The 72,089-nt window shown below is 39.5% G+C and overlaps 2 protein-coding genes and 1 non-coding gene across 3 annotated transcripts in view; 2 read left to right on the forward strand and 1 right to left on the reverse strand.

Moving 5' to 3' along the window:
- Positions 1-1,649: 1,649 nt before the first annotated feature.
- Positions 1,650-60,104, reverse strand: LOC145619727 (protein FAR1-RELATED SEQUENCE 4-like). Its single transcript, XM_081674430.1, has 4 exons — positions 60,047-60,104; positions 59,731-59,960; positions 58,881-59,671; positions 1,650-2,136 (listed from the first exon to the last, which is right to left on the reverse strand). The coding sequence occupies exons 1-4, from the start codon at positions 60,102-60,104 to the stop codon at positions 1,650-1,652; spliced, it is 1,566 nt and encodes a 521-aa protein (XP_081530556.1).
- LOC145621677 (small nucleolar RNA R71) lies at positions 24,613-24,718 on the forward strand. The gene has a single exon (XR_014108493.1). It is a non-coding gene; the product is annotated as a small nucleolar RNA R71 (small nucleolar RNA).
- Positions 60,105-61,391: 1,287 nt separating the features above from the next.
- The window catches only part of LOC145621314 (switch 2-like), a 22,764-nt gene continuing 12,066 nt past the window's right edge, over positions 61,392-72,089 (forward strand). The window contains exons 1-3 of the mRNA XM_081676053.1: positions 61,392-61,989; positions 65,923-66,029; positions 68,418-69,336. Of these exons, the coding sequence (XP_081532179.1) occupies positions 61,420-61,989; positions 65,923-66,029; positions 68,418-69,336 (1,596 nt within the window). The 5' untranslated portion in view covers positions 61,392-61,419. The remainder of the gene's footprint in view (positions 61,990-65,922; positions 66,030-68,417; positions 69,337-72,089) is intronic.

A 72,089-nucleotide genomic window follows, 5' to 3' on the forward strand; every position in this document is an offset into this window, starting at 1 on the left:
TTTTCATCATATTATATTGTTGGAAATTACTTAGGTTAGTAATATTAATTGTTGGTTGTTTTCTAGGAAGTGATTATTCCCTAGGAGAATTTTAAGTGATTATAAGTGGCACAAAGGATTGTTTATACGAGGTACGTACATGTCTACTTCGTTATAAGTAGTATTATGTTTAGGTACTAAAAGGAAAGAACTTAGTTTCATGATTAGGGAACACTTGGATGGAAATTGTTTGGTTACACGTTGATTTAATTCATGTGCTTATGTTTATGAAACATATTTTGGTGAATTGATTATGTTTGTATGGAATTATGGATGCAAACATGTTGAATTATATTGGATTAAATGTTTGTATGGAATGTTGATACAAGCATAATTTTATTGAATTGGTTTGTTAACTACATTTGGATTATTAAAGGATTGGAATTGAATGATTTAAGTGGAATGAATTTATTAATTATTCCACATGGTTGCTATTTATTTTATTTATTACTCAATCATGACTTGTTAGTATGTTGAGTAAAGGTGGATTAAGCCAAATAGCTAGGTGGGTTGACTATGTTCAACAATTTTGGATAATTTGGAAGTTTAATGGAATTAAAGGTCAACTTGTGATGTGATCACCATTGTCCTAAATAAGATTAAAAGTGAATTGATGTATGATTGTTATGTATGGTCTTCTTGAATGAGTCGGCTATTAATTAAAATTGTAATCACATAAAGTGAAACATGGATGAGCAATAAAACTCTGGAAAGCGGTGCACTTCTAGAGTATTGACAATTATGGTTTAGGGTACACGGTGGTAGCCCGTGGCTTTTCGAGGCTTGTTTGATCAACATGTCCTCTTCTCTTTTTGTATTAACATTTTATTTTATAATGAAAGTTAGATGGGATCCTAGACTAACTTTGTGAGAATGGAGTTGCGCCCATTCTTGCATCGCGCTAAACTTTTATTTCAAATGGTCATTTGGGACCAAAATGATTTGGTGGATTGGACAACCTGGTCTATTGCTTACTCCAAATTAAATTAATTAAATTAAATATAAAGAGTCAAGTGTTTGGAATTGGTTAGTAAGTATGTTGAGTCAATTGAATTGTTTAAGTGTAGAGTCTTGATTAATGAATTCGAGTTGTATGTTTATTTACTTCAATTGGTTGAGCGTGCCAGGTTTTGTGCATTGTAGCTTGTATGTACTCAGCTTTGCTGATTGTGTGCTTTTATGTGTTTTCTTTTGGTCATGGCCTTCACCTTTCAATGACCCTGTGATGATCCAATTATTACACTTGTATTATTGGGGAGCAGTATTGTACAGGTTAGCTTGATGATGTGAAGTTCAGGGATTTGACAAACGCATTGTCAAGGGATTGGTGTGAATGAGAGTATTCGATTATTCTTGTGTTGAACTTATTTATGCTTTGCTATTTCGTTTATGTTTTGGACTTTGATTATTGGTTTGGTTTTAAATAAGGGCTTTATGGTTCCAATTTGTAAGCTTTGACTTATTCGTTTTCTAAACTGTGTTATTTTAAAGACTTATGTTTGGTTTTCCGCTGCAATATATACTTTGATAAAGCCTTAACGTTTTAACACGTGGCGATAACATGTCAATAGTTCTCCACTATTTTATTTAAAGTGGTTTGGTGAAGGAAATTATTGGGGTGTTACATCCATAGCCCTCACATATTTCTCAGCAAAGTCACACAGTCCGGTATTTCTGTCGAAAAATTCATCAAAAAAATTATGAATATTTTCTGACATCAGGGTGGTCTTCATTCCAGCCCAAAACATGTGCTTCATGGCGGCTGGTATCCACATTTCCCACTCTGAATACAAAACAGCAAGCCACAAGTTACTCTCCAAGTTATAGGTGGCTATAAACTCCTTCCATCTTAACTCAAATTCATCCATACTCAAACTATCATAAATGATATTTTTGAGCACCTCTTTGAAATCTGTATACCCTTTACACTTCCCTAACTTAGAACCAAATTTGTCAGTGATATACCAAAGACACCATCTATGCCTAGTCTCCGGCATAACAGCCTTCAATGCTTTTCGAATGGCTGGGTCTTGATTTGTCAGAATAGCCATGGGAGGAATTCCCCCAACTGCATCTAACCAGGTTGAAAAGACCCACCTATTTTAACAAATAAAACACTTACACATATTAATATCAACAAGTAACATATATTTGAAGGAGTTATGTCTTCGATAAGTGCAATTACTAGATATATCAAAGGATCACAGTTATGGAGATAATAAGTTCATACTATAAGGTTGCCAATGTCTATTGCTAGATATGACAATTGGTCTTTGGGCTTGTCAAATTGTCCAAAGCCTTATAGGATGGATCCTACAAGGTCACACACTAGAGTATTGGGTTAAACAAGTTGGAGGCCCATTATTGGGCCTCATGAGTATATGTGTAGACACCCATTTGTGTCTCCCCAAAACCAAACCCAGTGATGAATGCCTTGCACGTTGTGTTATTATCGAATTAGGTGAAAGTGATTTGAAAGCCAAGTGTTGTGGTTTAGTTTTAATTAAATTCTTTTCTCTCTGTTTTTGAAAATGACTTTATTTATTTGAAAATAGCCGAACCAGTTTAGTTTGGTCCATAATTAAGGTCCAATAATAGTATAGATGGATGGGACTCGAAGAGACCTTTCTAACGATATATTATAAGCCCAATTCCGATGAATATTGAGGAAGTTATGACCAAAACACTAAATTGGGCCCGGTTAAGTATTTTAATACGGCCCAATGATCTAGAGGAGGGCCCAATATTAATTATTATTCCTAAAATTATTAGGATTAATTATAGTTTTCTAGAAGTTTCTAGAAAGTTCCTTTTAATTCTAATATTGTTAGATTTAATGATTAATTATTTTAAAATAGATTTTAATTTGGAATAAAATATTGTTTTGTTATCTTAAAAATATATATTTTATCTTCTGTACGGATTCCGTAGATCAAGTTGATTAAATATCAGATTCCGCGTGAAGAAAAACGCGCTAATACAGGCTGTCGCCAAACGACAAGTCAGTCGCCACGCGACAGACTCCGTCGCCGTGCGACAGACCCTATCGCCTCGCGACAGACATTGTCGCGTCGCGACAGAGTTGATTCCTGGCAACAGCGTGGAGTTTTATTCCTTATCAAACTCTATGATTTTCCGGACTATTTTCATTATAAATAGAGTCCGAATTCCTGTTTTCAGAATCATCAATTCTCATTGAATTCTTCCTTAATTCTCTCTTTTCTCTCTTGAGCAATATATGCTTTCTTTCTCCCTCTCTTTTTTCTAAACTAGCTTTTTACAAACAATATTCCGCATTCACAAGACTTAGAGTCATCTAGCCAAGTTCGAAGTTGCCTTCGCCCTAGACGTGCAAGGTTTGATAATTTCTGAGGGTTTGGTCCAAAACTAGTCTAAACTTTATTTAATTTGATTTCAATTTAATTATTTAATTGTTCTTTATTGATTTTCATTGAAGTTTACTAACTTGTGTGTTTTGTTATTAGAAAGAGGTACGAGGCTTCAAAGTAAGTAGATTAGCTTACTCCCTATTTCTTTCACAATGTAGATTGCATGCTTATTATTGTTTAATATTCCTAGTATATGTTAGGATGCTTTTAATGCTTTCTAGTATCATGTTTAGGGTGCCTCCAATCTTTTCTAATATTAGTATCATGTTAGTACCATGTTAGGTTTAAAGCTTTGATCTTTATTGTTTAGTGACATGCTAGGGTTGTTATTAATCTTGTTAGTATCATGCCTAGAATCTTGCTATTATTATTAAGCTTTATTATGCCTTATCATGTTATTATCATCGTTATTATTATTTATTGTTTATTATTATGTTGCTTGATTATTTTATTGTTATTGCTCGGTCACACCTTTTATGATTGTTAAAGGGAATTTGTACTTGGAATCACGCTTAATAAGATAATTAATAATTTTGTTTAGGCTAATGTGATTTTAACTCAAGTGATCGCCAATAATAGTATTATTTGTGCATTAATATTCAACCAACATAGATAAACAGGGTAGGTTTAATATAATGTTTGTATGTTATTCGAAAAACGCACATGAATACGAGCAGAACAAAGTAGAGGCCTATTTTATAGGGCGGGTCCTTTCTTTTGTAGATTGGATTCGTACCCTCATCCTCGGACCCTATTTGGTTCAAGACCTTATGGAGTAGTTGATGGTCCTTTTGGATTGTCTTTTGGGTTTACAAGTTCCTAAAACTTGTTGGCGACTCTTTTTGCTCTTTGTCTTTCCCTTTGGAACGCCACCGTACTTTAGTGTATGATCACAGTGGGGTTCAAGTTTGGGGTTATCATAATGCTTGAAATATTCCCTACAGTTTTTGGCGACTCCACTGGGGAGGATTTCTATTTATATTCCTGAAATCTATTTAATTTTGGCAATTATTTAGAATGAGCGGATGAGACTCGAAAAATTCTAAGTATTTCATGTGCGCGATTTGATTAACATTATTGTCATATGCATTAAAAGGTCCTCATGGGAGCACCCCATGAGTCAATCCATAGGAATTTTTCACGTAGGAAATTTGGGAAATATCTTTCATGACTAGAATCGAAAAGATGATGCGAAATCTGGAAAATTCGAAGAACACAAAAACTTGCCAAGGCATGTAGGAACTAGCGTCTAGAAAACAGGGCTTGTCGCCCGTAAAAAGTTTCTGTCGCCTGGCGACAGAGGCTTTTTTGCGGCGACAGTCCCTGTAGTCTGGCGCCAAGTTCTTCCAATACCGAGCCAGGGGTCTGCCTTCTTGCTTTGACCATTTCTAGTGTTGTTGGCTCGATTTTGCTTATTGATTGAGTTATTTTCTCACTTTTCTGAACCCATATGTGTTCTACATATGGATATAACCCTCTGGGGGTTCCTGCTTCACCTGCCCAATGGAATATTCCACTACCATGTGCAAAGTTCAGATTTGGGTACGTGTAATGTTTGTGAATCCACCAAACCGTGGCGTCGAGTTCGATTTCATCACGAACTCGCGAAATCCTGTCCATTCGCTCCAACCCTCCTGGTAGGCTTGTGTGCAATGCATATGGATTCTTAACCATGGACCTTTTTGACTTAACCTATATCCTTGAACTTTAGAGAACTAGAGCCATGGTTAGGTTGCAAACTCATCATATTGTGACTATGTGAACTACTTGTCTACCTTGTTTGTATATATTATATATGTGTTAACCGTTTGTTTGACTTGTGTTTTAAAGACTAAATAAATTGACTAATGACTAAAAGGACTTTGTCTAATTAATTAATTAATTTTGAATTAATTAAAGGCTAATATATTAATCAATTCGACTTAGTACGACTTTAGGCATGTCCATTTAAAGTAAAATTACTGGAAACAGTCCAGATTAATGTTCCAGCAATGGCGCAGGAATTTGGATTGTGGCGCTGCAGTCTAGTGTCTGTCGCCTGGCGACAGTTTTGTCGTTTGGCGACAGGCTCTAAACAGTGGCGACAGTCCTGTTGTTTTAGCGACAGTCCAGTTTTCTTGCTCGAGTCACCACGACGAGGCTAATTAACAGTCTACTAGTCGGATTAATCAGTTTGTTAATATTTCAAACCATGTTTAAGTCTTTAATTGAGTTTAGGCACTTAAAAGTCCCATGGTCATACACTAGTAGTCAAAACATGTCACTCACATACACATAAAGCACACACATAACATGTTTGTCACATTATGACCATGTCTAGAGAGTCCTGAATGCGTGTCTTCCGTCATTTTTTTTGGGGGGGTAAGTCGGATATTAATCCTCCAATTTTCAATTTCCCTTAAAATATATACCCCATTTTATACCCCATTTTTTTTTTCTTTCAATCTTTTGAACATAAAGTCAAGTTAATTAGAGTCAAATATTAAAACAAATATGGTTTAAATTACAGCGTGTGTCAAGAAAGGAAGGGCGTTTAATCAAGGACAACACTTTTGTTCAAGTTTTACTTTTTGAGAAACCAATCGGTAGGAAAAAGAAAGCTAAGAAGGCAATGGCTAGTCAAGAAGAACTTAATGAAGTCAAGGGACAGGTAGCCAACTTGGCTGAGATGTTGCAAAACCTATCGCTGCAAATAAGTAATCCTGAAAAACAAAAACAAATGGACCTAATCCAAGAAAGCTTGGGCAAACTGTCCAACGACTTCAGATTTCAAGAGATTAGCTCCCAAGGGGTCTCGGTGGATAAGGACCTTCTTCCACAAAAGTTCAATCCCAATGACATCCCTAAGTTCAAGGCTATGGATAATCCTTATTTTCATTTAAGAGCTTTTGAAACTGTAATGAGTATTAAGGGGATAGATAGAAAAGCATTTCATTCTGTATTTTCATTATCCTTAGAAGCTGTATGACAAATGTGGTACTTTTCACTTGATAAAGAAAAGACCTCTAGTTGGGAATCTATTGTGAGCGTTTTCATTGAAAGGTATAAATGCAATATACAAGTTGAAACCGATCATAGAGAATTAGAAATGCTAAAACAAAAAGAAAATGAGGGTTTCACCTCCTTCTTCAATAAATGGAGGGAAACTACTGCAAAAATGGTTGAAGTGCCTAGAGAAAAGGAATCCGTGAGGATGTTCATTAAGAACCTTCAAGAAAAATACTCTAAGCACCTTAAATACCAAAGCAACTTAAACACTTTCAAAGCTGTATATGATATTGGAATTAATATTGAAGATGACCTTGCTAAACAGAAAGTTGCTAATAACAACTCAAGTAGTGGCTGGAAAAATAAGAAGAACGACAATCCTTCTTCATCCAAATCTACCCACTCAAATAATGTTAGCACTTTTCCTCTTAATGAAGTATTGGCAATGAATAATAATCAAGGACAAAAGAAACCATTTAGGAAGAATTATACTCCTATTGGTATGAGTTATGACACCGCATTTGATCGCTTACATGCAAAAGGTCTTATAACTCCTATTGGACCATTTGGGGACCCACCTGTCGAAAGGAGAACGGCTAGCTGGAACCCAAATGCACATTGCAAATATCACCAAGGTAGGGGTCATCCTACAGAAAATTGTTGGAGGCTAAAGGAAGCTATTCAAGACTTGATCGATAGTAACAAGCTCCCATTACCTCCTGCAAGTAAGAAGCCAAGTATCAATACCGCACCGCTATCAGATTCTATGGCTATTTCCGACGAAGAAAACCAAGAGGATCCATCTAGCCTCATAGAGCATATCGAGACCATTGAAGAAGAAGTCTTCGAAGATGCTCTCGAATTCCCTGGTCAGGAACATGCAACTAAGCAAGAAGTATTGGCATTGACATTAGTATTGTCGGAATTGAAAAAGCTAATCTCACAAACCTTTGAGGCTATAAAAGAGAAAAAGAATTACTTAAAAGTAAACCCCCACTTAAACAAAAGAAACCTTTTTCTCTCCAAGTAATTGACACTCCCAAAAAGAATAACAGGAAATATACTCCAATTGGGACATCATACACAAATATATTCAAGATGCTCTTCGAGAATGGAAAAATTCAACCTCTCGAACCAAGACCATTTGAATCACTGAAAAGAACAGACAAATACTATTGTGCATATCATCAATCAGGGGGACATACAATAGAGCAATGCTTCAAGTTTAAGGATTTGGTTCAACGTTTGATTGATGAGAAGAAATTAGTTCAACTACCACAAGATGCCATGATTAATGGAGTATGGGACAGTGATGATGAGGATGTTTACCTTAAAGACATTGAAGAAACTCCTCCATCAACAATATACCCAGTAAGTGACATTTGGGACGAGGAGGATTCGCCCATAGATGTCCTCACTAGATCCGGGAGAATACAACCTCCCATTTTAACACAACCCATACCTTCTATTCAGCAAATTCCCGTGCCTATTATAGAAGACAACGATGTTGTCAAACAGTTAAAAAAGACTAAAGTGGAAATGAATGTATGGAAACTCTTAGCCACATCTCGAGAACATAGAGTTGCAGTCATGGATGCGCTGGCTAAAGTAGGCATAGATTCGGACACCACTCCTGAGGGACTTGCTAACTTCCTCACGAGTGACCTCCCAAGTCCAATTAATTTAGTCACTTTTTCGGATAAAGATCTACCACCGGAAGGTGACGAACACAATAAAGCTCTAAACCTTACAGTCATATGCAAAAGAATGAACGTCCCTATGACTCTTGTGGATAACGGTTCAGCAATTAATGTGTGCCCACTTAGAACCGCAAGAATGTTGGGAATAAGAGATGAAGATTTATCCCCGTCAACCCAGGGCATAAGAGCTTATGATAATTCGCGTCGTCAAGCACTAGGGACAATTACCATGAATATAACGGCGGGCGCAATTGAGCATGCCACTACATTTCAAGTAGTAGATATCAAGGCATCTTTTAACTTGCTATTGGGACGCCCTTGGCTTCATGATTTAAAGGCCGTCCCTTCGTCTCTTCATCAACAAGTAAAGGCTATAGTTGGAGGCATTCCAATTACCATTGATGCTTCATCTATGAGGATCAAAACAGTAGAAAATCCACTAATTAATGTGGAACACGATGAAAATGATGAAGATTTGTGGGGCTTTAGCGAAGAGGTCTCCTTAATAGAGGAAGATGAAAGGACCCCTCTTCATTATGACCTCCACTCAAACATGACAACAAATGCTATCCTAAGAAAGCAAGGACACTTTCCTGGAATGACTCTAGGAAAGAAGAAAGGAATAGCTAAACACATGGGCTTACCTGGCCTCCCTAAATTGGATACTTTCGGACTTGGTTTTGAACCAACTCGCGAAGACCATAAACGGGCCCAGGAAAAATCGAGAGCACGAAGAAATGCCCGCACAAAAAAAAAGGAAATACTCATGGATCTATATCCTCTCACCTTAAATGGACAATTTATAAGAGAAGGAGAGGACTACCCTTGTCATGAATTTCCTGAACCCTTTGTCGTGAATGGTATAAGGCAGCCTGGGTTCGAAATCTTTTTGGATTGTTACTTCCTAGACGAGATCTCAGCTCCAATCTATAAGGAAAAGGCACCTCCTTGTTTTGACTTTAATGTCATGGGACTCCTCTTTGGAAGGGAAAGGAATGAATCAAGATACACAGAGGATGATTCTTCACTTATCCAAGCGGTTCTCCAAAGTGAAAATTTTGACCCCTCCGAACTTATCAATCCAATAGAAGATCAAGAGTGTGGATGGCGCAAGACGGTGAAGATAATCACTACGAATGGAAAGAAGATTTCAGTAACTACAAGACAAGGACCAATGTTCGAAGGATCGTCTGAGTCAGAGTCGGAATTAGAGTCTTCCCCTATCGAGTCTTCTAAGTCTTTAGTTGTAGCACCCTCATCTTCTATTTCTACTCCTAGGATAGTTAGCAATCAAGTCCCGACGGACATTTCTTTGTTTGATGTAATGATTTCTGAATTTAATAATATGTCTTCTTCCCCGTATTTCTCTTGTTTTTCTTTATCTAAAGATGACGAGCATTGCTTAACTAATGATGAAAATGATAAAGAAATAATTAAAGCAATGGAAACACTTGAAAATAAGACACCAATAACTGAAGATACAGAAACGGTTGATATCTCAAAAGATCCAACCATTAAAAGAGAAGTTAAAATCGGGCTAACACTAAACAAAGAAGAAAGAACCGATTTAATTAATCTACTTAAAGAATTTATCGATGTATTTGCTTGGTCATATGAAGATATGCCAGGCATTAATAGAGAAATAGCTCAACACACCATACCATTAATTCCAGGAATGAAACCTGTAAAACAAAAGTTACGTCGAATGAAACCCGACGTGGCCCTTAAGATAAAAGAAGAAGTACAAAAACAAATAACTGCAGGTTTTATCAGGGTATCCAAATACCCCGAATGGGTTGCCAATGTTGTCCCGGTTCCGAAAAAAGATGGTAGAGTTCGAATGTGTGTCGACTATCGAGATTTAAATAAGGCAAGTCCAAAGGACGACTTCCCTTTACCACACATCGATATTTTGGTAGATAATACAGCGAACTATGCACTTCTCTCGTTTATGGATGGGTACGCAGGATACAATCAAATCCTCATGGCCGAAGAAGATATGGAGAAGACAACATTCATAACACCTTGGGGTACTTATTGCTACACGGTAATGCCATTCGGGTTAAAAAACGCGGGTGCTACTTACCAACGAGCAGCAACTGCCCTACTCCATGATATGATGAATAAAGAAGTGGAGGTCTATGTGGATGACATGATTGTAAAATCAAATGACCGCCAAGGACACCTAATAGCCTTAAAGAAGTTCTTTGAAAGATTAAGAAAATACAACATTAGATTAAACCCCTCCAAATGTGCTTTTGGAGTTACCTCAGGGAAACTCTTGGGATATGTCATAAGCTCTAGAGGAATAGAGATAGATCCCACCAAAATTAAAGCAATCATGTCCATGCCACCGCCCAAAACCGAAAAGCAAATTCGAGGATTTATTGGCCAGTTGCAATACATAAGTAGATTCATATCCAAATTAACCACGATATGCGAACCAATATTCAAAAAGCTTAAGAAAAATGTACCAATCATATGGGACGATGAGTGTCAAAAAGCCTTTGAGAAGATCAAAGCCTATCTCTCGAATCCTCCCGTATTAGCTCCAGCACTCCCCGGAATACCTTTAAGCCTATACTTAACTGTCACAAAGGAAACAATGGGAGCTATGCTTGCACAAGAGGTAGAAAGCAAAGAAAATGCTATTTACTACTTAAGTAAGAAAATGCTCGAGTACGAAACACGCTACACACCATTGGAAAAGCTGTGTCTCGCGTTGGTGTGGGCCACAACTAAATTTAGACATTACATGCTCGTGCATACCGTTTACGTAGTCTCACGAATGGATCCCCTTAAATATCTATTCGAAAGATCTACGCTTAACAGGCGTATCTCAAGATGGATAGTAAATTTGGCCTAGTTCGATATAAGGTTTATGCCTCAAAAAGCAATTAAAGGATCAGTCGTCTCGGATTTTCTAGCAGATTTCCCAATAGAAGATTCAACACCCTTAGAAGAGAATGAATTCCCAGATGAAAGTTTAATGATGACAGAGGATGATACATGGACTCTATATTTTGATGGAGCCTCAAACCAAAAGGGATGCGGCGTAGGAGTCTTGTTAGTATCACCAAAAGAAGAACATGTCCCTATATCCATCAAATTAGATTTCGACGTCACCAACAACGCAGCCGAATATGAAGCATGTGTGGTAGGCCTCGAAACCGCTTTAGCCTTAGGCGTAAAGAAACTCCGGATATTTGGAGATTCCTCCCTAATTATTAATCAAATTTCCAAAAGATGGAAGGTTAGGAGTGAAAGCTTAGCTCCTTACCAAACGTATTTGGAAACTCTCACCGATCAATTGGAAAAAGTGGAATACACTTACCTACCTAGAGAAGAAAACCAATTCGCCGATGCCTTGGCAAGACTAGCCTCAATGGTTAGAATACCTAAGGAAATTGAACATATGCCTTTAACCATAGAAAAAAGGCACAAACCAGCATATATCCAAGCTATAGAAGATGACGAAGTAATTCAAGAAGAGGAGCCAGAGGAGGAACCATGGTTCATAGATATACTAAATTATGTCACCAAAGGGGAATATCCTCCTCATGCTGACAAAAGAGCGAAAAGAGCATTAAGACTTTTAGCTTCCCAGTTTGTACTCATAGGAAATGAACTACACAAAAGGGTACCTAAGGGTCGAGCTCTATTATGTGTAGGCAAAAAAGATGCTCAAAGAGCTATGAGAGTAATCCATGAAGGTATATGCGGAACACATGTTAACGGCAAAATGCTAGTCCAAAAGATAATGCGAGAAGGATATTACTGGACTACCATGAACAAAGATTGTCATCAATATGTAAAAAGATGCCCAAAATGTCAAATTTACGCAAATTTGCAACATATCCCACCACCTCTTCTCTACACCTACACTTCACCATGGCCTTTCTCTACATGGGGAATAGACATAATTGGAAAGATTACACCTCCCGGAACAGGAGGTCATGAATACATCTTAGTTGCAATAGATTACTTCACAAAGTGGGTGGAAGCACAATCATATGCCAAACTCACCGCCAAACATGTAGCACTCTTTATCGAAAGAAACATAATTTGTCGATACGGAGTCCCACATGAAATGATAAGTGACAATGGAACTCACTTTCAAGCAGAATGTGAAGAATTGCTACAAAAGTATGGTATTCAACATCACCATTCTTCCCCTTATAGACCTCAAGCAAATGGAGCAGTTGAGGCCGCTAATAAAAATTTGAAAACAATCATTGAAAAGATGACTAAAAATTATAAGGATTTGCCTGACAAACTTCACTTGGCACTGTGGGGTTATCGCACGTCAATCCGAACGTCAACAGGAAATACGCCATTCAACTTAGTATATGGAATGGATGCCGTACAACCTGTAGAGTTAGAAATACCTTCTTTACGCATTGCGTTAGAAAGTAAACTCGATGAAGTTGAATGGACTAGAGCACGATATGAAGAGTTAATCCTACTCGATGAAAAACGACTAGAGGCTCTACATCATACCCAATGTTATCAAACCCGCATGGCTAGGCATTTCAATAAAAAGGTCAAGACTAGAAATATCAAGGTTGGGGACTTGTTATTAAAAGCATTAAGAAAAAACGTTTTAGATCCAAGAGGCAAATTCCGGCCTAATTGGTCTGGACCATATATTGTCAACACAATCCTGTCAGGAGGAGCAGCTAAATTAACTGATATGGATGGCAATGAATTTTCAAACATGACAAACCTTGACCAACTTAAGAAATACTACCCATAAGTACTTGAGTGAAACACTCAAGAGAGCTACGTTTGGCCTGATTCCTTAAGTAAAGGATATGTAGGCAACCCATACAGGGTGCGGCCACTTTAATCTCTTTAAATTCAGTATCCCCGAAGCAAAAAATGCATGTCCGCAAAATTTCAAGATCGGCGCCAGAAAATAGACTCTGTCGCCAGACGACAATTTTGTCGCCAGGCGACAGAGCCAAATCGTCAGCGACAGTGCATCAGATAGCAGCGCCAGTTTTCTGCGAGTGTCTAGACAAGTTTCACATATTCTGGAAATTTATTCGACTTCCGTACTCGAATTAATTCTCCGAAAAATAAATGTTGTAATTGTTTTCATTGCTTTAATTGAAAGTTAATTAAAATAAAAGCTGAAATTTTATTAATTAATAAAGAAAGTACATTATTGATAAAATAAAAGCTGAAAAATTAACTAAAACAAATTAACTTTGTCTAATAAATCAAAGGAAAGGCAATGCTCTAATCTTTTTTCTCTTTCTTGATTTTTTTCCAATTTGTGTCTTCATTCTCCTCCTCTTGATCCATAACCTTTGCTAGGAGACAACCATTAGAAAATCTACACTCTATTTTAGTATAGATAGTTTCTCCCTTCGCTAGGATTCCATGTTTCTTCTCTACCCAAGCTTCCTTCTTAGTAGAGTCGACTTTTCTTTTTCCTTGATTTTTCTTAGAACTCTTCTTTCTAGGCATAATAGGAGTCTTGAATTCAATTCTTTCCCCTAGACGTTCTTTAGCAGGGACCTTTTTGTCACCTAGACAATCCTTCACATTGGTCTTCTCAATTTTGACTTGAGATTTTTGGAATCTTCCATCAAGCCATTGCTTCACTTTATTTGACAAGCAAGGTGGTTCCTTATGGGTAATCACCTCCCATAGGGGCCTACCACTCAAGTATCCATCAAAGCGCTCAATCTCTTGTGACACAGGAAATTCGTAAGGACGGCGGAGATTTCCTGTATGGATAGTTTGTGCAAGACCATATTGTCTCATAACTCTACAAGGAAAATAAAAAGTTAATCTCGACAAGCTCGGGAGACGACAATATGCTTGGTTACTACAACCAATCATCGCCTCAATCTTCCACCAAGGAACAATCCAGTTTATGGTAAAGTCACCGGCAGCGAACACCTTGCTCCACTCACGGCGACCTATTTTCAAAAATCGTTTCTTTCGCCGGACTATGCAATTTGGTACATATGTGTATATATCGTCAGGAGGATTAATAAGCTTCAACCTCTCCATGAGCCATATCTGCAAAATATGTATTACAGTGTAAAATAATATTCTGTAGTTCTTGGTAAATTAATAATAGCATTATTTTATACCTATAATAAAATTGGAGAACCTCTTAAAGGTGCTCTTGAATTCTTTCTTAGTGCATCTAACCATAGCATAGTCTCTCCAACAATTAGTGGCATTAGATTTCTCCCAGATTCAACTTGTTCTATAACAGATATAATCATTGATTGGCCTTCATTATCATTACCACTAACTAAGAGCAATTGGTTAAATAAGCAATAAAGAAAAGCCCTTCTCTTATAGACACGGAAATCGGGATTGGGATTATCATAAAAATAATGTGCAAATTCTGTCAAATCAACTATGTTACCATGCACTATATGTTTTAAAGTCGTACCCCTCAAATCAAAAAAGTGTTCAAAATCCTTATAATAATATTCATTGATTCTAGGCATTACCGCAAGATCTGTGGAATAATAACCTATAATGGCTCCAAATTCTTCCGGTAAAGGACATATTTCATCATGAAAAAATCTAAAACAATGAGTATCGATATCCCAATAGTCTATGGCAGAATAAATAAAGTCAATATTGATGGGAAGGAGAACGGTAGGTCGTTGGGCTACCACCCCACCCTATCAAACAAAATTTGTAACTTAACAAACCCCTATTTAGCGTAGTGGTAAGTCAAGGTCGAACCCAAGGGAATGGAGATCAAATGCACGATGCCTAAATCAAGCTATTTCGAAGTCAAGAAGGGGTTTATGGTAGAAACTAAGGCTAAACTAGGCGATGCAAAAGCTTATATGAAATCAATCTAAAGACACTAGGGCAATGGATCCACATGCAATTGTAATGGAAACGGTAATTTGGGAGGTCAAACCGACTAAGTCAAGTGATATGAAGGAAGATCATCATGTATCCAAAAGAGCATACTAAGATGGTTCACCTAGAGGTCTAACTAGCATCAACTACGCTAAACACTACCTAGGGAATGTCACAAAGCACCTCAATCGTGAAATTGCAAGTTTACTAATCAATGGTCCGTATCATAGCAAGCTTACAATGCAATCTAGTGTATTAATCAAAGATGGCCAAACCTCAATTAATTACACACATGCACATGAAATATCAACCAAATTTAATCATATCATCAACTCTATCAATTATCCCCAAATTACACTAATCCATTATTCATACATGCTTCACCATTTCCCTACCTAGGAAACTACTCACTAGCCATAGGAATTAAGATCAAAACTACAACAATCATCAATTTCATCATCAACATAATTGAAATCAAAGATTAAACCAACAATCAATCAAAATCAATCAAAATTCAATCAATAACCAAATCAATCATCAATAACATGGAAAACTAATGAAATCAACTAAAATCAAACTTGTATTGAAATCAAGAAGAAAATCCTTACAAAACTTTGATCTAAAGATCAAATACAATGAGGAATCCTTGAGCAATCACCAAAAATCATGAGTTTCTCTCTCTAAAGTTCTTGAGTTTCTCTCTCTAAAATTCTCCCAAAAACTAACTATCAAATTCAATCTAAAAATTTTTCTTCTAAAAATAGGTAGAAATAACTATATATACAAAGAGGAGGTCGGTAATGACGCCCAAAAATAGACCCTCGTAAGTGCGGGCGCTCGGAGGAGAGAGAATGGTGCGCACGGGACACACCCAGACTGGTGCGCCCGCACGCACCTGGTGTGCGGCCGCAGCCGCACACTCCCTTGGTGCGCCCGCACCTGGCTGGGTCTTTCCCCCTTCTTCTCTTCGTCCTAGCTCAAGCGGTGCACACATCCAGGATGATGATGATGGAGGACAAAGTAGGCAGAAACTTTCTTGAATTACTTGAAGAGTATAAGCCATGAGGGAGGCATAAACAAAGCCTTGAAGCTTGCCCCTTGGATCCACCTTTGACTTGGAGCTTCTTGCACCTTCTTTAGGCATGAAAACAATGAAAACTCGTAGAGAGGAAGCTCAGGAATTCTTGGACAATCAATTACCACCTACAAACAAATGATAAAAAGCAAGTTAAAGAGAAAAATAACAAGTAAACTAGAAAAAAGCATGAAATAGAGAAACTAACTACAAAAAGTATAAAATGAAGAAAACAAGAATAAAACTAAGGAAAACTAAAGAAAAGAGAGATAAAAAGAAATAAAAATCATCCAAAAAGAAATCAAATCAGTGCCATAAATGTCACTCATCAAATTCCCCCAAGCTAAACTTTTGCTCGTCCTCGAGCAAAACAAAGCGAGAAAGAATGAGGATGAACATTTTATTGAAAATGAAAAAGAAAGACTCAAGATAAGAATATACACTAAAACTCATTGTCGTAGGAATCACGGTTGTTTTTAGCTACAACAAGCCCTTTAAACCCCAAAGTCGCCTATGAGGACGAGTGAGGTCTCGTAAGGGTATCCTAAGAGTTTGACCCATAACTCTCCACCAAACATCAATGAGGCAAACCATAAAAAGGAAGGAAAATGAAATAAAAACAAACCTTTGCGAAATGAATCAACATAAAGACTATAATGCAAGTGAATGACAATCTTTCTCAAGTAGTTAAGGTATGCACGTTTCAAGATATCCAAGGTTGATTGAAACATAGGGTATGCTAGGCATAGGAACTAGTTATCACAATTCACTTTCATCCCAAACAATCTTACCGCGTTCTTCCCACTAGTCTCAAATCTCCCCTTAGTGAGTGTCCCAATGATTCCTCGAAGGAACCGGAAAAGAATTATTTTAAGGCTACTCGACAATCTTGACTATGCATCCCCTTTCCTTAGGCAATGACCCATGATGCCCTCCCCCGAATAGTGACTCAACTATCTAGGTCGAAAGGTCTTTCCCAAAGGTTGTAACGTAAGGCATAAAGGGTGAAGGTAGGCTTAAAATTTAAAAATTTGGTGATTTTCCTAAAAAGTGAAGCAAAAGGGTGATCAATCCTTAACACCACAATCAAGAAATTACCAAACAAAAACAACACCCCCAAGCTTACTTGAAGCTATACTCACAAAAATATATACAAAAAGCGTACACGCTTCTCCCCCAAGCTAAAATGGAGCATGTCCTCAATGCTTAGTAGGAGAAAAGAATACATCAAAATATTTTTGAATTGTTCACTTTTTCATTTTTTTTTTTTGTGTTTTTATATTGTATTTGCAAAGTCCTTGCCTTTTGCTAAATTCAGATGGCTTTTCCTAAATGCAAATTATTAGTCCATGCCTTTTGAGAAGTAGGACGACTTTTCCATATATATTTGCCATTATTCACAAAGAGGATGAAATCACAAACTTGCTTTCATAAAAACCAAAATTCCAACTTAACCACCACAAAATTCATCTCAAATGATCATATTGCTTCACAAAAATCAAGAAAATATAGAAATGAAACAAAAGGTCAAAGATCTAAAGAGATGGCTTGAAAAGAAGGGATAAGGCTCAAATGGTTGCAAGAAGGCAAATGTAAACCCAAAAATAAAGAAAATAACAAAATATAGCAAAAATGAAAAATACCACCCCGAAAAATGTGCCTTTGTCCTTCCTAGATAGTTCGGTCTCGTGTTTGAGAATCATACATCAAGCTTTATTAGATTAGGTTTGCATAGTCAAGGATCCACGCCGCTCATACAAGGAATGTTGAAGGCTAGAAAAACAAGTAACCTCACAAGGTTGTGGCAAAAACTCACTAGTGGTGCCAAATCAACTATAGGAAGCAACTACCAACATACCACAAACAAGTATAATCCGGCTTCATGATCCTCCTAGTTCAAACCAACTACCCTAGCATACACTATCCTAGAGTCAACCGAACATAGTCTCAAACCGTGCATACCTTTACAACCTAGGAAGAAAGTCATGCAAAAGACAAGTCCAATGTACAAGGTTCATCCCATAAGAAAAGAAATGAAAAACAATGCCTCAAAATCACATCAAAAATAAAGAGAAAAATAAAGGAAAGTAAGAGAAAAAGTAAAATAAAAGAGAGTAAAAGAAAAGAAACGGAGACATAGAAAAGGAAAACATAGGAGAAAAAGCATGCAAAGGACTAGAAAGCATGTTAAACACATAAAATTCCCAATCGACAAACAAGTGATCGATAGACAACAAAGTCACCGATCCCAAACACATTACGTGTTAACAAGCATCCATCCTCGAACCATTCAACTTCTCCTAAACTAATCCTATCCTATGCAACCAAGGAAAATAAAGAGAAAATAAGAAAGGTCTCACCGGGATTCCAAGCTTAGCAAAAATAAGTGAAGCGATTAGAAACCACCTCGTAGCATGCCATATCCATAAGCTCTTCAAGGAACCAAGTGAGAAAAAGAAATAAAAGAAACTATGAACAAAGAAAATGGTTAGTAACTTCAAAACAAATAAAAGAAAACAACAAATAAAAGGAAACTAAACTAAGCAAGAAGTATATACAACTAAAGGAAAGAAAAGCTAAACTAACCAAAGAATAGAAAGAATAAAAGAAATAAAGCTAAGCAAACAATAAAGTCTAGACTAACTAAAGAACTACTCTAAACTACAAGATTTGGATTTAAGGGATTTGGATATAAGGGATCATCAACAACATGCCAAGCAAAACATCGCCACAAACAACAAACATCCAAGCAAATCGGGCAAACAAGCTAGCTACAAGGAAAGTAGCCTAGAGATGAAGAAAATGAGGAAAACAAACAAGAGGAATGAAAATAAACATGCAAGCAACTAAGATATGTACACAACAACAAAATGGTCACCGAGCAAGTTATTAGTTCCCCCAAGCTAGATAAAAAAATACATCTCAACATCCCAATCAAAACAAAGCAAGCATCAAATATATAAGGGATGGAGGTAAAAAGCATGAGAAGCTAAAGGGAACTAATAACTACTACCATCACCACCACCACTCCCACTTGGCCCGGCCCCATCGGGGTCTCTGTTGCGCTCGGGGTCATCGAAGGGATGAGGGTAAGGCTTCCATCCTCCGGTGTACCCCTCGGGCCACCCATAGTGCCCCTTGAAAAGATCTTGTTGCCAAGGAGCAAGAGGGGTGAAGTTATCGGGCAAAGTGAGTTCAAAGGGGTGGTTGGGATGGACATGGGGGTAGTTAGGATCACCCCTATAGTCACTACCACCCGGAGCTTTGTAATCATAGTTACCATGCTCGTCCGGGTAATAGTGACGCTCGGTGTCGGGGTTAGAAGGCCCCGACCAATAAGGATGCCCAAACGAAGGTAGAGGACCTTGTTGGGGCGGGAAGTACGGATAGTTAACCGGGGGAGTAATGTTCCCACGGTTAACCTCCGCCTCATAAATTTGTTGTTGTTGTATAAACATACCTTGCTGCATCTCTTGAATACCTCTTAGTTGGTCATAGATGGCCCCAAAGTCTTGATCGTACATGCCATCCACGTGGATTTTCAATCCACTCCTTTGCTCACTAAGAGCCCTCAAATCTGCATTGGCGAAAGCATGTTGCCCTTGCTCTTGCTCTTGCTCTTGAGGAGCTTGTTGTTGTGGAGAATAATGTTGTTGTTGTTGATGTTGTTGTTCTTGATGTTGTTGTTCTTCTTCATCATCTTCTTCCTCATCCTCCTCGGAGTCAAAGTTGGGATGCCAGAAGGACTTGGGAACATGCCACACATTGTTGGCAATCCTAGCCAAAGAAGTCAAGCTAGGGTTAGGCAAGTAGCACCAATGCTCGTTGCCCCTAAGCCACTCATATCTCCCTTCGCTAAAGCCCTTGGAGATAAATTGGATTTGACCCAACTGTTGCATATCGAGGTAGATAGAAGCTGCATCCCCGATCTCCTTACAAAATGGGAGATAATCATTGAGGCGAAGGCGAGTCAATAGCCTAGTTACCATACCCCCACATGGGATCTCTCCCGTCCTCCTCTTGCGAAGTTCCAAGCAATATTGGGCAAAGATATAGCCCAAGTTCAACCGGCCCACATACTCCGGGCGGGTAGACAACCAAAGGACCTTGAGCTCTAATTTACTCAACTTCCCCATTTCTTGCTTGGGGAACAAAACATAGCCCAAAAGACGGTGTACAACCCTAAGGCAAGGTTGGTACACCTCTGAGATCTTAGCCCTGTTGGTGATAAACTCATTACCACCGGAGATGTCTTCCCACCATGAATGTTGATCATACTCCGGGAAAATGAAGTGTTCAACGTTGACAATATCCCCATGGGGATCAAAATCTAGAGCGGCGTTGAACTATTCCAATGATTGGTCGAAGATGTGGTTGAACAATTGGAAACGCACCCTATATACCCCTCCTACAGGTACAAGCTCTAAGGTAGCCAAGAACTCCAAAGTAGGCTCCTTATAGGTGCAGTAGGCATCGGTGATGAAAGAACCGAATCTGAGATTTAGAAGCAACGACCGCACATCATTATCAATACCCAACTTCAGCATATCGGGTTGGAAGTAGTGGCGGGTTTGTTTTAGGATTCTTTCATCTTTCAAGTTTTGGTAGAAGGTCTTTTGTTTGTCGGTGAAGTTTTTCTTTTTGGGAAGAGAGGTTGGGGGTCGTGTTTGAGTGGAGGAAGGGTTGGAAGTACTAGGCCTAGAAGATGTACTAGGCCTAGAGGAGGTACTTGGGCGAGGAGGTTCATCGATGCTAACATCGGTTTTCCGCTTCTTGGTGAGTTTCTTGAGGTATTTAGACATTTTGAGAGGCTAAGAAGATCACCAACAACCAACAAGTAGCAAAACCAATGAACCAAGAATACCACACCCAAATTCACCACTTACTACCAAAATCACCAAACTCCAAATTCACACTTCTTTTCAATCAAACCAATTCCAAACCAATCAACAATACCAATAATCCAAGAAAAACTCCTTTTCAACAATCCAAGAACAACCACAAGACCAATACCAGAATCACCATATACTACCAATACTCCAAAAATTCAACTCACAAGATTTCAACCAAAAATGATGAGAATCACTACAAAATCAACAAACAACACAATGTTATGCAAAATCAATCAACAAACATCACCAAATCACAACCAAAATCAAGATCAAGCATCAAAAATCACAAAATCAATACTACACTATTCATGCTCATACAAATTTTTTAATCCATGCAAATTTATGATATAAATGGCAAAATTAAAGCAAGGATTAGTGATTATACCATAAAAGAAGCAAGATTAACCAATTTTGAGCAAGCAATTTGAATCCTCAAAGAAAGCCCCAAATTCGGTCACCAAGAGTAGGAGAGAGAGTGAGTGAAATTTGGGTCAATTTGTGAGGAATTTGTAGTGTAGAAAGCTTTGTGAGTGATTTTAATTGAAATTGGAGTGATTTTGGTGAGGATTTGAGTGATTTTTGATGATGAATGAAGGAGTTAGAGGTGCGCACAAGAGGGTTTGGAGAGAGGAAGTGCGTGAGGAAGATGAAGGAGGTGATGAAATGAGGGGAAAAAGGAGGAGGAAGGAAGATATACCCGTCCAGCCAATGTGCGGCCGCACAGGTATGGTGTGCGCCCGCACACGCAAGCTGTGCGCCCGCACCAGCCTCGTGTGCGGCCGCACAGACCTGTGCGTCTCCCTACCTTCTTTTTTTCCTCGAGAATTTGATACTTACTGCCTATTTTGGTGCGCACATGAATCATGATGGTGATGAGGAACAACATAGGCAGTAGCAAAAATCATTTTCAAAGCCCTCAAAGTTGAAAATTCATGTGCTCACCACAAAAATTCACTAAGTATCGATTTCCTCCAACTTTCAAAACATGAATTTCCTATCTTACCTCTCTAAAATTCTTACCCTTTTACCTCAAATTTCGACTAGAATCGAACAAAATATGATTTGTGCCATGAACACCTTCTATTCATCATGCATACTTGTTGAATTCCAATCCCGCAAAAGGACATCCTAAAAATCCAAACAAGTAGAAAAGTAAAAGAAAAGACAAAGTAATAAAAGAAACAAAAATGAGAAGATTCAAAAATCAAAGAGAAAGGTTAGAAACTCCGGGTTGCCTCCCGGGAAGCGCTTGCTTAAGGTCCTAAGCTCGACCCTTCCTCCTAATCATGGAGGATCAAAGAACACCACCTTCTTCAAGGTAGTTGATAGAGCAAAATCTTCTTCAATTTCGAGCAACTTCTCATCGTTGCTTAATGAAACTTTCACAAAATTCTTTTCAAATTCTTCTTTTTCCTTTCTCAAATTCTTTCTTTTCCTTGCTTTCTTCGAGTCACGGGCCTTTTTCTTCGGCTTGACTTCAACATCTTTAATCATGGAAGCTTTCTCTTCATCTTGAGAATCAAGCTTGAACCAATTTGGAAACTCAATTTCTTTCTCATCCCTTGGCTTTTGAATCACAAATTCCTCTTCACTAACATCATTAAGGCTTGCACAAACATCATCAACAATCTCAAAAACATCGTTAGTAGAAGAATCAATCATGCACATACCATCAATGGAACGAGAAAGACTAGCACATGCTATATCTTGCACACAAGATAAGGACTCATGCATTGGCTTCAACTTAAAACTCTCTTCCAATTTTCCACACCTCAAAGTGATTTGACCTCCTTTGACATTTATTAAAGCTCCCGAGGTGGCTAAGAAAGGCCTCCCTAAAATGATTGGAATATGTTCATCCTCCTCAATCTCTAAAACAACAAAATCCACGGGAAAGACAAACTCTCCAATCCTTAAAGGAACATCATCAATTCTTCCCTTAGGAAGCTTAATAGAACGATCGGCCAATTGAAGTGTTATATTAGATGGTTGAAGCTCACCTAGATCAAGCCTTTTGAAAACCGAAAAGGGCATAATACTCACACTAGCCCCTAGATCACACAAAGCATTCTCAAAAACCATTTTCTTAATTTGACAAGGGATTGAAAAATTCCCCGGATCTTCCATCTTCTTCGGAAGTTCACCATGGATAAGAGCACTAAAACACTTCCCTCCTTCCACCGAACTACCCTCGTCAAAATCTTCCTTCTCCTCTAGTATCTCCTTAAGGAACTTGGAGTACTTAGGCATGTCGGGAATTGGCTCGGTAGAGGGTGTAGAATCATGAACATCCTTAAGAACTTCAAGGAACTTCCCAAATTGCTCATCCATTTTGAATCTCAAATATTTTTGGGGATATGGTAGATCGGGAAATCTCTCTACCTCACTCATCTTTTCAGCAACACACTCTTCTCTTTTCTCAACCTCACAATAAATTTCCTTAGACTCAACCCTCTCCACTTCATTCTCCTTAGCACCACTCTCATCTCTTCCCTCTTTTGAACAAGAAACTCCCTCATCAAAATCATTTCCACCACTTGTGGCAATAGAATATATACACGGGTTTCTTTGGTTCAACACCTTGGGAAGGCAAAGATGAAGGACTAGCAAAATCCTTAATAGTGCTTGCTAATTGGATAATTTGAGTCTCAAGCATCTTATTGTGGGTCATCATCTCATTGAATCTCTTATCACTAACCGCCATATAGGTGTTAATGATCTTGGTTTGATTATCAATCAACTCTTCCAAAGTAGTCCTAGGAGAAGAAGGTTGTGAATAGGAATTTTCACCTTGAGTCTTTGGAACAAAATCGGGTGGGGGACCTCTTTGAGCGTTGTTTTGAAAATTTCCCCTTCCTTGATTGTTCCAATTACCTCTATTTTGATTTGAACCATAACCTTGATTATGGTTACCACCACCATGATTATGGTTTCCATTACCTTGGTTATGATTTACATAACCTTGGTTTTGATTACCATAATTTTGGTTTTGATTACCATAATTTTGGCTTTGATTTTGGCTACTATAACCTTGGTTATGGTTACCACGAGAACCTTGATTCCCTTAGTTCCTATAACCACCATTATGATTATAGTTGTCAAAATTGCCTTGGTTTTGGTAATTCCTATTCCATTGGCCTCTTTGATTATCAAACCTTTGAACATTGTTGTTTGACACAAAATTAACATGTTCACACTCATTGTTGTCAAATTCATCAACACATTCATTGTTGCAATTGCTAGAATCATGGTCATATGATCCACATACATCACAAAACAAACATCCCATAGGCATATTATGTGAAGTAGAAGGAGTTTGAGAGTTAGGAGAAATACCTCTCCCCTTAATTTGGGAGGGAAGACTTGGAGCTTGTGAAGAGGAAGAAACACTCTCCAACTTTGCCTTGATCACCGTCATCTCCTTTCCCAAGTTTGTCATTTGAGAGGAAAGATTGTTGATGGCATTGAGATGGTCCACCGAATACAACGAAGATTGCTTACTTGAAGAATCTCTTTCCCCATCTTGCCAATCTCTATAATAAGTCACCACATCCTCTATTATGTCCACAAATTCTTCTTCGGTTTTGTTCATGATTGGACCACCGGCCCCTCCATCAAGGCATGCCTTGCCTTGAGGAATCAAACCACCGTAGAAGATTTGGATCAATTGATATGTTGGAATTCCGTGGTGAGGACACTCTCTTTGGTACTCCTTGAATCTCTCCCATGCCTCATAAAGACTCTCATTTGGCTTTTGCTTGAATCCTTGAATTAAAGCTCTTGCCTCCGCCGTTTTCTTTTGAGGATAGAAACGGGACAAGAAAGCTTTAGTAACATCATCCCATGTTCTCAATGAATTGGGCTTCACCTCTTTGTCTAGCCATTCCAAAGACCTTCCTAAGAGAGAGAAGGGGAACAACTTAAGGCGGATGAATTCTTGAGACACTCCATTAACCTTGATCGTGTTACAATATTTTTCAAACTCCTTAAGATGGTTCAATGGGCTCTCGTTCTTTGCCCCACTATATTGTCTCCTATCTATTAGGGTGATCATTACCGGCCGAATTTCAAAGTCGTTTGCCGGTGTAGTAGGTGGAGCTATGCCGCTCTCGAACCTATATGCACCGGGTACTCCCAATTCTTTCAAGGCAACTCTTGGTTGTTCTCCCATGATTTGCTCTTGTTCAATCTCTTCTTCGCTTGAGGAACTATAATCCAAGGTCTTGTTTGCTACTCTCCTCCTTGAGAGAGTTCTTTCAATCTCTGGATCAAAGGGAACAAATGAGCGATCTCGGGACCTATGCATACAAAACTCAAAGAAAATATAAGTAGCACGGCTACAAGTGTAGCCTAAAGTGTAAAATCTTTTTGTATTTTGCAAATGAAATGAAATAGACTCAACAACAACATGCACTCAAAGCACCATTCCCCGGTAACGGCGCCATTTTGATGGGAAGGAGAACGGTAGGTCGTTGGGCTACCACCCCACCCTATCAAACAAAATTTGTAACTTAACAAACCCCTATTTAGCGTAGTGGTAAGTCAAGGTCGAACCCAAGGGAATGGAGATCAAATGCACGATGCCTAAATCAAGCTATTTCGAAGTCAAGAAGGGGTTTATGGTAGAAACTAAGGCTAAACTAGGCGATGCAAAAGCTTATATGAAATCAATCTAAAGACACTAGGGCAATGGATCCACATGCAATTGTAATGGAAACGGTAATTTGGGAGGTCAAACCGACTAAGTCAAGTGATATGAAGGAAGATCATCATGTATCCAAAAGAGCATACTAAGATGGTTCACCTAGAGGTCTAACTAGCGTCAACTACGCTAAACACTACCTAGGGAACGTCACAAAGCACCTCAATCGTGAAATTGCAAGGTTACTAATCAATGGTCCGTATCATAGCAAGCTTACAATGCAATCTAGTGTATTAATCAAAGATGGCCAAACCTCAATTAATCACACACATGCACATGAAATATCAACCAAATTTAATCATATCATCAACTCTATCAATTATCCCCAAATTACACTAATCCATTATTCATACATGCTTCACCATTTCCCTACCTAGGAAACTACTCACTAGCCATAGGAATTAAGATCAAAACTACAACAATCATCAATTTCATCATCAACATAATTGAAATCAAAGATTAAACCAACAATCAATCAAAAACAATCAAAATTCAATCAATAACCAAATCAATCATCAATAACATGGAAAACTAATGAAATCAACTAAAATCAAACTTGTATTGAAATCAAGAAGAAAATCCTTACAAAACTTTGATCTAAAGATCAAATACAATGAGGAATCCTTGAGCAATCACCAAAAATCATGAGTTTCTCTCTCTAAAGTTCTTGAGTTTCTCTCTCTAAAATTCTCCCAAAAACTAACTATCAAATTCAATCTAAAAATTTTTCTTCTAAAAAAAAGGTAGAAATAACTATATATACAAAGAGGAGGTCGGTAATGACGCCCAAAAATAGACCCTCGTAAGTGCGGGCGCTCGGAGGAGAGAGAATGGTGCGCACGGGACACACCCAGACTGGTGCGCCCGCACGCACCTGGTGTGCGGCCGCAGCCGCACACTCCCTTGGTGCGCCCGCACCTGGCTGGGTCTTTCCCCCTTCTTCTCTTCGTCCTAGCTCAAGCGGTGCACACATCCAGGATGATGATGATGGAGGACAAAGTAGGCAGAAACTTTCTTGAATTACTTGAAGAGTATAAGCCATGAGGGAGGCATAAACAAAGCCTTGAAGCTTTCCCCTTGGATCCACCTTTGACTTGGAGCTTCTTGCACCTTCTTTAGGCATGAAAACAATGAAAACTCGTAGAGAGGAAGCTCGGGAATTCTTGGACAATCAATTACCACCTACAAACAAATGATAAAAAGCAAGTAAAAGAGAAAAATAACAAGTAAACTAGAAAAAAGCATGAAATAGAGAAACTAACTACAAAAAGCATAAAATCAAGAAAACAAGAATAAAACTAAGGAAAACTAAAGAAAAGAGAGATAAAAAGAAATAAAAATCATCCAAAAAGAAATCAAATCAGTGCCATAAATGTCACTCATCAAATATCAAGACTCATCCCCTTGATTCCAAACATACCCCCCATATGAGAAATATCTAATGCTTTTTTGTCTTTAGCAGTTGAATGACGACACCATTCATCCATGTATCCACAAAAAGTTCTTTTAGCTAAAGGCATGATTTCTATTTAATTAACTAATTAATAAGCTGGTTAAATTATGCAGTAAACGGATGATTCTGGGGCTATTTATAACCTTTTTTTCATGACGGGCTTCAATTCCTGTAGGAAATAGGAAAGCGCCTCTGTCGCTAGGCGACAAAATTGTCGCGTGACGACAGGATGATGTACACGGCGCCAGTTTATTTCTTTGCAGCGACACCTATTGCGCGTAGGAAACCGTGTTTTTACATATTTGATTTCAACTTTGACTTGACTTACTGTTCTATTCCTCTTCTCATACCCTTAATATTATTATTATTTTTATTATTATCTTTATTATTATTATCGTTATTATTACTACTATTATTATTATTATTATTATCATTATATCACATTAAAGCTTAATTAATTTTAAGCTTATCATATTTTCTTCCTTCATTTTCCTTTTTTTATTTCTTTTTTTGGGGGAGAGAGTCGGTACCCTCCACTAATATTAAAAATGACGGAAAAATTTCGCAAAAATTACACTTCATCACACACTTACATGCACAACACATTCGTTATAAAATAATAAATTAGGCAAATAAAATATGAAATTAATAATAAAATACATATATATACAAGTGTCTAGTACATGAGTCATATGAACACAATAGATAAAGTCCTACAAAAGTCAAAAAAATAAACACAGGTACAACTATGGCGCCGGAGGTCGCAAGTCGCGAGGAATGCCGAATGTATCAAAAAATGTCCTACTCCGCGGAGTATGTCCATCATCGTCCCCTGAACCACCAGGCGGCGCAAACTGCAGCTCAGGGCCAGGCCACCTAACCTCACCCTGAAACCCGACGGAAAGAGGCTGGGGCTGCAAAGGCTGCTGCGACGACGAGCCAAACTCGTATGTCCCACCACCCATCCCACCTCGAACGGTCGGCCCGGTCGGAACGTCCTCAGGTGATGACACCGAATCCTCTACAGCGGCGGCCTCAGAACGACCACCTCGACCACCGGAAGTAGTCCGGCGACGCCTCTAGTCGGACCTAGTAGTCTCCCTCCTAGGCTCGGGCCTCGATCGAGTGCGTGGAGAAGGAATAGGCTGCCCCTGCAAAAGTAAATCAAAGTTAGCAAATGCAACGAAAATAAAGTCAAAAGTAATAAAAGCAAAAATAATACCTCCTCAGCGTCATTGCTACGACAGGTAGCACGGTTCCGCAACCTCACAAGCTGGCTGCGAAAGGCGTCTATGCACCTAGCCATAGCCGTCACCACCTCACGAGAGAACTGCCAAAATAGTCAAAGTCAATAACAATTATAAAGCCAACATAAGGATGGTATGGAAAAAACTACTTACTCGAGTCTGGTGACGAGGAATAGACCGCTCCACAAACTGCTCTCCCTCTGGAGCTGGCGGAATAAGCTCCTCGATCGGCCCATACGTACCCTGGTAGCGTATAGACATCCTCGGAGGGATGAACTCCCTAGGACCAGCCTGCTAAGAATAAAAAAATTAGAAAGATACTTGGGGGCTACCTAAAGAAACATAAGTTAAATAAATGAAAACATACCGCTGCCTCCTCAGAAAGGACAGGAGCCGGCGCCAGTAACGGCAGCAGGTCCTCCTCGTAGCTCTGCTCAAGGAGAACATAAGACCTCCAAGGAGTGCCCCGGGCAGGCCCACCAGCACGATCCCGCTGTAAGGCATCGTGGAACATATGCCGAGGTGGAGGAGCGGGAACGACAAATGTATCTGAGGAGTGCTGGATGGCTACCCTCTCCCCCAGGTAGACCACCACGTCGTACGTCCCCAGAAAGTAACGACGCTCAGCTGTATACTGCGCCGACAGCGCAGAGATAGGGAAAGCAGCCCAAGGTCCTCACCGTTTGGCGTTAGTATCTTACTTAGTAATGTTTCAGGAGCCCAGCCCGAAAAGAGAAAGTACGAATCAAAGGAAAACCTACCGTGAGGATCATCTCTCGAAGGCGCAGCACCTCCGGCGGACCTCTGCGGCCTCCCCAACTAGCAGCAATGGGGAGCACGCGAGGAGAAGGCCTCGCAGGCGCAAGAGAAGGGAAGTACTCGTAGAACCGGATCTATACAAAAAATGAAAACCAGTAAAGATTGTGCTTCTAAATCTAGAGTTAAAACCTAAATAGGAAAAAAGAGGTATACCTCTACGACCCTCCAGAAACTGGAAAGGGCAATCTCTCCAGACAGGGCCTTGTGACGACAGGAGCGCCGCAAGCCTAGTAGAAAATCAGCATAGGCCATACTGGCCCAGTCATATGTTCCGACCAACTGGAGGTCGCGAACAGCAGACAGGTAGTATAGTAGTACCCTACTACCTCGATTAGGGGAAAACGTCCCTGATAACAGAATCAGCACAAAGATGCGCACCCGCTGCTCTCGAGTAGTCGAAACATCCTCAAAGGCTGCAGCCAGCGTGCAGCGACGAATGCATCGGGAACTCAGCTGTCCCGACTGAGCCTCAGCCTGGGCCCGAACAACGATCGGCCCCAATAACTCCAAAACCTCCGGCGAATAAACAGTAACGCCGGCATCGAAAGGCAGGGGAGTAGACTGGAACTCTAGCCCCGTGATGAGACTAAAGTCAGCTGGGGTGACTGTCATCTCACCCCAGGGAAAGTGAAAAGTGTTAGTGGTGTCCCAAAAGAACTCCACCAAAGCCCGGACGACGAGGTTACCCCCATCATATGAAAACATGGCCCGGGTGGCCTGTAGCAGGGGAGTCAATCCACATGACTCCCAAAGACGACAAAGCCCCTCATCGCGGCAGATGAAGTTGTCGTACAGAGAAATGATGGTCGAATTACCCGAGCCATGGCTACGGGTCCTCCCACTCGCTAGACCTCGTCGGATCCGTTCCGACAAATGATGCATCGGCGCGTGAAATAGGATGCGCTCGTCCCAATCAGGCATGAGACCCAGCCTGGAAGTAGAAGGCACGTCCTCGCCCTCGCTGGTGGGCTCGTCCTCTCTACGCGTGTCCCTCGACCGAGAACCGGAACCACGTCGTCTAACCATGCTAAAGTATGTAAAAGTAATTAAGCTTAAGTTTCTACAGTATCTAAAGTTCTCCTGGGTCGCATGATACTATGTTCGCAAAAAAAAACAGAGTACGTAGTACTAAAACAGAGCAAAATTTCAAACAAGCATGGAAGTGTTCTTTAAGCAAATAAACAATTTCTTGCAAACATATGATGAATATTGTGACAAATTGTACAAGTAAAAGCAGTAAAAATGCAAAGAACGACCCACATTGTTCTTCACGACCTTAAGAGGTCCAACAATGGTGAATCGTTCATTTCTTCACCAAATTGAGTCAAACAAGTCTCAAAATACTCCCAAGGTAATACACAAGCATAATTAAACAAATTCAAGGCATAAAATTCAACAAACAAAGCAAATTAAGCAATAGTATTTTCGGATTTTCGAAAAATACGCGAACAAGAACGGACAATTCGTCAAAAACCGAGTGGAGTTTGAGCAAAACTTACATAGATCAGGAAAATAGATGAGAAAAGCTTCGATTTGCAACAAGTTTGAGCGAATTTGGTTGAGAAATGAGCGAGAACGAGTACAGTGAAGATTTTCGTGAGTTTCGTGAAGCAGAGCAGCGAAATGAGAAAGAAGAAGAAGACGGGTTTTAAAACCCCGATTCTGTCGCCAAACGACAGAATTGTCGCGAGGCGACAGACTCTGTCGCGCGGCGACAGAACTAAAATCTCGTGACAGGTGTCTCTGGCCAACGCTGGAGCGGCGACAGAGCACTGGGCCTCTCCTTATGTTTTTTGGGTCCAGTTTAGTAATTTGGGTTCCTTGGTACGCCAGTTAGCCCCTTTAAGAAATTGACATGATTTAGTCAGCTTGATCAAAATGCACTAAGTGATCGACTTGATGAAATATCGTTTCACTTTAGCTTGAAGCGCCTAAGGATTGGCTCAAAATAAGGCACCGAAATAATGGTTCAGCAAATAAGGCACCGAAATATTGGTTCAATAAGATGCACCAAAGTAATGGTTTATAAAGGCAAAAGCACCGAAGTACTGGCACAAATATAAAAGCAATGATGAATTAAGGGTCAATAGGTAAAATGATTCTTTGGCAATGTCTCAATATAAAGAGGAGTTGTCTAGCGGCGAAGTACGGTCGTGACGAGGTAATGTCACAAATAGTGGAGATGGCGAAGCAAGGCCACCCTCGGCGGTCTCTCAAGGTAAAGAGGAGATTGTCTATAGCGGCGACATACTGCCGTGGCGATGTACGGCCACACCTGGAAGATGACGACATACAGTTATTTTCGACGATGTTCCCAAAATACTGTGGAGGATTGTCACCAAGAATATTGAAGGCGACGACATATGGTTATCTTCAACGATGGCGTTCACGAGGCACGGTGGAGGTTGTCACAAACAACAAATGCAACAGCAAAATGATTACATTCAGAGACGTGTGCTCGACGGTGCAAGATACGCGTTTCTCAACTCTTTTACTTGTTTTAACTAATGATTAGTTTGCAGGTATCGGTGTTATAAGAATGATTTGGAATTACATAACGTTTTGAATCATTCTCCGTCCCTATTGATACTTTGACTCTCGTTTTTCGAAACATAAGTTTCTTCAAACTCAGTCAAAGTGGGGGCTTCTGTAGACACCCATTTGTGTCTCCCCAAAACCAAACCCATTGATGAATGCCTTGCACGTTGTGTTATTATCGAATTAGGTGAAAGTGATTTGTAAGCCAAGTGTTGCGGTTTAGTTTTAATTAAATTCTTTTCTCTCTGTTTTTGAAAATGACTTTATTTATTTGAAAATAGCCGAACCAGTTTAGTTTGGTCCATAATTAAGGTCCAATAATAGTATAGATGGATGAACCTCGAAAGACCTTTCCAACGATATATTATAAGCCCAATTCCGATGAATATTGAGGAAGTTATGGCCAAAACACTAAACTGGGCCCGGTTAAGTATTTTAATACGGCCCAATGATCTAGAGGAGGGCCCAATATTAATTATTATTCCTAAAATTATTAGGATTAATTATAGTTTTCTAGAAGTTTCTAGAAAGTTCCTTTTAATTCTAATATTGTTAGATTTAATGATTAATTATTTTAAAATAGATTTTAATTTAGAATAAAATATTGTTTTGTTATCTTAAAAATATATATTTTATCTTCTGTACGGATTCCGTAGATCATGTTGATTAAAGATCAGATTCCGCGTGAAGAAAAACGCGCTAGTACAGGCTGTCGCCAAACGACAAGTCTGTCGCCACGCGACAGACCCTGTCGCCTCGCGACAGACATTGTCGCGTCGCGACAGAGTTGATTCCTGGCAACAGCGTGGAGTTTTATTCCTTATCAAACTCTATGATTTTCCGGACTATTTTCATTATAAATAGAGTCCGAATTCCTGTTTTCAGAATCATCAATTCTCATTGAATTCTTCCTTAATTGTCTCTTTTCTCTCTTAAGCAATATATGCTTTCTTTCTCCCTCTCTTTTTTCTAAACTAGCTTTTTACAAACAATATTCCGCATTCACAAGACTTAGAGTCATCTAGCTGACAAGGGAATAAACGCGTCGTCAATTGTCTATCCCTAGATCAAATACAATTTATACAACCTAAACAAACCTAATACGAGTATAAGGCAAGTATAGGGGTCGAACCACAGAGAACGGTTAAACACCACCAAATGTTATCGACAATTAAGCTAGTCCGGAATAGGAGATAAATAAACTAAAGTCTAAAAATGCTAAAACAAGAAATAAAACATTAAGGGAAATGGTTTAGGTATAGCTTTCACTTGAACATAAACAAATGCATAGAAATTGAATTAATTATGAACTAAACATGCTCAAATATCGAAATAAAGAGTCCAATCTAGCCGCCTTCCGGGGTCAATTGGCTTCTCCCAACATAGCCTCTATGTTTCCACATTAGAACCATATACTAGGAGGTACTATTAAATAACAATCGATAATAATGAACCTTAACTAAGTCAACTTCCGTTCCTTGTTAGCAAAGATTCACCTTTAATCAACCAACAATGTGCACTTGCAAGAAGATTAAAGAATATCAAGCATATAAAGACTTTAATCACAAATAAATCAACTCTAAACCTAGAACATGCTCAAGATCCAACTACACCACAACCATCCCCTTAATGGGGAAATTACTCACTAATCATGATAATAACAAGATTAATTAACAAATAACCAATAATCAACATGATTAACAAGTAATACCAACAACTAAAACAATAATAAAAATAAAGCAATAAAAATAGAGGAGAGAGAGTTAGAGATTCTCATTGATTGAAGATGTAAATCAATAGAAAAGATGATCAATTTCTTCTTCAAAATCCAAGTTCAACAATGGTGAAACCCTCACTTTCTCTCTTTAAACTACCCTAACCCTAAGCTAAACCTAGAGAGAGAAGCTCTCCTAAAAACTAATTAGAGAGTGGAATAATATGGATGATTATCTCCCCTTCTAATTACCCCAAAAATGGGTATATATACTAAGCTAATAAAATAAAAAAGAAAAAGAAAAATATAGAAATAAAGAAAATAAAATAAAAGAAAGAAATAAGAAAAGGAAAGTAAACAAAAATAAAACTAAAAGAAAAAGAAAAATAATAAAAACCCCAAAATCCCCCAAAACATCAGACCCTCTTCTTCTTCGTATTCTTTAGCTGCTCTGAATTCTCATCCTCACCACACATCATCATCATAGCAATTAATCAACGGTTGTAAAGCTTCACCCTCAATCATCATCAAATCGTGGCCCTTGGATAAAATCGAATTAATCCCAACCGTTGAAGCTCATTAATCCGTACAGAAATTAGCGTGAAAATGGAGCGGCCGATGGTGCTTTCGGAGCGCCCGCTCATGCCTTCTGCCTCGAATTGGTGGAAATGAGTTAAAATGGAGCGGCCGCTTCGAAATTCACAGTGCCCGCTCCAAAGGGTATCGAAATTGGGGGCGAATTGCTGCGATTTGCTTGCTGCTACTGTTAAAGGTTGTTGCTGGCGGCTGACGGTGGTTCAATGGTGGTGTTTGGAGGTGGTTTGGTGGCGCTGCTAGGTGCGGCTGCAGGGGGCTGGCGCTCTGGGTGTATGGCGTGGCAATTGTTGGTGTTGTGTTCGTTGCTGTTGTTGTTGTTGGTGGTTGTGGGGTTGGTAAGTGAGAACGGTGGCGCGGCTGTTGCGGTTGGTGGTGCTGTGAGGGTGGCAGCAGGTGAGTGAATTGTGGTTTACGGTGGCTGGGAATTGCAGGGAAGAGGGAGTGCGCAGAGATGTTGCGGGTTGGACGGTGGTTGGTTGCTGCTCGAATTGGAACAGGGGAGGCTGCTGTTGGTGGGTACGTGAGTGATTGTGAGTGACGATGGAGCTGCTGCTGTTGTTGGTGTTGCGTGAGTGATTGCTGCTGGTTGTTGGTGGTGAGTGGTGTTGTGAGGGGGCGCAGCAGCTCGGTGTATTGGAGCAGGGGAGCTTGGTGCTTTGTTGGTGTGGTGGAGGATAAGGGAAAGGTGTGGTGATGGATAAGGGGGCAGCATGCTTGTGAAATGGGCATTTGGCGTTTGACTCAAGTTGGAACCCGAACTCACTTGACATGAATCCCGAACCACTACACACAAAATCGAAGGAAGGAATTAGGATAAATAAAAGAAAAATAAATAAAATGGAAATAAATAAAATGAAAATAAATAAAGGACGAAATAAAATAAAACCAAGACAAACGAAATAAATAAATAAAATAAAGTTGAAAATAAGAGACAAAAAACTAAACTAAAAATAATTAAAACTACGCAAGCAAATAGAATAAAATAAAATACGAAAATAAACTAAAACTAATAAAATAAAGAAAATAAACTAAAACACTCCAAAATTACCAAATTAAACTAGAAGCTTTATTAAAGAGAAAACAAGAGAATAAAAGGTAAAATAAGGGAAAATAAACACGAAAATAACCTAAACAATACCCCTAGGAGTGACTTAAATATCACTTATCACTAGCCAAGTTCGAAGTTGCCTTCGCCCTAGACGTGCAAGGTTTGATAATTTCTGAGGGTTTGGTCCAAAACTAGTCTAAACTTTATTTAATTTGATTTCAATTTAATTATTTAATTGTTCTTTATTGATTTTCATTGAAGTTTACTAACTTGTGTATTTTGTTATTAGAAAGAGGTACGAGGCTTCAAAGTAAGTAGATTAGCTTACGCCCTAGATTGCATGCTTATTATTGTTTAATATTCCTAGTATTATGTTAGGATGCTTTTAATGCTTTCTAGTATCATGTTTAGGGTGCCTCCAATCTTTTCTAATATTAGTATCATGTTAGTACCATGTTAGGTTTAAAGCTTTGATCTTTATTGTTTAGTGACATTCTAGGGTTGTTATTAATCTTGTTAGTATCATGCCTAGGATCTTGCTATTATTATTAAGCTTTATTATTCCTTATCATGTTATTATCATCGTTATTATTATTTATTGTTTATTATTATGTTGCTTGATTATTTTATTGTTATTGCTTGGTCACACCTTTTATGATTGTTAAAGGAAATTTGTACTTGGAATCACGCTTAATAAGATAATTAAAAATTTTGTTTAGGCTAATGTGATTTTAACTCAAGTGATCGCCAATAATAGTATTATTTGTGCATTAATATTCAACCAACATAGATAAACAGGGTAGGTTTAATATAATGTTTGTATGTTATTCGAAAAGCGCACATGAATACGAGCAGAACAAAGTAGAGGCCTATTTTATAGGGCGGGTCCTTTCTTTTGTAGATTGGATTCGTACCCTCATCCCCGGACCCTGTTTGGTTCAAGACCTTATGGAGTAGTTGATGGTCCTTTTGGATTGTCTTTTGGGTTTACAAGTTCCTAAAACTTGTTGGCGACTCTTTTTGCTCTTTGTCTTTCCCTTTGGAACGCCACCGTACTTTAGTGTATGATCACAGTGGGGTTCAAGTTTGGGGTTATCATAATGCTTGAAATATTCCCTACAATATGACACACCTTATGTTTGGGCTTGGATTGTAAGTAGAGTTTAATTAGGATTTGGACATGGTTTTATTTGTAGATATGATCTATAAATATAAACCATGCCTAGGGTTATATGACATAACAATTTACACAGTGTGAATTGTAAGACAAGCAACCAAGAAATCCCAAACCCTAATTCTCTCTCTCACATTCGGCCCTCTCTCTCTCCTCCCCTTGTCCGTGCGTTCCTCCTTCCTTGGTGGTGCGTGTGGTGGTGTGTGGGTGGTGTTGTGGTGTGCTCGTGACTCTAATCTCCGTTGAAGGTTGATTGAAGCGTTCGGTCACAACTAACTAGCATTAGTGGAGGTTTAATCCGTGCTTGTGGACTAAGTAGAGGAATCACACGTGGGGTTCTTTGTCTCCCTTGTTCTTGCTCGATCTCTAGTGGAATCACGCTTCAAAGGTATAATTCTTACTTCTTTATGTGTTATGCATGAGATCCTTGGTTTGGTGCTATGTGAATATGATTCATGTTATTTCCGCATTTATTGCCTATAATCTCCTACAGTGGTATCAGTTAGCCTCTTGCATTTACATATTTTGAATAATAATTCTTTGATAATCCGCAATTTTAATTCAATTAGGAGGGAGAATAATTTAATTATGGGTCAATTGTTATTTTAAATGTGATTTAACAATATAGAATCATTAAAGGTGTTTAATTTGCTCCATATTAGCCTAGAATTGATCCATTTTTTGCCCTTTAAAAATCAAAAAAAAAAATTCGAACCCCATAAACCCTAATTTCGAAAATTTCGAAAATTTAAGCCCTAATTTGTGAAATTTTGTGCTTAATTTTGATTTATTTCGATGGTAATATGTTTAAGGAATTTAATCTATTTGATTACATGTTAAAATTATGAATTTTCATGATCAAATTATTTAATTTAAGTGTTAAATTAAATTAGGATTAATTTCATCAAGAACCCTAATTTTAAAATTGAATATGATTTAGTTTTGGAATTAATTGGACCACATAAAGTTTAATTTAATTTTAAAAAATCTGTTTTGTTTTATTTAATTAAAAAACAAAAACAAAATTTACAGCAGCAACCACCGCGGCTGGGTGGCGCTGCCACGGCGGTGCTGCTGCTGGTGGTCCGGAGGGAGGGGCGGGGAGGGGCAGTAGTGGATCAGAACAGCAGCAACAGCAGTGCCGCGCTACAGTTGCACGGTGCTGCTGCTGCTGCCCTGCGCCGCTGCACAGCAGCGTACACCTAGCGGTGTACGACCACCATGGTTGGCTTCGGCTGGCCACACCACGGTGGCTGGCGGGTTTTCAAAAAAAAAAATTATTTAATTTTGGATAAAATAAAATTTCAAATTTTTTAAAAAAAAGATATGTTTTAATTTTGAAAGATAATTAACAAAATTAAGGTTGTTATTTTTGTTAAGTTTGGATAATTATGGAGCAAAAGATTCTATTTGGATAATGATTGATTAAATAATGTGATTATCCCATAATTATTTATGGATAATAATTGATTTAAAATATGTGATTGGTTAGTAATTAGGATAGAATTTCCTAAATTAATTAGGATAATCATAGAAAATAAATATGATTTATCTTCCATAATTCAAATAAGATTTGATTCTATCTCATACCTAAATTAAAATATATGATATTTTATGGTTGGTCATGAATAATATATGATATTATCTAATTACAGTAATTAATTAAAATATGAGATATTTAGAGCCATGTTTCCTTTATTGTGAACATTCGATGTTGTAGTTTAGGAAACCATGATTAGTGATTTATTATATGGCATTTTATAATATATGATATTGTTTATTGCTATATATATAGACTTGTATGGCCCATAGATTCTAAATACGATCTGCGCATCGTGATGTATTTTTGTAATCTAAATACAGTCTGCGTACCGTTAAGTATTTTTTAATTTGTAATTTATTTTATTTTATTTAAGTATTAGATAGAATAGAATAAAATTACAGGTTGCAGTTGATCCAAAAGCCAATGATGTGAAGGCCTAATGGAGCAAGATGGATGAGATCCATGAAGGTTCAAGTGGGACATTTTGCTTTATTAGTATTTCTTAGGATTAAGGGGCCATACTATGTCATGTTTTATTGCATTAGTAGATTATGCATGTTAGGTTTATTTATGTTGCTTGATGATGCACTAGAGTTCACTAAATAATCACAACATAATAAATCTAGATCCCAGTATTATTGATGCAGCTTTTCCAATTAAAAACCCGACGAAGCCTTCGATCGTTTATGATGGGTCGGCCTCAGCAGAGCGTCATAATATATCTTGGGGAAGTGGGGGTAGATCACGTTCTACACTTTTAATTGGTTATATTCAACAAGGTTACCTAAAGATCAGTTTTGTTTAGGGTAAAAATACCCCAGGTGCGTGGCCCAATCTCATAGTGACACGTGGCCTAGTAAAAAGGCGACACGTGGCCCTATGAGAGTGAGACACGTGTCCACCTGTCATGGTGACACCTGTTAGCCATCTCTAAATGCCCTAATGCAACAATCAGAAAGAGAAAAAGGCCCTGATGACCTCAGGCCCAAATCCCGAGAAATCCTTGAAAGTCATAAAACGGCGCCCCCCACGGCACGTGGCGACCTCTGATTGCGCAGCCAATCATGTCACGAGATTCTAGGGCATAAACCCTAGGGGGCACATGTTCCCACCCCTATATATACCCCAATCATTTATGATGGGAGGGGTGGATTTTGAGGTGACATTAATATAGAGCACTAAAAGCTCCAACTTCTCTCTACTTTCTCTCTCTAGCCTTTTCCGTTTCCGATCACTAATTTGATCGTCGGAGGCGAATATTCCGATCACCGGAATATTCGTTATTTTGCAGGTGTCCGAGTCTCATTGTCAGCAGAGCGCGACCAGTATCCGAGGGAATCACAAAAAACCCCGAAACATTTGGCGCCGTCTGTGGGGATACTCGTCCGTTATGGCAATAGATGGTCAGACACCTAATTCTGGTCCTCGTCCAGGCGAGGATGGATATGTAGAAGACATACGTACTACCATACACTAAAGCAATCCTTTGACTGCCTCATTTGAAGAGGCCGAACAACCTCCTGTTACCCCAGCTACTTTAATGGCCGAGCTAACTAAGGTCAGCAAGGAATTGGCGGCTACCCAGCAAAAGGGGGGAGGAGGCACCTCCAAGAAAGCCAACAACAAGACCAATGTAACTGATGCTGGTAACACCCCATTCCGTCGTCCGCACGGAAGGTCTCCCCGAGTCCCACGGACCAACTTCTCTAGCCTGCTGGCGAAAACACAGTCGGCTGGGGGGAGGGGCAGATAGCCAAAAAATGTTGAGACTGAGCCGTCACAGCGTTTCAAGGACGCAAGGGACTACATTCGGCACAAGCAAAGGGAGAGGGCCGCATACTCTGACAAGGATGAGGCCTCCAACCAATCTTTCTCCCAATTCACCAACACGGCCGCTTCCAGCAAGAGTCATACTATCACTCCCCGTCCAATCCAGCCATTACAATATCAGCCCCCTCAAGTACTCAATGGGTTGATACAACCAACTCCCCAAGTCTTTGGGCAATATGGGCCGTATGGTCAGATGTTCGGCCAGACTCCCTACCTGGCTGGAACGTTCGCTCAGCCTCAGCCTATTGATTGGCAAATGTGTTTGCTGAATTTGGGAGATAAGCCGCCTCCGTTTTCGCAAGACATACTAGCATCCCCTCAACCAGCAAAAGTGAAGAGTGTACTAGTGGGTGCCTATGATGGTACGGGCAACCCAGAGGAGCATGTTACCTCGTACAAGAACTTGATGTACTTGCAAAGTGTAGATGATGATGCTACATGGTGTAGATGCTTCCCGGCCACTCTCAAAGGGGTAGCCCAGGATTGGTTTAACAGCCTTCCAGCCGGATGCATCAATTGCTTTACCACCCTCAGTTTGTTGTTTGTGAGAAACTTCTCATACAACATCCCACCAAGAAAGACAAGTCTCAACTTGGCTACAATTGTCCAAGGAAAGAATGAAGGACTACGCTCGTACGTCCAAAGGTTTAACCAAGAAAAAGCCCAAATTCATAATCTTCCGGACGAAATGGCTTACTCAGAATTTCTCCGGGGATTAAGACATAATGGTTTTAAGTTTGATTTGGTCAGAAAAAAGATTCGGTCATACGCAGGTGTATTGCGGGAAGCCAAAGCCTATATTGAGGCCGCGGACTTTTGTTCGCTCACCAAATCAGAACAGCCAGCCAAGGGGGCTGAGAAGAAGCAATCTTCTCAGCAAGACTCGGCTGGTCGAAAGAAAGAAGGAAACAAAAGAAAAGAAATCTGGGTAGCTGATGACAAGCAACCCAAGTCAAAGAAAAGTAAGACGTACGAGCCTCAGTATGAGTTCAACAAGGATGGTTACTCCATTTTGATGGAGATAAAAGACAAGTTTGAGTTTGAGAAGCCTCAGCCTTTGAGAGGCTCACCTCAGTATAGAAACAAGAACAAGTATTGTCACTACCACAAGGATGTGGGTCATGACACGAATGAGTGTATTAACCTTAAGAGGCTGTTGGATAAGTTGGCCGACAAGGGTCTGCTGAAACCCTATGTGACCAAGTCCAAATTCACCTTCAAGCGGACAGAAAACACGTCCGAGAAAAAGCAACAAAGTGATAAGAAAAATGACAAGGAAGATGATGGGAATAGCACTGATTCAACTTTTGTGGCCGTGATATCAGGAGGCTTTGCTTCAGGCGGCCCTACCATGAAAGGAATCAAGCAGGACGCTCGAAATTTGTCAAATGTGATGCAAACAGACGTTGTTAAGGCTGAGCCATTTCCTGAAGTAATCATAAGTGAGGCTAACCGTGGAGAGGTCAGAGCTTTGCACAATGATCCCATGGTCTTTGTAATGAAGATAGCAAATTTGAAGGTGGGACGGATATTGATTTATACGGGGAGTTCGGCCGATATCATCAGTCTCTCTGCCTTAAGGACTTTAAGCTTCCCAGAAGATGCTCTCCATGATATAACTCACCCCTTAGTAGGATTTGGGGGGAATATCATTCATCCAGTTGGACGGATTGACCTTCCCATCCGTTTCGGGCAGAAGGGTGAAGGAAGAGACATGGTCGTCCGTTTCCTTGTGGTAAAAGAGTTAACTAGGTACAATGTCATCCTTGGCCGCCCTACTCTCAATGCAGCCAAGGCGGTCATAGTGCCCCACTTGATGTTGCTGAAGTTTGAAAGGTCGGACGGAAAAATTGGAACAATTCAAGGAAGTCAGAAAATGGCTAAGGAATGTAATCAGCTGGCCGTGAAGCCTACAGCACGCGGCCAAAATTGTCCGAGCCTAAGGAAGAAGGAACCTCACTCCCAGCATACCAGGTCGGCCAGAAGCGTAAGGCGACCAGGGCAGAAGAAGCCTAGCAATTAATGACTGTCGGCCGGCCAGATGAGTTGAGGCCCCAGCCGGCCGGCAGCCACCAGGATCTAGTGCTTGACTCCAACTACCCAGAACGGACAGTTAGTGTCGGCACTATAGCCTTGGGATTGCTTGGGGATGAGTTGGTTCAGCTGTTAAGAGAATTCAAAGATGTGTTTGCATTTGAAGTTGGTGAAATGCCAGGAATAAGTCCTGACCTGGCCGTGCACAAGTTGGCCGTGAATCCTCTGATAAAGCATGTCCGCCAGAAGAAGAGGAATCACGGAGAAGAGAGGAATCAGGCGGCCACAGCAGAGGTAAAAAAGCTGCTGGACGCCGGTTTCATTCGCCAATGCTTTTACCCAGATTGGGTGGCCAATGTAGTTCTTGTGAAAAAGCCGAATGGGACTTGGAGGATGTGCGTGGATTACACGGACTTGAACAAGGCGTGCCCTAAGGATAGCTTCCCCTTGCCTAAGATTGACCGTTTGGTTGACTCTACGGCCGGACACGCCCTTATGAGTTTCATGGACGCATACTCCGGATTCCATCAAATTCCTTTGTGGGAAGAAGATCAAGATAAAACAGCGTTTGTGACCGAGTAGGGGTTGTACTGTTACAAAGTTATGCCATTCGGCCTCAAGAACGCCCCTGCTACATTTCAGAGGCTTGTTAATACAGTCTTTAGAGATCAGCTCGGCCGGAACGTGGAGGCATACATTGATGACATGATTGTCAAGTCAAAAGAGCCGGCCGACCATCTCAAGGATCTACGAGAAACGTTCACCGAACTCAGGCGGCATAAGATGATGTTAAATCCAAAGAAGTGTGTATTTGGTGTTGAGTCCGGCAAGTTTCTCGGATTTTTGATTGATCAACGTGGAATTAAGGCCAACCCTGAAAAAATTCAAGCCGTCCTTGACATGAAGTCTCCAAGAACAACCAAGGAGGTGCAAAGACTGACCGGCTGTTTAGCAGCCCTTGGAAGATTTTTGTCAAGATCAGGGGATAAGTGTCGTTACTTTTTTCAAACCATTAAGAAGAAAGCCATGTTTGAGTGGACAGAGGAGGCCGAGGAAGCATTCGTACAGTTAAAAAGTCATTTGCATACATTGCCTCGCCTCGTCAGTCCGCTCAGGAATGAGAAGCTATATATCTATCTTGCCATCTCCGAACATTCTCTAAGTGCCGTCCTTCTTGCTGAAAGGGACGACCATCAGGTCCCGGTGTATTTTATCAGCCATGTACTTCACAATGCTGAGCTTAAGAACCCCCCAATTGAAAAATTTGGCCTGGCCTTGTACATGGCATCAAAGAAGCTGCGGCCATACTTTTTAGCACATTCAATTGTGGTCTATACAGACCAACCCTTGAAGAAGTCGTTCTCAACATTAGAGGCAAGTGGCCGCATGGTCAAGTGGGCCTTGGAGCTCAGAGGTTTTGATCTTGTGTTTGAACCAAGGAAGGCAATCAAGGGGCAAGCCTTTGCGGATTTTTTGGCTGAAATGACACGGCCTGATCTTCAGCCGGCCGGGGACCAAGTCTGGAAAGTGTTTGTGGATGGTAGTGCAACAGCGACCGGGTGTAGCGCTGGTATTATATGTGAATCTCCTGAGGGAGACAAGTATGAGTATGCGTTGAGGTTTCAGTTCCAAGCGTCAAACAATGAAGCTGAGTACGAAGCATTGTTGGCCGGCCTAAGGATGTGTAAAGCGGCCGGGGCAACCAAAATTGAAGTATGCTCGGACTCCCGGCTAATAGTTCACCAAGTCAATGGTGGCTTCGAGGCCAAGGAGCCGGCCATGATGAAGTACATGCAGCTAGTTAAGGATGAGGCCGAAGGCCTAGAACTTTTTTCTCTCAAGCAAGTTCCTCATTCAGAGAATCATCAAGCGGACGCCCTCTCCAAATTGGCTTCCTCGGCATCATGTGATACTCCAAGATCAGTGTTTTGGGAAGTAAAGGAGAAAAGGAGCATTGATGCTGAGCCCGTTCAGATAATAGATAGGAGTTCAACTGGATGGACGGAATTATTTCCTACTTAAGGGATGGAATACTTCCGGACGATCCCAAAGAGAGTTGGCTATTGAAGAGCAAGGCAGCTTGGTTCGAGCTGAAGGATGGGGAGCTATTCAAAAGAGCCTTTGTGAAGCCTTACCTTAAGTGTATAACTCCTGAAAGGGGGCATGATGTGTTGGACGACCTTCATCAGGGACATTGTGGCTCGCATATTGGAGGACGAGCCTTAGCCGAAAAAGCAACACATTTGGGATATTACTGGCCGAGCTTGAATCCGAACGCCATGAAAATGGTGAAAAAATGTGACAAGTGCCAGAGATTTTCAACCCTTATTCATCGTCCAGCAAATAGTCTATCAGCCATCAGTAGTCCGCTTCCTTTAGCCAAATGGGGCATGGACATTTTGGGGCCGTATACTCCTGCATCCGGCCAGAGACGATATGTACTAGTGGCAGTAGACTACTTCACTAAATGGGTTGAAGCTGAGGCCGTCCGGGGCATTAAATGGACGGATGTGTCAGCCTTCATTTGGAAGAGCATAATCACTCGGTATGGGGTACCTCAGTCAATGGTGTTCGACAATGGACCCCAGTTTGAGACGCGTCAACTTAAAGAATGGTTGGGAGACCAAGGCATTACTCATTGCTTTGCCTCAGTCGGCCGACCACAAGCCAATGCTCAAGTTGACGCCTATAACAAGTTGATTTCAAATGGGATCAAGCGCAAGCTTGAAAAAGCAGGCGGCCTATGGGCAGACGAGTTGGTCAATGTGCTATGGTCCATACGGACAACGGCAAAGAGTTCTACAGGGGAGACTCCATTCTTTTTGGTCTATGGAGCTGAGGCTGTACTCCCAATTGAAATGTATGAGCCCACTTTGCGGGTAATGCTTTATGATGAATCGGCCAATTGGGAGGCCATGAAGACCGCCCTAGATTTCCTTCCAGAAGCTAGGGGCAATGCGGCTCTTAGGCATGAAATTTATTGCTTAAGGATGATAAGGGCATATAACCGCCGAGTGTCTAAGCGCCCGCTCAAAATGGGGGATCTAGTGTTGAGAAAAATGGAAGCTGTTGGCCGTGCCAATGAGGACGGAAAGTTGACTCCAAACTGGGAGGGGCCGTACAGAATCAGGGAAGAAGTCCGAGACGGCACATATCGCCTTGAGGCAATTGATGGCCGTCAGATCCCACGGACATGGAACACTGATAACCTGAAGAAGTATCATGTTTAAGTTTTGTTTCTTTAAATACTTAGCCAAAAAAGCTGTTTATACAGCTAGGTCTACTGACCGAGCCTTGTAATTAAAGCCATATGGCCACAACAATGTACCTTTGACAAAAATTAATGAAAAGTCAGGCATTGTTGAACTATTTGTTGTTTTACTTGTATTTATTTGCTTGTTATTATTTATGATTAAAGGCCGAATGAAATGATTTACTAAGTTGCTTCCAATGTAGTAACACGGCTTATCATTCTTATTGAATGGCCGAAGTAAAAAAAAAAAATATAGCAATTCGGCCACACAAAAAAAAAAAAAAAAAAAAAAAAAAAAAAAAAAAACACTGATTAAATTCAGAGAACAATGCGTCCGCCCAATTCTAGGCGGACGATTGAGGCAAGGTATTCCAAACTTGTGTAGAAAGCAAGTGTCCTTTACAAATAGGGCAAGGGCATACCTAGGCGTTTGGCCCGGCCGATCAAGGAATCTCTAAGTTGAGATAATACTTAGGATTTCTAGGGTGCGTCCGAGCGATAGATTCAACGGACTGCTCGTACAATGATAGCCGAACGGCCAATTAAATTGATTCGCTGCTTCACCTAGTCCAAGGGCAATCATTACTATGATTTGATTAACTTGCTAGTCGTCATACCCTTTTAACGTATAAAAACTACCAAGTTAATCAAACCACTTAGAGAATGGACTAGGCGAACACCGAATAAAGGGGCACATCCCTAGGAACGTATGAAAAGACATAATGTTGAAACGTACGAAAATCATTCAAAAAACGCAAAATTGCAAAAATTGCCAAGTATGAAACAAAGGTGAAAGAACCACGCAAAGGCGGACAAAATTTTCATTAATAAGACCGCACAAAGGCGGCCAAAATGTTTACAACACCGCCCTAACAGGCGGCTTCAAATTAGAAACAAAAAAAAAGAAGTACAAAATAAGCTAAGTACACAATAAGCTGAAAAAGAAGGAAAGCTTGAAAGCTGAGCAGACGGCTGCTGGAGGACCTGACCTCTACTTAGCCGTATTCTCCTTGGCAGGCTCCTCCGCACTTTTGGCGTCCGCAACTAGGGCAGCCTTGTCGTCTGCCTCCTCCTCCTCCTCGTCCCCGTCCTCTCCGGACTCGGGGGAAGTAACTACCAGCTCAGGAGGAGGCATGCCGGCCTTCTTTGCCTCTTCTCTGAGGCAGACGTACTGAAGCCGCTTCTTGAAGCGTTCCTCGTAATAGGCGGCTTCACCTTCTTCCACCATCAAGTCGAAGGCATCGAAGAAGTATGCCTTAAGTCTGTCCTCGGCATTTTGCTCAATGCGGACGATTTCTTCCGCGCTGGGTGGCCGAGGAGTTTTAAGTTGCTCCTCGTAGTCCGCAATGGACTTCTTTAAGGTCTCAACCTCGACCTTCAGCGCGTCCGCTTCATCTAGAGCAGACTTAAGGTTGGCTTGGGCCAACTTCAGCTCACTCTTCAAGGCTTCAGACGCCTCGAAGCCCAGCCTCCATTTATCCCTCTCTAGGACGGCCTTGTCCCTCTCAACCCGCATGGCCTCCCTCGCCAAGGACTCCTCGTTGAGCGCCTTGCCCAGTTTGACCAGGTCTTCATTTTGCCGCGCAGCCTTGTCGGCCAGTGCGGTTATTTGGGTCTCAAGGTGCACCCGTTGGACGGCGGCCGTCCCCGTCACTGCGTCCTCGGCCTTTCTGATCTCCAGCCAAGCTTGCTTCAACCGTTCATTTTCTTTGTCCTTCCAGTCTAGGAAGGCGTTCAGACGGAGGAAGAGCTGCGGACAGAAAAAGAAACTTAGTTAAATATAGAAATTTGCTAAGTGTTGGAAAGAAAAAGCATAAGGAGAAAGAAGCGTACCTCAGCGCTACAATTTAGCATGGGGCCGAGGAAGCCCTCATTGATCCCCCGCAGCTTATCACGCTGCGCTAGGGGGACCGCGCGAACCATGGCCTCGCGCATGGCCTTCCTGTCCGCACCAGTCAGTGACTGGCCGGGCATCCTCAATTGCATCTCCTCTGATATATCTGCGGACGACCGTGTAAGAAGAGTTAGCTAAAATTTACAAGTAAATAAAGGTGTACAAAAATTAAGAAAGAAGAAGGCTAACCAGTGGAGAAGCTTGGAGGAGAAAGATTGGTGGGAGGAGGCGGCAAAGAGCCCTCCCCCTCGTTTTGTGGACGACCAGCATCAGCATCGCTGGCCAACTGACTAGCATTTAGCCAGTTAGATTTTTTGACAATCTCGACCCCGGCAATCGTCCCGATTGTCCAGCGGCCGGTCATTTTTTCTGGGGTTGACTTATCCCCACCGTCCGAAGGGACGGACTCTTCATGGACCTGATCAGCTACAGGCTCCATGGGCTTGGAGGCCCCGCTTTGTGTCAGCCGGGGTTGTTCTCCTTTAGACTGCGTTGTAGCAGTCTGCGATTTTGCCGTGGCCGCGGTTTTCGAAGACGGCTTGGAAGCAACCGTCTTCCTCCTTTTGGATGCGTTCGCATCAGGAGTGGACGTGGCCGGCTGCTTCCTCCTGGCCTTCGGAGTAGAGGAGGAGGTCTGCAAAAATACAACCAAAGTTAAAAAAATTTTAAAAGTCAAAGTACATGATGGCGTCCGTGTGATTTGGGAAAGGAGCTCCCTTCCAGCATGCCTGAACGGACATAAAGCGTCCGTGCAAACTTAGGAAGTAGGTTCCTCCCAATATAGCAGAACGGACACAATAAGGAATGAGAAATTCAAAAAATAAACTAAGTTTTTACCTCCTTGAGTTGCTCGTACATCTTGAAACGAGCCTTGTATCTGGCCAGGTCCACCTCGGACATCTCCACCTCGCCTTTTTGGGCCGGGTCAAGCATTGCGTACGCCTCCGCTACAAAAAGAAAAAGCAAAAGTGTTAGAATATTTTTCTAAAAAACTCTACGTGCGTACAAGAAGTTTATATATTTCTAAGTGTCCACCTTGGGGCTTGTTTTGGTACAGGCCGTACGCAGACATGAAGATAGGGTCCCTAAGCCAATTGGCAAGAGGAACCCAATGGCTAGGGACCCGTTCAGTTTTATTGCCCCGCTTGACCCGATTAACTTTGAAGTACTCGAGCTGGTGTTCGTGGCTTGGGTGGATGGGCGGCTTGTCAGGCTTATGGTCTCCGCGTCTAAGTTGAATAGGCTCTGGACGGCACTTGTTCATGCGGAGGTTGAACTCCGCGTCCTGAGTTTTGACGCGGTAAAAGCGGTGCTTCCAGTCCCTCCATTTACTGACGCGGTCGACCACGACCATGTAATCCCTAGTTGCACTCAAGATGAGCCAACCATCTGCATCTTTTTCCAGCCGAGTAAGTGAGTGCATCTCACAGAAGACCGCATAGTCTGGCGTGAATTTTTTGGCGATGCACGTCACTAAGTACCCAAAAATGTTCATCCAACTGTTTGGCGTCAGTTGGAAGAGGCCGATGTCATACTCGTCCAGGACAGTCCGGACGAATGGATGAAGAGGGAAGCGGAGCCCCACGTCCAAGGCGACCCTGTAAACGCAAAACGCCCGTTTGCGCGGCTTCTCCTCATCCTAGGTAGCCACAGCAATGGCCTTCCTGGGCACTTGAATTTCGAATCCCACCCCCAAATGGAGGGACTCCTTGTACTTCTCGATGTCTTTTTTCAAAAACTTCAGGGCTGTCTCCCCAACCGTACAGGCGTACGGGTCCCGGAAATTATCTATGTTGGCGACAGTTTCTTCGGCCGCCGCCTCACCTTCGGCCGCCGCCTCACCTTCGGCCGTCTCACCCACGACCTCTTTCTCAACTTCTTCTTCTTCCACTTGATGAGAAGGGGCACTCCCAAATTCCGAAGACCATCGGACGCTTGCCCTTGTCTTTAGCAGCGTCCGCCTCATTTCCCGAAGGAGGGGCGATGCGAATAGGCAGGACGGACGGTTCTCTGATTGAGATTCCTGTTAAGGGTCTGTCCGCCCCGCCCAGTTGAGGCCGAGGTTGAGAAGAAGAGGGGACAGACGAACCTGAAGCGTCCGCCCCGGGATTGGAAGGGTTGTCTTTGCAGGCTACCAGCTCGGCCCCATCCATGACCGAGCTGGCGAATTGAGGGAACCTAAGTTCCGGAGCTGGAGCGGACGAGGCGCCTTCAGCTTGAAGGCGTTCCTCGAAGGAAGAAGTGACCTCCACGGCCAAGTGATGAGAGCCAGTGGAGGCACTCGTTGTTTGAGTGGTGGAGTTAGTCTCCACCATAGTACTTGGGTTACTAGGGTCATAGAGGACCCTAGGATGAACCAGACTGCCGTCTGGGTTCCTGGCCGCATGACGCTCACGCGTTCGCATGGTTCTTGCCATTGCCTGTTGGGACAGAGAAGAATAAGTGGGGGTGAGTATGTACACATCAGACATAGACTCACTCCAAGGAGGAGACAACTCTTCTCCGTCCACTCTAGATTCCTGAGTCCCAGGCGAACGGCCGGCCTCATGAGAAGAGTCGGACGAAGCCGAGTATGGATCTAGAATTGAAGTAAAAGAAAAAGAAAACAAGGAAAAATAAAAGAGGAAATGTAGACGGCCTACCTTTGTACGTTCTGAAAACTTTAAAGGTGGTGGTGAAGCTCTTGAAGGTTGACCGGAAAACTCAAAAATGCCCGGAAAACTCAAAGAAAACTCAAACTCACGGCGGCGCTCTTGAAGATTAAGGGAAAAATAACTTTCTCTCACTAGAATGCTCTGCCTTCTCTCTAGAATTCACAATTGGGTAAAGTGTGAAAATGAGAATTCACTTCCCATATTCATAGAATGAACTCATGGGGGCAAAATGGTAAAATCATTTTTCCCGCCTAAACATTCAAACGGTAATTTCTTGAGAAATTACTCGAAGAAAGGGACAGGACGATGTTAGGGTTCTGTTAACTTGTGAAAAAGACCAGACGGACAATTAACGGCACGTTAAAGTGAATTGAAAGGAGTTTAAGTGACAAATTCAAGAATTTTACACCTTCAACACTTAGTCTCCACAACTCGAGAATATGTAAGCAGGAAAAGCGTCCGCCCAGTTCTCAGACGTTTAGTCCAAAAGAAATTCAGACGTACGAAGCACGATTAAAAAGCCAGGAAGTACGTCTAAAATCATGAAAGCCCAGTTTACCCAAAGAAAATATGTGGTCGCTCTGGGTGGTTAGGAGATAAGCTCCTCCTAGAGTATCAGAACGTCCAGTCTCATTGTTGTGGTCGTTCTGGGTAGTTAGGTGATAAGCTCCTCCCAGAGTATCAGAACGTCCAGTCTCATTGCTGTGGCCGTTCTGGGTAGTTAGGAGATAAGCTCCTCCCAGAGTATCAGAACGTCCAGTCTCATTGCTGTGGCCGTTCTGGGTAGTTAGGAGATCAACTCCTCCTAGAGTATCAGGACATCCAGCCTAAAGTAAGGGGACGACCACATGAATTCAGAGGTTAAGCCTCTCTCAGAGTACAAGAACGTCCAGTACAAAGTATGGACGTCTAGATAAGCAAGAAGCCAAGCTCATTCCAGACTACGAGGACGTCCAGAGCAAAATATATGGACGCCCATGTAGCAAAAAGAGCCTTGAATCAAAAGTATATGGACGCCCAGGGCAGATGGGAGGCAAACCCAACCCAGAGTACCAGGACGTCCAGAATGCAAGATCAGAGGAGGCGGCCAGTAAGTGTACGAGCCACCCACTAGGCGAAAATATGAATTGGCCACCGGTTCAAAACCCCCCAATGCCACCGGTTTTGAACCGGTGGTCATTTGGGGGGTGGCAATACTCCGAAGCAAAGGCCACCGGTTCAAAACCGGTGGCAAAAAGGAGTATTGCCACCGGTTAACCGGTGGCATTTATCGTTTCGCGCTTTTTTTTTTTGGGTATTAATTATTTTTGCCACCGGTTAACCAGTGGCAATGCATACATAATTTTTTTTTTTTTTTTTGTCTTTTTCAAAAAGAAATCTAACAAATAATTCAGTTAAAAAAATTTACAAAACGTATAAATATAAATCAAACAATATCAATCTATGTAATCGAAATTTTATTTACAATATGAATCAATAAAATTGATCAATTACAACATATAAATTAAAAAAAAAATTTACAATACAAATCAAAAAACAAATATACATCATCAAAATCCAAAAAACCCCATACAACATGAAAAACAATATTCCTGCATCCTGATTCTTCTATTTAAGATCTTAATCAAAATACCTGCATCAATCAAAACAAAAAAATAAATCGACTAATATACATAAGCTGCGAAAAAAAAAAAAAAAAAAAAAAAAAAAAAAAAAAAAAAACTCAGAACACTCGAATTAAATAACCCATAAATTATAAACCCAGAAATTATAAACCCAGACATTATAAACCCAGAAATTATAAAACTCGATTTAAAAAACCCAGAAATTATAAACCCAGAAAATTTTCGAAAAACCTAGGAAATTTTCGAAAAACCCAGAAAATTTTCGACAAACCCAAAAAATCGTGCATCAATTAAGATCTAAATCACGAATTGAACCAGAAATTCCAAAAACCCAGAAAACCCAAAATAAAAAAAGTTAAAAAAAAAAAAAAAGAAAACCCAAAAACCCCAAAAAATCGTGCATCAACTAAGATCTAATTCACGAACCAGAAATTCCAAAAACCCAGAAAACCCAAAATAAAAAAAGTAAAAAAAAGAAAACCCAAAAAACCAAGAAACCCGAAAAAACCAAAAAAACCTCAAAAAACAACCCAGAAAACCCGAAAACACCCAGAAATCCGCATGCATGTGTTGATTAAACCTAGAAAATTCGTTTAATTAACAAAACAAAAACCCAAAAAACCCCAAAAAAATCGAATTAACATCAAAAAATCGATTAAAATCCATTAATTATACCCAGAAAAATCAATTAAAATCCAAATTCAAATTAAACCCAGAAATTATACCTGAACTTGAATGATTTGGATGGTCTTGGTGGTCTTCGTGTTGGTGGAAACGAAAGAGAAGGAGAAATCAACAAAAAAAAACAAGAGAAAGACAGAGAGAAGGGTCGAAATCGGAGAGAGAAGGAGGAGGGAGAAAGAGGAGAGGAGAGGAGAGAGAAGGAGGCGTTGAGAGTTTGAGAGGAGAGAGAAAGAGGAGAGGAGAGAGGAGGAAAGAGAAAAAGAAGGGGGCGGTTTGGAGGAATGACTAGGGTTATGAGTTTATAAAGGGCGGGTCGGTTTTTTTTTTTATTTTAAGAAGGCCACCGGTTTTGAACCGGTGGAATTAATGTTTTAACCACCGGTTCGGTTCGAACCGGTGGCAATAATATATCCTCACAATCCCGCCCATTTTTCCACTTCTTTTTGCCACCGGTTTTTAAAAACCGGTGGCCATTGAGCGGTGTTTTTTTCAATTTTTCTACTAGTGACCCCCTCTGAGGGGCAAATGTTTAGGGTAAAAATACCCCAGGTACGTGGCCCAATCTCATAGTGACACGTGGCCCAGTAAAAAGGCGACACGTGGCCCTATGAGAGTGAGACACGTGTCCACCTATCATGGTGACACTTGTTAGCCATCTCTAAATGCCCTAATGTAACAATCAGAAAGAGAAAAAGGCCCTGATGACCTCAGGCCCAAATCCCGAGAAATCCTTGAAAGCCGTAAAACGGCGCCCCCCACGACACGTGGCGACCTCTGATTGCGCAGCCAAATGTCATGAGATTCTAGGGCATAAACCCTAGGGGGCACATGTTCCCACCCCTATATATACCCCAATCATTTATGATGGGAGGGGTGGATTTTGAGGTGACATTAATATAGAGCACTAAAAGCTCCAACTTCTCTCTACTTTCTCTCTCTAGCCTTTTCTGTTTCCGATCACTAACTTGATCGTCGGAGGCGAATATTCCGATCACCGGAATATTCGTTATTTTGCAGGTGTCCGAGTCTCATTGTCAGTAGAGCGCGACCAGTATCCGAGAGAATCACAAAAAACCCCGAAACAAGTTTAGAACCTTGAAGCTAAGGGTAATAATTAAACATGTGATGGTTAATTTTTCAACCAAGAATTACAAGAGTTGTAATCAGTAAAGAGTTTACTCACTTTAAAAATGTAATGGTTGATGGCAGGGCCTCAGTTCGGTTAATTATTGCACAAATAAAGGATCTTGGAATCATTTTATTCAATAGGGATCATTTAAAATTGAATAAAATGCTTTAAAGTTACAAATAAATTCTGAAATTGCTTATGGTACTTTAAATTTGTTAAACATAACTATTGAATTTTGCCTCGTTTTGTTTTTGTTTGTAGATGAATAACTTATATGACAACACAGATTTACCAATGAAACTCAATTTAAGGCTAAATCTCAGAAACTACAGTCAATGGGAGGACGAATTGAGAAATGTTCTCACAAGCCACAAGCTTGAAGCTCGTCTGTATGTATCCATTGGGAACAAGTGTGCTCTTGGTCAGGATCCTGAAAGGCATGCGAAATTAGTTTCGGATGCACAAAGGGTCAAGTACCTAATACTGGAATCTATTCCAAACTGTTGGTATAATAGGTTCAGACGGTATGAGGTGACTAACTTGTATTAATGTCTTCGTGCTATCTGTAGAGGTGGCATGGGGGCATTGGGTAGTGGAGGTGTCAACGATCCTAATGTAAGAGAGGTCGTTAACTCGATCCCTCATATTTACTATTCCTGGGCTGACAGTTTAAGGTATGAGACTTACAAGATTCATGGTAAGATAATGGCAAAGAAACTCTTACCTGGTCAGTCAGTGAGGAACCATGTCAATGAATTGATTGATATGATTAATCAAATGGATATCCTTGGGAAACCGATCGATGATGACTCCTCGCGTGATATTATCTTGTTCTCGCTCCATGATGGTTTTGACATAGTAAGACTTTCTCATAATGATGAGGGATCATCAGCAAATTTGATCAACATCTTACTTAACCATGCAGAAGAGTACCTGATAAGGAGAGATTCCCAGTGCTTCTTTTATGGTGGATGGCAAGTCCATACACCAGGGTGTCCCCATTACACACCAGTGAAAACAGAAGGTAAGGAGTTACTTGATGTTTTTGTTGTAGAGATTAATCTTACTTCATCTTCCACTTAGGTATTCGATACCGGTTGTGGTTCTCATATCGTTAATGACGTGCAGGGCTTGAAAGGAAGTAGGAAGCTGGATCCAGGGGAAGTAACACTTCGAGTAGGAAATGGAGAAAAAGTTGCTGCACTTGCTATTGGGAGTTATCATTTGAGACTTCCTTCTGGACTTATTTTAGTACTTAATAATTGTTATTTCGTACCAAGCATTACTAAAAACATTATAACAGTTCCAGTTTTAGATACTGAAGGATTTTCATTTGAAATAAGAGACAAGCGTTGTTTTATTTCGAAAGAAAACATGCTATATGCTAATGCTAAGTTAATCAATGGCTTGTATGTCTTAGAATATGCAACTCATGTCTACAACATAGATCATAAAAAGCAGAAAACAGATGGTTCAAACCCAACTTACCTATGGCATTGTAGGCTTGGACATATTAACCAAAAGCGTGTCCAGAAATTACATAAGGATGGACTCCTCTCTTCTTTTGATTATGAATCATTTGAAAACTGTGAGTCATGCTTGCTTGGGAAAATGACTAAGTCACCCTTTACAGGTATAGGTGAAAGAGCTAGTGACCTTTTGGGACTCATACATACAGATGTGTGTGGACCAATGAGTTCAAAAGCTAGGGGTGGATTTAGTTACTTCATTACTTTCACTGATGATTAAAGTAGATTTGGTTACATATACTTAATGAATAACAAGTCGGAAGCCTTTGAAAAGTTCAAAGAATTCCAGAATGAAGTACAAAACCAGCTTGGGAAAACAATTAAGGCATTACGATCTGATCATGATGGCGAATATTTAACCCAAGAATTTGATGAACATCTGATTAATTGTGGAATACTTTCATAATAACCCCTCCAGGGACACCTCAATTAAATGAAGTGTCAGAAAGGAGAAATAGGACTCTACTAGATATGGTTCGGTCCATGATGAGCTTTACTGATCTTCACATATCTTTTTGGGGATATGCATTAGAAGCAGCTGCTAGAATACTAAACAGAAGCCCATCCAAAGCAATTGAAAAGACTCCATATGAGATGTTGAATGGAATAGCTCCAAAGTTGTCTTTTCTCAAGATTTGGGGATGTGAAGCCTATGTAAAACGTTTACAAGGCGATAAACTACACCCTAAATCAGACAAGTGTTTCTTTGTGGGTTATCCTAAAGAAACAAAAGGGTATTACTTCTACAATCGCGAAGATAACAAAGTGTTTGTTGCTCGCGATGGTGTCTTTCGAGAAAAGGAATTCCTCTCTAGAAAGCCAAGTGGTAGTAAAGTGGTTCTCGAAGAAATTCGAGACGAGCAACAAATGGATGTGGATAACACCATGTCAGAGGCGAAGGTGCATGAGACGATTAATCATGCGTCGGAGCAAGCTAATTCCACTAGCGAGACTCCTATCGTCCCACTTGAATCTAATTCTTGCGAAAATCTTCAAGGAGTTGGAGAGAAAATTTCTACTGTTGCTCCTACCCCACGTAGGTCTGCCAGAATCAGGAACAAACAGTTTGTTGAGGTTCTGTTAACTGAGGATTCTGAAATCTTCATATTGGAGAATGAGGAACCCACAACCTACAAGCAAGCTTTGGTGAGCCCCAACTCAGATAAATGGCTTGAGGCCATGAAATCCGAAACGGAATCGATGTCTAAAAATAAAGTGTGGACCCTAGTAGACTTGCCTAATGGGGTAAAACCCATTGGTTGCAAATGGGTCTACAAGATTAAAACAGACAAGGATGGAAATGCCTACATCCATAAAGCAAGACTGGTTGCAAAAGGGTACAGACAGATTCATGGTATTGACTATGATGAAACCTTTTCCCCAGTAGCAATGCTTAAGTCCATTCGGATTCTTCTAGCGATTGCTGCATTTTTCGATTACGAAATTTGGCAGATGGATGTCAAAACCGCCTTCATGAATGGGTTCTTGACTGAGGAAGTGTACATGACACAACCTGAGGGTTTTGAAGATCCAGAAAATCCTAGAAAGCTAGGTATGCAAGCTTGAGAAATCCATTTATTGACCGAAGCAGGCATCCAGGAGTTGGAATCTTCGTTTTGATGAAGCAATCAAAAGGTTTCATTTTGTCAAAAGTGAAGAGGAACCTTGTGTATACAAGAAGTCTAGTGGGAGCAGCGTAGTTTTCTTAGTCTTGTATGTAGATGACATACTTCTCATGGGAAATGACATACCAATGCTTGAATCAGTCAAGGAATGGTTGAAAAGTTGTTTTTTCATGAAAAAACTTAGGAGAGGCCGAATACAAATTGGGGATCAAAATCCATCGAGACAGGTCTCGAAGGATGATTGGATTAAGTCAAGAGACTTATATTGATAAGGTTCTTGATAGGTTTTCCATGAAAGACTCTAAGAGAGGATTTCTCCCCATGTCTCATGACATCACTCTCTGTAAATCTCAGTGCCCTAAAACGGCAGAGGAGATGAGACGAGTAAGTGATAAACCTTATGCTTCGGCAATAGGATCAATCATGTATGCCATGATATGTACAAGGCCGGATGTTGCATATGCTCTAGGCATGTGTAGTAGGTTTCAGGCAAATCCAGGAGAAGCACACTAGACAGCTGCTAAGAACATCCTTAAGTACTTGAGAAGGACTAAAGAGATGTTTCTAGTGTATGGTGGCGAAAAGGAATTGGTTGTCACAGGTTATACGGATGCGAGTTTCCAAACAGACAGAGATGACTTTAGATCTCAATCTGGGTACATTTTTTGTCTAAATGGAGGAGCAGTGAGCTGGAAAAGTTCGAAGCAAAGCACTATCGCAGACTCTACGACAGAATCAGAGTATATAGCTGCTGTTGAAGCAGCTAAAGAAGCAGTTTGGATAAAGAAGTTCCTAATTGAGCTGGACATTGTACCAAGTGCTCAAAAGGGAATCGAGTTGTTTTGTGACAATAATGGTGCTATTGCTCAATCAAAAGAAGCTAGGTCACATTTCAAATCCAAGCATGTAGAGAGGAAGTATTACCTCATTCGAGAGATCGTTGACAGAGGAGATGTCAAGATGTGCAAAATTCATACAGATGAGAATATCGCTGATCCACTTACTAAACCCCTTCCAACTCCAAAGCATGAGAAACATGCTAATGAAGCTGGATTGAGGCGAATGATGTAATTAGAAGTTGTTTTTTTGTTTTGAGAAAAATAAATTACATATGTAATACATTCATTTGCAGAATTATGTTTAATCAGAAATTCTATTATTTCTCTTATTTAATTGTGGTTTTAATATTAAATAAAATGTCCAAAATAATTATGAATTGATGGGCTCACTAGGTTGATGACCTTTTGAATGAAACCCCACAGGTGAACAAAATTCATACATTATTTAAGTTCCTAGTTCGAAATCATTAAACTGGACATAAATGATTTCACAAATTAGAACTAGCATGTAAGATTGATTGGATAGTGCAGTTTCATAGGCTATGGGAGCATAGTGATGATGCTCGGTCAATCACATGGATATGCATGAATGATGCATGATCGAACTATAGACCTACTTTGAAGTTCAAGTATAGAACTTCCGGATATATTAGTGGATTCCTTTGACATGAGTGGAACACTAATTCTATTCAATGATTGTTTTGACTGTGGTACATTCAAACGTCTTACCGTAACTGGAGATTATAAAGGATGTTTCCCAGTCACTTCATGAATTGAGTGGGAGCTTTTGTTGCCACAAGATTGGATTGAGTCTACCTATAGACTAGGAATGTGTCTTGGCCACTTGAAGAGGGAGAATTCAGAGAATGCATGGCCGTGCTCAAATGTGTTACATAGTAACCGTTTGTTTTGTAATTCTAACTCAGATTTCAAGAAAAGATTTGTAGACCAATATGATCATGACATGAGATGCAATCATATTATCAAATCGACACAAATTGACTTAAGGAATTTGAATATAGTGCACTTGTCTCAGACAAGTGGGAGATTGAAGGAGTTATGTCTTCGATAAGTGCAATTACTAGATATATCAAAGGATCACAGTTATGGAGATAATAAGTTCATACTATAAGGTTGTCAATGTCTATTGCTAGATATGACAATTGGTCTTTGGGCTTGTCAAATGGTCCAAAGCCTTATAGGATGGATCCTACAAGGTCACACACTAGAGTATTGGGTTAAACAAGTTGGAGGCCCATTATTGGGCCTAATGAGTATATGACACACCTTATGTTTGGGCTTGGATTGTAAGTAGAGTTTAATTAGGATTTGGACATGGTTTTATTTCTAGATATGATCTATAAATATAAACCATGCCTAGGGTTGTATGACATAACAATTTACACAGTGTGAATTGTCAGACAAGCAACCAAGAAATCCCAAACCCTAATTCTCTCTCTCACATTCGGCCCTCTCTCTCTCCTCCCCTTGTCCGTGCGTTCCTCCTCCCTTGGTGGTGCGTGTGGTGGTGCGTGGGTGGTGTTGTGGTGTGCTCGTGACTCTAATCTCCGTTGAAGGTTGATTGAAGCGTTTGGTCACAACTAACTAGCATTAGTGGAGGTTTAATCCGTGCTCGTGGACTAAGTAGAGGAATCACACGTGGGGTTCTTTGTCTCCCTTGTTCTTGCTCGATCTCTAGTGGAATCACGCTTCAAAGGTATAATTCTTACTTCTTTATGTGTTATGCATGAGATCCTTGGTTTGGTGCTATGTGAATATGATTCATGTTATTTCCGCATTTAGTGCCTATAATCTCCTACAATATTAGCAGTAGAGCATTCAATAGATCGTATATTAACAATACATCAAGCATTAGATCAGGCAAATCCAAATGAAAAAATGAAAAACTTGAAGAGGGCAGGAACTGGAAGCAATAGATAATTGGAATTATAAAGAAAACAACAGCAGGAGTGAACAGATTTTTGTAAAGGTAAATGAACACAGAGTTATAACTCACCTAAAAGTTTCAGTGGTTTCCCGCGATATTAGTGCACAACCAAGCAATGTTGTCTGCCCATGATGGTTAGCGCCAACAAAATTGGCAAACGGTAAATCATATTTATTTGTGAGGAAGGTCGTATCGAAACACACGACGTCACCAAAATCATCAAAAGCAGACTGACTCCTAGGATCTACCCATAAAACATCATGGAGAACCCCATTTTGATCCAACCGCTGCATGTGATAAAAATTCTTGTTGTTGTTTTGCATCATTTTAAAATAACTCATCATTGAATTGGCATCACCATCTTTGAATTTCAATTTCTTCTCCCTAGCCCTCAAGTTGTGTAAGTCTCTCTTAGTAAATGGCATATTTTCTAAGCCATTCCTCTCAGCAGCAATCATATTATGCATTGTTGAAGTGCTAATACCGACATCATCACCAATATGAAGCCTAAGCTTGACATATGGCACTTTCTCTAACTCATCCAACCTGTACTTTGGCACAAACATTGCTTTAGATGGGGTGGGATTATGGTTAGTATGCTGCAATATTACGTTCTTCAGCTCCCATCTACCATTCTCCAACAGCCCTGCATACACCTTTGCATTACAACCGCATTTTTTCGACTTTTTTGTTGCCACAGGTTCACCTTCTAACTCCCTGGACACTCTCTTCCCACCAACCCTCCTTCTTGAATCTGGTTTACCAGCACAATCACATTTCCAGATTGTGGCATGTTTTACCTTCACTCCTTGTACCCACTTATAAGCACTTTGAGCAAGCACTACCCCAAATCCTTCTTGCTTCCCATATGCATTGTAAAAAAATCAGCTTCTTGCCATGAATCAAAAATCATGCCCACCTCAGGGGGATCCACCCTAATACAGTCCATGTTAACCATGTTCTGAACATCAGCATTCTCCTCCTTCTCATCTGGAGTGCAAAACCCTCCAGAGTCACCAGTCCCCTCTGCAATAATTTCATCCATTTGTCGATTATACTCCAATATCTCATCCATTAATTCATCATACTCCACCATCTCCTCCATTTGTTGAACATAATCACCATACTCATCCATAATGACATTTACACCTATTTACAATTATATCCAAAAACAAACAATTTACACCTATTATGTCAATTTTACACGTATTATGTCAATCACCATATTTACAAACAATTTACACCTATTATATCCAAAAACAAACAATTTACACCTATTATGTCAATCACCATATTTACAATTTTATTCAAACAAACTATAATCCACAAAAAAATTTGACAATAACTTCACCACAAATTATGTCAATTTTAAAAACCAAAAAAATCAGAAACACAAGTCTCAATTCAGTGTTACAATTGTTAGAATAAATTGTTTAGCATCATGATATTCTATTTTATGTGTGAACTCTCTTTGAAAGGAACCAAGGCAACTATCTCAAACATTCATTAAGAAAAAATCTGACCCATAAAGACTGAAATTTAGTCTTGTTCAAAGGCATTGATTGTAGATATTCAGTTTAAACTTTATAGAAAATTCAAATGAATGAGAGTCCAGCTTACAAATTACCCAACCACATTCCATTTACTAAACTTGTTTTATATACTCTTTTGCTTAAGCTTCATAGATTCAGCCCCAAGAATGAGACCTATGCCAAGAAACATGAGTCATACCATAATTAGCAGGTGCTTATGTACTCAATATCTTCATCTAATAAGAGGTGTTAGTGATGATAGTCTATTAGTCACACAAGGATATAATTGCATATTACATATATGCTCATTGTGTATATATATAATTGCCTTTGATAGGCTTGTTAATATTCAAGGAAAATACTTCTTTCAAGTAACATACAGACAACAAATCCGCACAAATCATAAAATACAACACAACCACCAATCGGTACAAATCATGCATTCATCACATAATGTACACAACACACCAATTGCATGAATTTAAGCGACTAAAATAATCAATTCCTTGAACGAGTATTAAATAATGCAGATAACAATTGCATAACCAATGGCACGAACATTAGAATTGAAGAATACAAATACAATTCACACACATTACCTCAAAGAAGCAATAACAGGATACCTAAACATACGCGCATTACACATTGAATTGCTTCATTCAATTGATTCAGCATTGACCAAATACGAAAATAGGATTTAACACCACTTACAATGTAAAGGAAATAGGCTTTGAATCAACAACTCCAACACCCGAAATTCGCAAAGAAGATTTCACAAACCCTAACTTCCCCCAATTTCGTATCAAAGAGGACATCGAAAATTCAATGATCAATTAAACAAACCCTAGCTTTGTGACCCAATTGGGAACTGAGGAGATGATTTGAAGGAAAACTCTCATGCTGAGACTTACTCTGAGTTGAACAGAAACAAGCAAAGAGAGGAGCTCGTTGGCTGCTGCTGTTTGCCTAGTCCAGTAAACGAACGACCAAAAGGCAAATTGAAAAGTGACGGAAAAAAATTGGTTAAGCTTGTTCAAAACGGGACACTATTTGTCAAAGAGTTTGCCCCCCTCGTTATGCAAATATTCATACATCACGAACCTCCTTCTAAAAGGCCTCGCAATTACCATCGCTCCAGTTGCGCGCGCACACAGTCACATTTCACAATTCATAATTCACATCCTCCATTTGAATTGTACTGTATTGTATATACCATGTCGCTTAGCACTTTCAAAGAGACCTTGAAGCGCTGCTCAAACGTCTCTGCAATTCAGCCCCCTTCTTCTTCTTCAATTTCTGATTCCAATGTGAACCCTTCCCAAACCCGCAGAATCCCCCCCAAAACATCCATTGCTCAGCAACTCCTTCGCCTTCAACAACCTTTCTCTCCTCCCCTCAAATTGCGCACCAATCCACCCCAACAACAACAGCAGCGGGAGCTACTTCACAGCAAAGGCCCTAACAAACTATCATTGATACAAGAGAAGCGAAGTTCTGATGTTAAAGACAGTGATGATGAAGAGGAGGAGGAAGATATTGATAAACGAGGGTTTGGGAAACCCAGATTGGATGTTCTTCAGTTGGGTGAAACCGGGCCGTATGAGCCGCTTGTTTTATCGTCTGCTGGCGAAATTCCGGTGATTCAGGTGATTTTCCAGTTACACATTTACGGTTTTAAACAATGGTAATAGGATGAATTTTGTATGTATCTAAATTTGAATATGAAATCGATTTTCATTCCCTTGATCACTCAAGTCGACCCTCAAATTGTTTTCCCTAAAATGTCGAATTGCTTATAATAGGGTTAGGGTTTATTAATTTATTGTAATGGGGTTCATGTAATGTTGATAAAAATTGTTAAACGTGGCAAGTTTTATTTATTTATTTAATGAAGTGGGTAATTGCATTGGTGTTTTGATGTACAACAATGATTATGCTAATAATGAGACGAACTCTTGGGGATGGCTTGGTGCTCAAAGTTATTTGAGTTGTTATTGTTACCTTGAAGAGTATAGTTTCACCATTTTCGTCAATGTTTGTAATTTGTTACTTTTATTCTGAATCTTGTTTTGGATCAGGAAGTTTATCAATATTATACACTGCAAATTGAACTCTTGTGAAAGTTGTGTTGCATTTGTTAGACAGTTTAATCACATGAATTCTTGTTATTAATTTTAGGAACTAAAGTAATATTTGTAAATAAATCTTGAACATTGCTTCAATCTTAACCATTTAATTGGTAGGATCTGCTGCAGAAAACTATCGTGTATCTCTCTTTAAATGCTTTGTATCAGATATTCACTTCTCAATGCCAAAGGATAATTTTGCATACAATCTTCATTATTTACCTTATTAGATTGCTATGGTATCAATCTCAAACTCTCTTAGGTGGGGTTTTTCAGGCTAGTTTAAATCTGTGGCAACATGTCATTAGTCCTTTGAAATATATCTAAGTTTTATTCCTATAATATGATAACTGTTTTTCTTTGGTGGTGATGATCCTTGGAGGGTGAAAAAGCACACTATGGTTTCTGTATATTTGGTGGTGAGGGGATTAAGGGGCTGATGTTGGTGATGGTGGTTGGGCGTTTGGTGGTCGGAGAGCAGCAACGGTAATTTGGTGGTTTCGTTGTTGGAGATGCGGAGTGGAGCGTTGGTGGTGTTGAGATTTCAAAAGGTGGTTCAGGGGTGGGGCTGGGTGGTCGGGTTCTGGGTCAGGATGTTACTGCCAGCGATGGTGGTAATGGGTGGCGGTGGGGTTGCTGCCAGCAAAGGGGAGGGTTTTTTTTTTATTTATTTATTTATTTATTTTTATATTTATTATTATTTTTTTTAATGTTTTTATGTTTTTTTAATTTTTTTTTAAAATTTTGGACCAATCACGTGTTGACACGTGTCATGGTAACTTGTTATAGCAGGTCATTGATTTGCTGTTGACCGGTTAGGACTACTGGAGGTAAGCACATAGCATAGTTGAGATTATTAGATATTAAACCTTAGTTGGGATTATTTAAAGTAAATCGCCCATAGTTTTGATTATTAAAGTATATTTTTCCTAATTAATATATCCTAAACCTAAAATAAGAAAAACCTTCCCAAGTAAGAAGTTAAAACTTTTATGCAAACCTTAAAAATAGCAACTGCATGCATAATGTGTAGGTTAGTTTAGTAAGCAAATTTGGGTTTAATGTTCCTAGGACGAGATTCTTCAGATGAAGCCTAGTTCTCTTGGTATGTTGTGTTCAGAAGTGTAAGAGACTAAGAGGGCTTGACTTGAGCTTGCTTTTGGTTGACAATGTGACATTTGTCTTAGCCAATTATTAGCAAACTTGCCTATAATTTGACTTCAAGAGCAAGAGTTGTGCTTATGGTGGCTTAGCTCATTCTGACATGTGTTGTTCTTATTATTCGTTGGTTTTTTTGTTTTGGACAATGAGTGCAATAATGTAAATTTCAGTGTTTTTTTTTCTTTTCTTTTTTCAATCTATGTTTTGAAATTCATTAGAAAGTACTAAGTGACCATTTCAATATACTTTTTTTTTTGTAAGTCTTCAAATCTATAAGTGCAAAAATGGTGTATGCAAATCTTGATGACATTTGAACTAAGCAAACTAAGCCTAGCAATTATAAAGACCTAGGGTTTTCTCAAGTTCAACTTGACTCACTTGCTCCCCTTGTTAGGGTTTCTGTAGAAGGTTTATAGGCCTATGCAAGAAGGTGTATTGAGTCTCAAAAGTATAGTGTACCCACATATTTATACTCCCTCCGTTTTTAAATACTTGCTCCATTTCTCCATGCGCGGAGTTTTAGGAGAAATTGGAGAAAGTAATAAAATATGGAGGTAGTGGGCTAGGTGAAAGAATAAAAAATTGTAAAAAGCAAAAGTAGTGGAGAGAATTGGAGAAGAGAATATGAAATTAATAATCTATGATACATGGTGGGTCCACTAGGTGAGAGAAATTAATTAAATAGTGTAAAAGCTTTCCAAATAAGGAAATGGAGCAAGTATTTAAAAACGGCCGGAAAAGGAAAGTGGAGCAAGTATTTAATAACGGAGGCAGTATAACATAACCTATTTGCATTGCAATGCTGTGAATCAGTGATACACGATTTCTTTTCCACAAAATATATCTGTTCTTATCATCAAATAATTCATATTGTTCTTTTGAGTTGGCTAAGAATGCGTGCTTAGTTCTAAGAGATGGAATATGGGATACTGTATATAATGGGAAGGAGCTTTATCCAGACAATCTTTGCTTTTTAGGTCACCTTTTGACCTTCATAATTTAATATGATGTTTTGGGTTCTCTTTGAAGATATATTTCGCAAGATGAGTGGCAACAAGTGACTTAGATGAGTTTACGATAGAAGAAGAGAACACCAGCAAGGAGTGAGTTAATAAAAATCACCTCATGTAATTCATGTTCAGTGTCTTAACTAGTCTTTGCATGAAAATCTTTAGGCCCTATAAGGGTGCATCAATTCACTTTCAAATCGGAAAAAAAATTAAAGATAAAGTATAGCGCCGTAATAGCTTAACTTGAAATAAAAAAAAATCAGTATATCTAAAATGGCAACCAAATCAAGAACTAGAATATAATCTAGGAGCCATGACAACTGTAGAGAGTAACTTAATTAGCATTTTCTCATCATTATTCAAGAATCTTGAATAAACTTGTTAAGTCTCTCATTATGCTTGCCTTCTATTTTCAATTATGGCTTTTGATCTCTTTCAAATACACCTTATATTAATATGTAAAGTTGTTAAATAAAAACTTAAATATTTATTGACATGTACTCTTGCACTTCTTGATGAGTAGGTCATGAAACTCATGATTCTTGTGAGCTAAGAACATCATTAAATTAATACAGCCTTATACGAATTATACACAGTCCTAACCCTATTTGGGTGGCTTGAATGAATGGAGAGTGAATTAGCATAATCAATTTAGTTAATGGTGATTTTTATTAGGAAAATTTGTCAATTACTACCGGTAAAATTACCCATTTTGTAGGTTACAACCATCACTTTTAATTTTTGCAAATTACAACCAAAAAAATCTTAAACATTTTAAACTAGAACAAAAATCCGATTTTCAGCTATTTTTACCATAATATGACATCATTATATCAATAAATGATCCCAGCCTAATATTGGCTCGGGGTTATCTCTTATATCAATAAATGATTAATGACGTCACATTCCGTTAAAAGTGGCCAAAACTCGGATTTTAGTTGTAGTTTAAAATGTTTGGTCATTTTTTGGTTGTAATTTGCAAAAAAAAAAAAAAATTAAAAAAAAAAAATAAAATAAAAATAAAGAAAAGAAAAAAAAAGTGATGGTTGTAACTCGCAAAATGGATACTTTTACCAGTTGTAATTAGCAAATTTGTCTTTTTGTTTAATAATAAGCTGTACAGCAATTGATTTGTCTTTTTACGACAAAAGTTCATCTATTTATGTACAAGGTTGTTGTACAGATGATGTTTTGTCTTCAAAACCAAGATGTACATATTTCATTTACTTCTAAATAAGATAGTTTATCTGATTTAAATCTTAAAAAGGATATTATTTTACAGGTCCCTGCATCCATCAATTGCAGGCTTTTGGAGCACCAAAGGGAGGGTGTTAAATTTTTGTACCAGTTGTACAAGAATAACCATGGAGGGATCCTTGGAGATGACATGTGAGTGCCTATAATAGTGTATTTTATTAATTGTTATTTGTAATTTGATAAGTTGGAAAATATTGCCGATTAGTTGTCAGCTTATGTTCCAAATGATTCCCAAGTTATGTTGGGGAACCTTTTAAATATTTGGTGTTAGACAAAGTGAGCTTTAGCAATGGTATATTAGTTGGTCTAAGACCAAGTGAGCCTTAACCTCTCTCTTAGTCAATGGCATGGTCTAATTTTTTGTGGGTAGCAATGTCTTCTATATTGTGTAAATCTTATTACAATGCTTCCATTGTTAACTTGTTTGTTTGTAGTATTGTTGTACCATGTTGGTTTTATCTAGGTTTATCTAGATGTTTCTTTAATTTTGTCATGTTATGAAGAAAGATCTATTTGTGGTTACTCGCGCGGATAGATGTGATGTTGATCATCATGTAATCCTCTGTTTTTGTTGTTGGAGGCGGATACTTTAAGTACGAATGAAGCTAAAGGTAAAATTAGTTTTAGAAATGATATATAACCCAGACTGTTCCCTTAGAAGGCATTTTGTTAGCACGGGGCAAAGGGAATGCAATCAAGAAAGTGATTCAGAGGAAAAGGAAAGGAAAAGAACTTTTTTTTTTTTTTTATTTTTTTTATTTTTTTATTTTTTATGTGTAAAAAACTGTTTTGTTGTTTAACCTTTATCCCTCACCAATCTCCACCACAATCTCTCTCCTTGACTTCTACCACTCATTTTCTGTTGCTACCACCGCCCCCCTTGTTGCCCTCGTCTCCGCCCTCCATTTCAGCTGTCACCCATTCACTCGCTTCTTTTTTTAGAGGATTCATTATCATGAAAGGCTAAATTTGACGCTTAAAGGGTCAAACTGAAAATTGAAAAGTTCAGATATGAAGTTTTCATTTTCAAAATTGACATTATAAAACTGTAATTGATCATACAAAAAGGTACATTATTAAGTTTCTTTGAGATGGTGTATTGCATGGGTGAGAGATTTTAGTGGTGGAAGAGGGTTGCTTAGGTTAGACCATGATAGAGTATAAAAGTAGAATAGGGAAATTTATTTACAATTTTTTTTGAAGGAAGGGAAATTTATTTGCATGTATTATAGCAAAAGAGAGAACGTAAAGGAAGTTTTGGGTGGTTAGGAGAAGATGGAGAGTTTGTCATGAGTTATGTTTGTGGTTGATGTGGAGGTTGTTGTCTGGCAAAGTGGCAATAGTGTTAATATCAAGGTGTGAAAGGATTGTCAGGTGGTTATGAGCTACATTGGTGGTGGTGGGCCAGAGGTTGTGGTTGAGACAGTGGATATGGGCATATGGCGGCAATAATTGTTGCTGGAGCTGGTGAGGAAGAGTTAGTTGCCGGATATAGAAGCACACATACATGTGGTTATGGAGAGTTGTGAAGGAAAGTGTAGCTGTTAAAGGAACGAGGGGATTCCTTATGTCCCAGTTGGAGTTGGAATTAGCTTAGACGATTTCCTTGGAACCCAGAAAGGTAAAAGGTTAAAGGGCCACCAAACAATTGCTATGGAGAATAGGGGTGTTTTAATTTTCCCTTAATTGAATCCCCCCTCCCCTCAACCAAACAGCTAAGGTTGTTAGTCCCATTCAATAATTTTCATGTGTGTTATTAAATGTCCTGTGTACTGGATTAGTTAGATGTCTCGTGAGCTTTGTTCTGAATGTTGACAGACCATATCTGAAATGTGATCAATTGAAGATATTGATGCTCACAGTTTGAGCAAATGAAACACTGGTGAGAAACACGGACTGTATGTGAGTTTTTGCTAAGGTGTGGATCTACTGGTCTTATATGCTGAGAATTTTCAACTTATACGCCTTAAAATTAGTACACCTGATCCATGGGAAGTTTTGCTGGGTATCTTTGGGTAAAATATAAGAAGTTTGGCCTGCCAAGTAATAATTATCATGTGTGTTATTAAATGCCCTGTGTACTGGATTAGTTAGATGTCTCGTGAGCTTGGTGCTGATTGACAGACCTTGTCTGAAATATGATCAATTGAAGATATTGATGCTCACAGTTTCAGCAATTGAAATGCTGATGAGAAACACAGACTGTATGTGAATTGCTGCTAAGGTGTAGATCTATTGATCTTATATGATGAGATTTTTCTACTTATATGCCTTAAAATGAGTACAAATGATCTATGTGAAGCTTTGCTGGGAATCTTTGGGTAAATTATTATAAGTTTGACCTACCAAGCTAAACATTATCAAGGTTAATGCTAATAATTGATATTTAAACAAAAATATCTTGTTTTATTATTTATTTTGCTTTATACCTTTCTCCCAAAACTAGATTTCTGGTGCTGAGAATTTTGTTGCATTAATGACTTATATTGCTTTCCGTTTGATTATTTTGTTATGAATTAGGGGATTGGGAAAGACTATTCAAACAATTGCATTTTTGGCTGCTGTGTATGGAAAAGATGGAGATTCTGTCAACCCTCCAGCTGCAGAAAGAAATCAGAAAAGTCCTGTATTGGTTATTGGTCCAGCATCAGTTTTACAAAATTGGGAGAGTGAATTCTCCAATTGGGCTAATTTCCATGTTGCTATATGCCATGGTCCAAATCGTGACTTAATTCTTGATAAAGCAGCGGCTCAGGAACTTGAAATATTGATAACAAGTTTTGATACCTTTAGGATCTATGGAAATACTATCTCAGAGGTTATGTGGGATATTGTAATTGTTGATGAGGCACATCGGCTGAAAAATGAGAAGTCAAAACTATACACTGCTTGTCTCGGTATTAAAACTAAGAGAAGGTATGGTCTGACGGGGACAGTGATGCAGAATAAAATCATGGAGCTTTTCAATTTATTTGATTGGGTCTCACCTGGGTCTTTGGGAACTCGTGAGCATTTCCGTGATTTTTATGATGAACCTCTTAAACTTGGACAGAGGTCTAGTGCTCATGATAAGTTTGTTCAAGTTGCTGAAGAGCGTAGGCAGCATCTTGTTTCGCTGCTTAATAACTACTTATTAAGGAGAACAAAGGAGGAGACTATTGGAAATCTTATGTTGGGAAAAGAAGATAATATTGTCTTTTGTGAAATGAGTGCATTGCAGAAAAGAGCTTACAAGAGGATGTTGCAGCAACCAGAGATTCGATGTCTTATGAACAAGGACCTTCCTTGCTCATGTGGGAGCCCACTTACTCAAGGGGAATGTCACAATAGGATAATACCTGATGGAATCATTTGGAGATATCTTCATAAAGATAGCCCTGATGGCTGTAACTGGTGTCCCAATTGCCTCATTCTTCCCTGTATTCTCAAGCTTCAGCAGGTTAGTCTCTGATTTCCTCTTTCAATGCTTCCATGGGCTTGCTTGGTCATTTAAAAAGAATTATGAATATAAGTCTCGTTCACTCCTATCTATTTTGTGCCATGTTTGGAGTCCATACGAGTTTCTTATCTAGGCGTTTCATATTTATCTCTGTTTTTTATTTTTAAAAAGAATCGGAACTAAAGATGATCATCTTTATTGAATTTATATGCACCATACTATAAGGTCATGCCTGGATTGTAAGTAATGGAGGTGGGAAAAACAAGGGAGTAAAAAATCTGATGTTTTATATTTTTTAATGCCTGGAATTGAAATAAATGTGTTAGGGGGGTAATATATTCCCCTTCATATGAAAGTAAAAATTACTCATGCCCCCCACCCCCCACCAGTGTAATCTTTTCCCCCTTACAATTTCTCATTCTTTGTAGAGTTCTGATTTCCTGCAAGGAGGTGGTGGGATTTGCAGTGATTTAACTATTTGGAATCAAGTGTTTTCATGCAACTGGCTTGAAGATGATTAAAGGGAGATTTTAACCCTAGGAATAATGCCAAACTTCAAGGACAGGAATGATTATCCTTTAATTATGTAAAACATTTCCCACTAAGGCACTAACTATTTCTCCCGTCATTTGTCAGGCATGCCATAAAAAGAACGAAGTAAAATATTTAGTTCAGTGTATCAGACTATCATCTAGGGGGGTGGGGATTGCCCTAATTTGGTTAGCCATTTAGATGAGATGTCTTAGCTGTTGGTGCTGTAGTGATCTTTTGCAGTGACAAATGTTCTTTATAGTGCTTGATGTATGTCTATCCTTCCCTATCTTTCAGTCAAGTGTCCTTTCTCTCTCCTTTTCTTTTCTTTTTTCTTTTTTTTTTTCCTTCTTTTCTTTCTCTCTCTCTCTCTCTCTCTCTCTCTCTCTCTCTCTCTCTCTCGTGCTAGGGTGAAGATTTGAAGTTCAGTTTGGTTTAGTTTAAGAAAGGGACTGCTCACTATCTATGTACGACTTGCCAAGTATTTAGCTCTCTTCGTATTTGGTAGGATACTAAGTCAAAAGTGAAGGAGATCGAGGGCTTGCTCATAAGATTCTTCCAGGGCATAATTGACCACACTGTTACTAAACTTTGAACTTTCATTAACTTGTACCTTCCAACTGCCAAGAGTTAAACTTTCTGCTTGTTGCTAACAAATTAGTTCCCCCAAGATCCAGCGGTGGATTGAACTGAATCAATGATGGAAAAAATAACCACCAGATTTTTTATTTTTATTTATTTTTTTACAAGTATAAAAAACACACATAAGGAATTGTGTGCATATTTTGTTAATTGAAAGGGGATGGTTGTGTAGTTGAGATGCTGTGTGCAAGTGCCTGCTGTACTCACTCAGGTCGTGATTTAATCCATCTGTCCAATTTTTCCCCCCTCTGTTTATATCTCTGAATTTTTCACCCCTTACCTGTTGCTGATTTCCCATGGTCATTCATATTTTGGAGTGCAAGAATGATTCTTTTTTCAATCTCCTTAACTATTGTAATTTTATCTTTCTTATTAACACTCGTATGTAAGTGTTCGTCCACGAACCATATCCAATGAGGAGTACTATTTTAATGGACCTTTTCTAAATTATTTTAACAATTTTGTTTAACAATTCCTGGATTCGCCACTACCAAGATCTCATGTTCTCCTTTTCAATGATAGACTAAATTATCGTATTTCTTGGTTTCAACTACAAATTATTGATTGTCCATTGGAACTTTAGTTATACCTCACTTAGCTTGAATAAGACTCATCCCCTTTTACCTGTCTTATTTTCGTATTATCAACCACTTTCACTTCCATTCACATAGCGATTGCTCAACTACCAAAGCTTCAAATCCATTTTTACCTTCGTAAACCTTTTACAATATGATTGTCCTCTAGCTTCTTTATTATCATATCATACAGTAAAATGCAATTCAGTAAACCTTTATACGGGAATTCCTACTATAAGTGACTCTTTAGTGGTCGCGGTTAACTATAGCAACAGTGCTTGTGCTTGTATTATGGGTCTGGGGCTAGGATGCACATTGTGTTCCTTTGCATATTCTTGTCCTGCGCTCTTGGTCTTTGATTAATATGTTATTATTAATAGTTTGCGTCCTGATCTCTTCCATATTTTATCATTACACCTAAAATTTCATTGTGCAATACCTGTATTCTGTTTTAACAATATCTATTATAATGTACGTTCATATATTTTTTTATTTTTTTTTTTATCTTTTTTAAGTATATTTTACGTATAATGTGTCTACGTTTGTATTTATTGAATCATTCATGTATTTTCTCAGGACCAGTATCAAACTATGCCCATAATATGCATGTTTAGACCTCATGTCATTTATGCTTTGTAAATCCTACTCCAAGTTATGATAGCCAATTCTAGGGTTTGTAATATACATCATGTCTAGACATTGGAGTCTTTTGTATGATTTGTACAGTCCTAGCGGACTAGCTTTATTACTATCTCTAAGTTTCAATGCTGTATCAATAGGTTTAGTAAGTTTGATGCCGGGATTAGTGGGGCTTTAGACTGATTACTTCATATGTACTTTTGCATAAATCACTAACATTCAAACCAGAAGTACATGCCTCAGCTTTTCCTTTTTCTTATCTAATGCCTTTCTCCAGTAGATTACAGTTATTAAGGATTCTTTTTCTTTGTCAAAAACTTTGGTGGTCTAGAGAAGTATCTTAGCTAATGCGCCTCCAAACCCAGG

This window comes from Chenopodium album, chromosome 27, assembly GCF_948465745.1.
Source record: "Chenopodium album chromosome 27, dcCheAlbu1.1, whole genome shotgun sequence".
In the NCBI taxonomy this organism is placed as follows: Eukaryota; Viridiplantae; Streptophyta; class Magnoliopsida; order Caryophyllales; family Amaranthaceae; genus Chenopodium; species Chenopodium album.

Excerpts from the sequence above, each read along its gene's own strand:
- LOC145619727 (XM_081674430.1), bottom strand. The coding sequence starts at position 60,104 with ATGGTGATTGACATAATAGGTGTAAATTGTTTGTTTTTGGATATAATA. Across the intron at positions 59,961-60,046 it reads GGATATAATAGGTGTAAATT|GTGTAAATGTCATTATGGAT; the intron begins GTTTGTAAATAT and ends AATTGTAAATAG. Across the intron at positions 2,137-58,880 it reads GAAACCACTGAAACTTTTAG|GTGGGTCTTTTCAACCTGGT; the intron begins GTGAGTTATAAC and ends TTGTTAAAATAG.